The 72,089-nt window shown below is 36.1% G+C and overlaps 1 protein-coding gene and 1 long non-coding RNA gene across 4 annotated transcripts in view; both read left to right on the top strand.

Moving 5' to 3' along the window:
- The window catches only part of LOC116178610, a 1,815-nt gene extending 1,216 nt beyond the window's left edge, over positions 1-599 (top strand). Inside the window, exon 2 of the long non-coding RNA XR_004146875.1 lies at positions 1-599. This exon is cut by the window's left edge and continues 419 nt beyond it. This is a non-coding gene — a long non-coding RNA (uncharacterized LOC116178610).
- Positions 600-18,021: 17,422 nt separating this feature from the next.
- LOC116178831 (monocarboxylate transporter 2-like) lies at positions 18,022-48,171 on the top strand. Of its 3 annotated transcripts, none has more exons than XM_031498458.1 (9): positions 18,022-18,225; positions 39,380-39,590; positions 39,964-40,116; positions 40,393-40,409; positions 40,458-40,542; positions 43,093-43,426; positions 43,476-43,758; positions 43,806-43,980; positions 44,031-48,171. In XM_031498458.1, the coding sequence occupies exons 2-9, from the start codon at positions 39,380-39,382 to the stop codon at positions 44,789-44,791; spliced, it is 2,019 nt and encodes a 672-aa protein (XP_031354318.1). In that variant the 5' UTR covers positions 18,022-18,225; the 3' UTR covers positions 44,792-48,171. The 3 variants fall into 3 exon arrangements, with proteins under 3 accessions (XP_031354318.1, XP_031354316.1, XP_031354317.1); XM_031498457.1 differs by lacking the exon at positions 18,022-18,225 and adding exons at positions 18,233-20,879; positions 20,953-21,387 and having other exon boundaries at positions 40,393-40,542; XM_031498456.1 differs by having other exon boundaries at positions 40,393-40,542.
- The last annotated feature ends 23,918 nt before the right edge of the window (positions 48,172-72,089 follow it).

Genomic DNA, 72,089 nt, shown 5'->3' with positions numbered 1-72,089 from the left:
AAAAATGCATCTACAGATAGAGCTTTCGCAGCATCCACATTCAACATTTCGAAATAACCTTTGTCCTCCCTTTTTCTCGACATTTTGCTAAAACATCAGCTCAAATATGGTACAAGTTGGCTGTTCCGGCATTTGTAGGTCGAATTTTTATCATACATTTTCGCATTACCTACTTGCGATGTAAATTAGGCAGAAAAATGTGATTTTACACAATTGCAATAAAATGGACAAGAATCGCTTTTAATCTTTACAGTGCGTTTGATGGTTCTTCTATTGCCATGTACATAACTAGCAGCTGTCGTGTAGATGTACTAAAATTTATGTAAGTAAATGATTTTCACTGCTATTACGTAAAGCACGGTGCATCAGTGTAATCTCGTAGGAGTCTTTAGGAGGTTCTAAAATTGTGATTGTCAATGGAAGCAATTTTTTAAGTATGCATACTTTAATGTGGCACAAGAACCAACTATTGCTTTTATTGTTATAAATATTAATATGTAACATTTTGAAAATCTATCGTATTCTTAATATGAGGAAATGTCTATTTTGTAATAGAACTATCTTGGTCAATAAAGCGAAATGTGGTTTTATAAGTTTTCCATTCTAGTTGTTACTGAAATTCACTCCAATTTATTGAGGACAAATTTCCTTTAATTGGAAATAACTTGGAATGTATGGTGGACATGCAGCCAGGTCTCCAAACAAAGTGATGTGCAGGTGTTGTCTGGTGTAGAAGTGGATGTGGTGAAGATGAATATGTTGGAGCTTGGAGCCACGAGCAATTTTGTGAATTCGTTCAGATGGTTTTAAGACGCAACTGCATTTTCGAAGAGAGGTGGGAAAAGGACACAGAAACAAGGCTTCGATTTCTTCTCACCATCTTTCGGCGTTTTCCGTTAAAGTTGTCTAAGGAAATTTAAAAATCAGATGAATTGATCAGCACTTCACATCAAATTTTCTCAATATAATAGATTTAAAGCAAATTAATTAAGTTAACAGGGTTGAATAAAACTTTTATTTGTTACTCAGTTGTAAACGTTGATTAACAAGACAAAACGCAAACGGGTAAACGTCATGTTTAAACGCTACTGACTTGTAAAACTGACAGCAGACTTGTAAAACTGACAGCAGACTTGTAAAACTGACAGCAGACCTGTAAAAATTTTACAAGTTAGTAATCTAGTAATTTCATTGGCCAGAATTAATGCGAAGTCTATGTTACATGGATGACATGATATTTTAGACATTTCTTCAAGATAAATTTAAGAACTAATTATTTACGTTTACTATTGTTTACAAATGAGTAACAAATAAAATATTGTACATTATACGCCAGGTAATAGTTTTTACTGGCTCTAGGAGATAACAAGCTCGCCTAACGGCTCGCTAGTCAACTTCTCCTATCGCCAGTAAAAACTCACTTACCTGGCTAATAATGTAAAATACTATAAACCTCTCCCATAATTCATTGTTTAATTGTTTTTGACAAGGGGTTTACAAGGAGCTACACCCCTTATCAACTGCTTCGTTTACATTATTAACCATGAAATGCTTAGGTAAATATGAGGGAGATTCATTTAGGGACACGGTCAACTCGCCACCGACCGACTAGCCAATGGGACAACTCGCCAACGCGACAACTCGCCAACGGGACAACTCGCCACCGCGACAACTCGCCAACAGACGACTCGCCACTGCGACAACTCGCCAACGAAATATTTTTCCCTGTTTAATGTGTCATACAAATGCATCCCACAAATGCAATAGTCAATTTCCACAATGTTGTAAAAAAAGTTTATCGAAAAATTGTAGTCAATATTTGAATGAAGACCCAACCGCCTATACCTGCTTCTATTACTGCATTTTGATATAAAATCTTCTGAAAATTTATTATTTAAACAGAAAATTTCACAATCACATCGTTATTTGAACGACACATTTTGAGGCCCTAAAAAAAAATTGTCTCAGATCGACCCGGAAAAAAATATTTTCTTATAGAATGTGGTCTGTAGAATCCATAATTTCAAACAGTTCCAAGATTGGGCTACTAGTTCAAAAGTTACAGCCCTTTGAATTTTCTTTCGAATTGGTTTCTAGTCTATAACTTTTGATTGAGAAGTCTGATCGAAAAAGTACGAATTGTTTTGGATTCTACGCACCAAAATTAATAAGAAAAGTGTTTTCCCGAGAAATTTTGGTGTAGTCGATTTTTGGTAAAAAAGGAAGGTTATACACTGCCTTTTTTTGAGGCCCAAAAAAAAATTGTCTCAGATCGACCCGGAAAAAAATTTTCTTATAGAATGTGGCCTGTAGAATCCATAATTTCAAACAGTTCCATGATTGGGCTACTAGTTCAAAAGTTACAGCCCTTTGAATTTTCTTTCGAAAATGGTTTCTTTTCTAGTCTATAACTTTTGATTGAGAAGTCTGATCGAAAAAGTACGAATTGTTTTGGATTCTACGCACCAAAATTAATAAGAAAAAGTGTTTTCCCGAGAAATTTTGGTGCAGTTGATATTTGGTAAAAAAGGAAGGTCGTACACTGCCTTTTTTTGAGGCCCTCAAAAAAATTATCTCAGATCGACCCGGAAAAAAATTTTTCTTATAGAATGTGGCCTGTAGAATCCATAATTTCAAACAGTTCCAAGATTGGGCTACTAGTTCAAAAGTTACAGGCCTTTGAATTTTCTTTCGAAATTGGTTTCTAGTCTATAACTTTTGATTGAGAAGTCTGATCGAAAAAGTACGAATTGTTTTGGATTCTACGCACCAAAATTAATAAGAAAAAGAGTTTTCCCGAGAAATTTTGGTGCAGTCGATTTTTGGTAAAAAAGGAAGGTTGTACACTGCCTTTTTTTGAGGCCCTAAAAAAAAACTGTCTCAGATCGACCCGGAAAAAATTTTTTCTTATAGAATGTGGCCTGTAGAATCCATAATTTCAAACAGTTCCAAGATCAAAAGTAGAAATTGGTGTTTTAGTCGAAATTCTGACAGCGCCAATCGATAGCGCCGCTCGAGACCTTCTGACAAACCTTAATATCTCGAGAACGGTGCGTCGTAGATATGCCTTCCGACCCCTCGTTGGAAAGGTATCGACCAGCGCTATCGATTGGCGCTGTCAGAATTTCGACCAAAAATTCGAGAAAATTCCCCTAGAAAATAACTAAAATGTGCACATCATGGCGGCGCCCATGATAGGAATCTTTGTTTTCCCTCAAATAAAAAGAAAAATGGAGGGTGATATTTTCCCGCGGTTACTTAGCAAAGAGGAAAAAAAATCGTGAAACAGTTTTAAGGCAATAGTCCATGGTTTCCCGTTCAGTGTTTCCTGGGAAACCATAGAGCTAAAGATTATGACGAGCGGAGGGGTTTTGGTTTTGTATCATCGGGTATAGCATGTCTCTAAAGATGCACAGGTTACATTCTCATTTAGATTAATTTAAGGATAATATGGGAGCTTTTTCGGAATAACAAGGACAACCCTTTCATCAAGACATAATGGAATTTATGTACGTTACCAAGGCCAGTAAGCCTGGAAGCATGATGGAAGATCATATTTGGGGGGTTGATGAGAAAAACTTCAGTTGAACATGACAAAAACTGTAAAACTGTTCCATTTTTAAACATTTAGACTTTAAGACAAACAGAATATAAATGTAGGAACGTTACCTTATAATAAACCATGCGTATGTAAGTAAGATTTTATAGGTAGTTTTATTTTTTGGTTTTTTTCATTTTTTTCGCACAAAAACAAATACATAACCTTTTTTTTGTTCTAATTCTTATTTGTGGCTATACAAGGAACAGAAATAAGGTATAGGTATTATGTCCCATGCGCAAAAATGCTGTAGACCGCCGGTGTTATGAACGCTTTCGTTAGGGGGGGCGGTGAGAGCGTACAATATTTGATGAAAAGTAATTCCGTTCGTCAAAATTCTTTATTAGTGTACCACAAAGAACAAAATGAGACGCTTATTTTCCTATCCATCGTATAAAATAAGACGAGAACAATTCAGCCAAGCACCGTTCAAAACAGACGATAAACTACCGTAAAAGTTGCACTGAAAAAAAGGCAGTCGGGTAGTCAATAATATAAACGAAATCACCAGAATGAGGTGAAATTACGGAAAACTACCAGATAAACACAGTTTTCCTGCCTCAGTCGGCTTTCTGAAAAGCTACCCATATAACTTAGTATAATAAGAACAAACATTGGTCGGGACAATAAAGAGAAACTCTTTTCAAAAGGCAGATTTTCATAAAGCCGTAAACAAAATTTTTGCTCTAAAACTAACTAAATAAAAAAACTGACAAAAAGAAACTTTTTTTAACAATTATTGCTTTCAGATACCTACGTCTTATACAGCACCGAAGTGCTTGCTATAGAACTAAATTTGAAGGTACATGCAACGATTAAAATGTTCCTCTCATTTAATAGCAATTTTTATCCAGAAAAAAGTATTGGCCTTAATGAAAATTGAACTTTTCCTAGTATCTATTAGAGATGTTTATAGATCCATTACTTTACAAATCTCTAAGCTGGTAATAAAATGCCCTTATATGGTACTTTAAAAGTCGGCGTCTTTAAAATAACATTTCGATTGGAAACAAAAAAGGTGATCGAATTTAGATAAAATGCTAAACAACTCCATCAAATACACGCGTATAAAACCGGCAGAATGCCATCTTTAGCGATATCAATCGTACTCAGTGACACTAATAATGTTACGTGCTGGGGAAAGAGAACGTTCTTCAACACATAAAACCGCATTTTTATGGGCTGTATTTACCGATTTACAATTTTTTCACCTTTGCATTTCATTATTTATTTCTCTCTGGCGTGATTCTAAGGGTTTCCGATTACCTTACCATCGAGTTGCTGAATATTTGATGTGACAAGCAAGAGACAAAAATTGTTATCGATTCTACCTCGTGGGTCATACGGACGACGGCTGCATGCAAAATTTTCTAGTGAACGTTATTAGGCACGTAAGATTAACATCACAGAGAATTTGTCACGAACAAAATAGTACCCTCTCCGACAATAGATTGCCTATCCTGGAGTGGAGTGGAAATGTAGTGGTTTTTAGATGAACTCGTGAAGTCTACTTCAAGCTTTTTTCCTTTAGGATTGTTCACCGAGAAAGCAAAAATAGTATATTATTCAGTGAGTATCTAATGGCCGCCATACCTCATCACAATAAAGGCATTCGAAATAATAGAGTAACAACGAAGAATACTATTATACGTATTTGTGCTCAGTTTTAACAGCGTTTGCAGAAGGATTAACGGAATGCGAGACTTAGGTTAAATAAGAATTTATAAGAAAAACTGCGCGTATTTGCCTACAGAGAAGAAGTGGAATTAAATGGAAACACAGTTGGGAAATAATACGCTTCCTCTTGGTTACCAATTTTCCTTTGTTGAAAATCCTGTTTAAGGTAATTAAATGGATTTTTTGTTGAATAATTTTTTTGACAATCTCGTAGAGAGAGGGGTGGCATTTTCTTTATAATAATTTTGTATCAAAGGCAATTTTCGTCATAAATTTCTTGTATAAAAGGATAATTATTTGTGACATTGCATTATACGAGTATTAAAGTCAACTTTAATACTCAGTTTAACTTTTGATTTATACGTCATAGCTGAAGGCATGAGGCGAGATAACGTCAAATCTGAAAGATTTATGTATGTTTTTCTCCTGACTGGTAAAAGTAAGCAAGGAGGGCATTTTCAAATTGTTTTTGAATGATTCCAGTTTACGAAATGTATGTACACGTTTTCGTATCTTTATATGTACTTCTTTGACATTCTCTGTTGCTTTGGTACTAAAGTTAAATAGGTACATTATTACGGCCAAATAAATTATTGTATAATAATAAAAAAAGCTATGATTATGGCGTATGAAATTTAAAATAGAATACGGTAAACGCGGTTTAGAACACTTTTACACTATTTTAAGCTTAAGACTTTGAAGAAACCATTACAGAATTCGAGTAACGATTACCATTCCTTTTTGTTCTTACATTCGGTTCTGTACTGGAAATAGCGACTCCGAGTACTTTTTCTAGTAGTAGTAGCTCATTTCGATATTAGACTTCAACCGAAGAATGAATGAAAGTACCATTTTTGTCTTAACGCTTCAACGTAGTGAATTGTTTTATGTGCTGTTATCGAAATAGGATATGCGGTGAAAGTTTTTAGATGTTTATAGATCGAGAGCACTAGTTTTCAAAGTATCCCTAGCTTTTAGAGTGGAAAAAACGCAAAATAAAACAACGATAAATACTTGTATCACCTAAAATGTACCTAAATGAAATGTAAAGGACTTATATTGCGCTTCCGAATACCTTGTTCCTTTTCCCGTTTTTTACTAATTATTTTACGTTGGAGCGTTTGGTTCATTTAATTAAGCCTGCGAGTTATTCTTTCAATTACGCGCAGCTAAAGTGAGTATTACGCTTTAAACCCAAGTTATAAACGAATGCGAGTCGACTATACCCCAAGTCTTGGTCTATCTGCAACTGAAAATTCGATTTTTAACCCACTTTATACAAACGTCCCAAATTTCAATATCACGAATCCTACATAAATGTAAATGACTTTTAATTTGAGTGCTTATTACAGGTTACTGATTGAAACTTCATGAAGCATGGATGTCGCAGTAATCAGCGAACTACACTCAACAGTAATGATTTCGTTGACTTTTTCAGTATCTTGCATGTACCTATTGGGAAACAATTACGGATATATTTCTGAAAACTGTTTATTCAAAGAATCCACTTTAAAGGAAATCGCAACGTACGATAAAACTACAACCGTGGAGAATCAACAAACCTATCATCATCAAATACGAAGGCGGAAACGTAAGCAAGTTGAGGAATATTTGAACCCTACACAAGCTCCAATTTTTACGGAAAATGATAAATTTGTTGTTTTAGGTAATTTTGTCTAGGAGGATCTCTTTAAAATTCTGTGAATACTATAATCACTCACCCCCGTATTCATGCATTAGAATAATTTATAGAACTCGTAGAACAACAAACTTTCGTGGTAATGAAATTTCTTGCTTGCTCGCAATCTGTACACACAGAGGTTATTCGTTCGAAAAGATTACGTCCATAAAACATCGATGCACCCGAGAATTCATCGAAGCAGTTTGCCGACGAAAAGTTCAAATCTGTAGCTCCATTTTTTGATTTTTTCGAATCATTGTCGTTGGAAGGAGAACCATTCCGAGCTTGTCTTGTATCAGAAGTGTTATCTACTAAAGGACATTATTTTTATGTCCAATTAAGGGTTGTATATCTTTAATAAAGAACGGTCGTAACCCTGGTCGTAACTGATATTGGAGTATAGTAAAAAATTATCAAGGAAAATTTTGATTTGAATGTTGTTAGAGCAAATTGGACAAATTGAAGCCTTTTGTATTGCATGATGCATTTTATCGTAGGTGAACTTATTGGCAGAGGAATTGTTAATAATTTTAGTTATTCATTCTAAAGTTAGTTTTAACGTTCAAGAACGAGAAAATGTTCAAGTTCCGTGGACACGAAATTGATCTAATCTGAAATTCCTAGCGCAAAACTAGAAAAACCTGCGTAAAAGGAAATGTAAATTTCATTATTTGATTTTTCGTCAATATTTTAAAGCCTTATAGTAATTTTGCGTTTAATTTTGCTAGCAGGTAAGTGAGAAAAGCAATATTCTTCACATTTTCGTTCAACCCAACAACGTAAAAGTTACCTACGTAAACGTACACACTTTAATCTCAATCTCAACGCACATTACGTTTCACATCATACAGTTTAATTCGCTTACAATTTTCCACCATACCCACTCATCAACCATATCATAGAGTAAATAATATAATTTACTCTATGACCATATGCAACCTCGCTAATAGTACCTATACATGTGTAAATACATAAATTTGTACGTAGGTATGTAATACCGTGTTCCAATGATTTTAGTATATTCATTATCATTTTGCGTATGTTTTTCCACTATAGTCCAGAGCGGAGTACATTTTTATTAAATTAATAGGTAGTAAACATACACCAGAAAATCTGCTATTATTCTTGGATTTTCTGGCCTCCAAATGTGTTCTACATATTTTAGCAAAATGATGTACGTTTCTTTTTAATTAGATTATAATATAGAGGTCCTTAATATACCTCCTTGACAAATTTAGCGTTTTATATTTTATGATGACACTTTCGCGTTGATAGTTTTTCGAGGGTGTCAAAAAGCGAAATTATTGGTAAGTTTATTTGTAGGAGATCGAATTACACATTAATTTTGTGATTTTCTACTTAAATTGCGCTCGTATCCCTTTGAAGTTCTCTTCAAACTCTGAAGTTGCCCTTAAGTTCCGCGTGATCTTCCCACGATTTTGCCTGCTTAGTGCACAAAGAGCCTTGTGTAAGTTAACACAATAGTACAGAGGCGCGGAAAGGCCACAATGCACTTTTTTTATAATTGACACTTTTTTTGGTAATTGCCAGTTTTTACTAGTAATTATACATTTGTATACATACAATACATTATCACAGTTGTTGATTGCCACATTTTTCTGACAATTATGAATCATTGCCCCTTTTCTGGCTATTATCTACGTAGTCGTTATGAACACTTACCAGAAAAAAACTGGCAATTATGTACGATTGCCAATGTACAGTGGTAACTATGAATAATTGCCAGGAAAAACTAGAAATTATGTATAATTGCAAAAAAATGACAATTATGTACCTATAATTACCAGAATAAAGTGGCAATTATAAAAAAAAGTCGGATGGTGGGCTTTGCACGCCTTCGCAAAATACAGATATACCTATGCTGCAACAATATACAGGGTCATTTTTGACGAGCGTCAGTTAGAAAGATATGGAAAACCTTTAAAAATTAAGCTGAACTGATAAGCCCTTTAGGGGTTTTGGCACATGATGAATTGAACTAAAATATTTTCAAAATGGCGTCACTTCCGGAAATACCGGAAGTAGCCATCAACTTTGTTATTTTAAATAGGGACCCCCTATTTTTTCTACATTTTCGGATTCTACGTCGAATTTGGAGTACAACGATACCCCATAGTTGACCCTTTGCTCCAAGGGCTTCGCCGATATTCAAGTTTTTGTGTCAAAAATTGAATTTGCAGGGGTAACTTTAAATAGTATATTAAGATACAAGTGTATAATCAAGTCTTTAAAACACGCGCAACGAGTTTAAGGGCACGACGCAAAGCGGAGTGCCTTTAACGTTGCAAGTGCTTTAAAGATCAATTATACACGTGTATCTTATAGTATTTTTAGCGCATTTCCACAAAAATAAAAAAAAAATGCGCTATTGTGGCCACTTTGTCCGTCCGTCCGTCCGTCCGTCCGTCCGTCCGTCCGCTAACTTTGCGACGCTACTAGTTTTTTATCTTAAGAGCTATTGTTCTACTTTTTTTGCTATTTGGTTCGTTATGGTGTCGAGTCTTGTACCAAGGAAGAATTTTTTTCTGTACCGCTTACAAAAAAAGTTATTGTAAAAAAAAACAAAAAACCGTTTTTTTACATGTTCTATAATTTTACACTTTTGCCGTTTATTAACGATCCTAGAGATCGTTTATAATTTTGCATTGCTATCTGTCGCCTGCCGGTTGGTCTCTCCGTCTGTTCCTTTGTCTGTCTGTCCATCTATCTGTCCGTGTGAACCATAACTTTGTTTAGAAATGTTCGATCGCTTTTACATCTCCGTTAGTTATGAACTGAAATGCATGAAATTCAATATGGGCATAGATTTAGCCATATAATACGCAATGCCAAAAGTTGGATCGAATCGATTCAAAATTCACAGTGCCCTTTTCGCATCTCGACCATTTATAAACCGAATTGCAAACTTTTTTTACTTATAAAAGTATTTGAATGAAATTTGATACATAGGCACTTGAAATAAAGGAAAATCAAACGCCAATTTCAAAATTTGGTTTTGCGCATGCGCAGTGCCAACTTTTTTATTTATGAAAGAATTTAAATGAAATGTGATACATAGGCACTTGAAATAAAGGAAAATCTAGCGCCAGTTTCAAAATTTTATTTTGCGCATGCGCCGTGCCAACTTTTTTATCTATGGAACTATTTAAGTGAAATTTGATACTTAGGCGCTTGGAACAAAGGAAAATCTTAGTTTATTAGTTAGTTATAGTAAATTAGTTTTAAAATTTAGGTTTGCGCATGCGCAGTTCCAACGTTCTTATTTAGAAAAGCATTGAAATGAAATTCTTCTCATAAACTGAAATTGAAGTAGCACGTCAACAATGGATTGCCCATGTGCAACGCTATCTTTCATATTTGTAGGCGGATTTTTACGATTTTAACAGAAGTTGCATCTTACAAATGGGAAATGAATGCAAGTGGAAATGCGCTTTATGTAAATCGTTTACGATTACTTTTTAACTTGTTTATTATACCTGCAGTATAATTTAAAAATAGGAAATACAATGAAGTCATATTGACGTTATACTCGAATACATGTCTAATTAAGTGGGCTGGGTGTTCGTAACTTCACGATTGCCATGGAAATGTCACTTGACGTTTGCTTATAAAAATCATCGTCTTTGTGAATTAAACGATTTCCGTTGAAAAAGATAATACACCGTCCATTAAATCGATTGTTGTAAAATCTAAACAAACGTTGGTAGGTGTAAAATCCAACTCCAGTAAAGCCTATTATAAAGAATATGAAAAGTTCTTTCCATGGATGAATAGGAAGTTACTTACGAATACAGTCTTAAATGCATCCATAATGCTGGCATATATGAAGGAAATGTCAAAGGTATTTAAATCTTCTATATTTTGGTACATTCATTCAAAACTTTAAAGCAATGCTGCGATTAAAAAGTGGAACAAATTTGGAAGCATACCCTAAATTACGCGCGTTTGTGAAAGCTTCAACCAAAGGATAGGTACAAAAGCCAAAGAAATGTTCTGCATTTACAGAAAGCGACCTAAGAGGATTTTTTATTTCATCCAGATGACAGTTTCAAAAGTCATACTTGAAGTATCGTTACTTAGCAACTTTAAAGCACGTGTGTTTTAAAGGCCTTTTTTCGCACGCATTTGAGTGTTTAAAACGGAGATTGTGATTCAGGTATAATAAAAAATTTATTATTCGAAAACGGTGAGAGATATTGCAAAACAGTTTTCAATGCTTTATTAAGGAAAGATCAAATTTTCTTATGGTATGCATAACCGTCTAAAAAAGTGAGACTACGTCACTTTTTCAAAGCTCTCAACTTTTAAACTTTTAAACATCCGTAACTCCATTTTTTCAAATGGCACCCCCCATTTTGTTCTTCACCCTTGTTTTCCTTTTTCCCAGACCTTTAATTTGATGCAAAATTTCAAAAGCTGCTTCAAACGGTTTCCGAGATATTCCATGTTTTAGTTACTTCTTGTGGAAATTTGATAAAAAAATTAAATCGCTTGATGTTATTCTTTTGTTTTTATTATGATAATGTTTAAACGTCAAATTTTTGCTGCTTGAACTTATACTTCTCGTCAATAATGGCTCGTTTGGGTTACACTAATGAAGATTTTTTGAATTTAATATTAATACACGGTGAATGTAATCGAATAGCTGCCAGGAAAAGCAGCGAAAATTTGACGTTTAAACATTATCATAATAAAAACAAAAGAATAACATCAAGCGATTTAATTTTTTTATCAAATTTCCACAATAAGTAACTAAAACATGGAATATCTCGGAAACCGTTTGAAGCAGCTTTTGAAATTTTGCATCAAATTAAAGGTCTGGGAAAAAGGAAAACAAGGGTGAAGAACAAAATGGGGGTGCCATTTGAAAAAATGGAGTTACGGATGTTTAAAAGTTTAAAAGTTGAGAGCTTTGAAAAAGTGACGTAGTCTCACTTTTTTAGACGGTTACGCATACCATAAGAAAATTTGATCTTTCCTTAATAAAGCATTGAAAACTGTTTTGCAATATCTCTCACCGTTTTCGAATAATAAATTTTTAAAATTACCCCTGCAAATTCAATTTTTGACACAAAAACTTGAATATCGGCGAAGCCCTTGGAGCAAAGGGTCAACTATGGGGTATCGTTGTACTCCAAATTCGACGTAGAATGCGAAAATGTAGAAAAAATAGGGGGTCCCTATTTAAAATAACAAAGTTGATGGCTACTTCCGGTATTTCCGGAAGTGGCGCCATTTTGAAAATATTTTAGTTCAATTCATCATGTGCCAAAACCCTTAAAGGACTTATCAGTTCAGCTTAATTTTCAAAGGTTTTCCATATCTTTCTAACTGACGCTCGTCAAGAATGACCCTGTATAGCTATACTTGTACACAAAACTTAAAGGTTCTTTTACATATCTGTCTTTTTCTGAATGCAGCAGTTTACGCACTTCAATTAAATAATGAGACGCGAAGACGGGCCCCAAGTGAAGAAAGTTTATCTTTTCGGTAGAAAAACGCTCTAAGCTGGGTTTTCCCACACAAACTACGTTAATAATAAACTAACAAAAGTTTGAAGCTTTTATCAAATAAGGAAGAGCGTATGCTTTGAATATATCCTTATTTTACATACATTTTAAGTAGTGCGCTATTAATGAAAGAACTTTACCTTTTCATCGGAAAAACAAATTTGTAGATAACGCTGCCTTAATAATACAATCACGGATAATTTGAGCTTAAGAAAAACTGCAGCGTGCCTTCTCTAAATTACTCCACTTAATAGAAAATATCTTTTTGAATTTGGGAGGCAGTAGGTTTCCTTATAGTAAGGTTAGTACCAACCTTGTCCTTATAGCTTGTTCTTCAGATCATTTCTACGCCGTAGCTTTAATCTAGACCCTTTAAATCAAACTGACATTTATCATTTTACAGTCACAATTGGACATTACAAATTACATGGTATATTGATCCTACAATCAAACAAACTTTTTCTTTCAAATTTGCACTTTAACATTGAAATTGCTGTAGCTGATTACCGGAGTACAAAAAATAGCGAATATACCACAGGACTAAAGAGTGTCCTAACACAACCTTGGTATATAATATCACAGATTTAATGTGATAATATATACTATTTAACTTGTGGATTTCGATGGTGTACAGCAAAAATAAGATAAAACATTAGTAGTTTCTACTAGTCTTGGAGGTGTAACATAAGTTGAAACATTTTAATATGGCGAAAACCGGGAGGGCACAAAATGTATATGATCGGCAAAAAATAGCTCTTCAAAACTAAAGTAAACAACATTTTAAATTCTATTCTACAACATCTGCGAAACCTGATGGCCCTGAAATTAGGAAAATTATAAAAGAGGAAATGGAGGCATTGATGAAAATACTTACATCAAAAAGGCTACTTGAACCACCTCATCGATCTGTCTTAGATCCACCCATGTCGTTTCCTACTGCAAACACTGTTAATCTCTTCTCCGAACCTACTACAGCTTCGGAGGTAGAGTATATGGACTCAGAAACACGAGGAGCTAAGCGAAAGACGTCTCCTACTAAAACCCGGTCTAGGGAATCGAGCATAACATCGGTCGATGAATATAAAGTAACCGAGGCAAAGCAAGAAAGGAAGAAGAAGGGGTGGCCGAAAGGCAAACCCAGACTTCCCCGTAAGTCAGAGGCAACGCCGAGAGGGTCTGGTACGGCTTAACTGTGATACTATCTGTGATATATTTTTATGTTTAATAGTTTAATAGGTGTAGTTGTGGTGAACGTGATCAAAACTGTGATAATTGATAATTATTATTTATTTGTAATAGTCCGATATACACTGTCATCTGTTATTTATTTTATGTTATGTACTCAACTGTGATTGTCTTTATCCTGAAACTAACAATGGATAACACAAATATCATCCAGTGGAATTGTCGAGGACTAGCTCATAATCTAAATGAACTAAAACTGGTCATTAAAAAGCACAATCCAGTTTGTATAGCCCTTCAGGAAACGCACCTGAAAGTAAGGCACAATTTTAACATGGAAGGATTTTTATTCCCCTGAAAGGGCATGTGGCGGAGTAGGACTTGCAATCCGTAAAGGAATACCGCATAAAAGGCTACAGATACTCACACAATATCAAGTTGTAGCAATACAACTTGAAATCAGCCGAAGTTTTGCGCTGTGTAATATTTATCTTCCCAATACAAATTATGATGTAGGAGAAATTGAAAGAATCATCAATCAACTCCCAAAACCGTTCATCCTTATTGGAGATTTTAATTGTCATAACACTGTGTGGGGCTCTACCTCAAATGATGCACGAGGTAAAGAGCTATTAGATCTCATCGAGACTAAAGCTCTTTGTATTTTAAATGACGACTCCTCTACTTACTTTAACATAAGATCAGGCACTTTTGACACCATTGATTTGTCTATATGTTCTCCGTCTCTATACACTGAATTGAAATGGGAAGTGGAAAATGATCTATTTAATAGTGACCACTTTCCCATAATCTTGACTTTTCGAGGTGTCAACATTCCTGCAATAAGATCTACAGCAAAATTCAAAATCCAACAAGCAGATTGGGAATATTTTACTCACCAACTATGTCCTCCTCCAAATGATGACAAGCTAAACCTGGTGAATATCACATCCTCCATTTTGGAAGCTGCAAAGAAAAGTATACCTATGTCAAAGGCTAGACAGATCACTAGATCTGTCCCATGGTGGTCATCTGTAATAAAAGAAAAAATAGCAATTAAAAAAAGAGCATTAAACAAGTTCCGACGTAATCCTTCCCTGGATAACCTGATAGTCTTTAAAAAACGCAGAGCTGAATGTCGTCGGGAAATTCTCCAGGCACAAAGAAGGTCGTGGCAACACTATGTATCCACCATAACGACGGACGTGACTATGAGTGAAATATGGAAAAAAGTGGGTTCGATATCTGGCAAATCTAAACTAAACTACCCGGCATTCCTTCGGAAAAACGATGGGGTGGTTACGAAAGATTTACAAGAAATTTCGTACCTCTTGGCAGACCATTTCTATCAGGTCAGTAGTTCGTTACTATAACTTACCTTTTAGTATGGATGAATTAGAATCTGCACTTAAAAACACGAAATCCTGCGCTCCCAGTCACGATAGTATCCACAATCAGATGCTTCGTCATTGTAGCAACCCGATGAAACAAGTGATTTTAGATTTCTTTAATTTTTGTTGGGAAAATAGTATCTACCCCGATGAGTGGAAACGGGCCATAGTCGTTCCCATACTTAAAACGGGGAAAGATCCGTTGTTGGCGCAGCACTACCGTCCAATTAGTTTGACTTCATGCCTAGGCAAACTCTTGGAAAAAATTGTTGATGGGAGATTGCGGGTCTTTCTGGAAGAAAACGAGATCATGGTCCCCTGTCAGGCCGGTTTTCGGAGAGGTCGGTCGACGGTTGATCATTTGGTTAAATTAACTGATAACATCCTAAAGTCGTTTGATGGTGGCGAACATTTGATTGGGGTCTTCTTTGATATCAAGAGCGCATATGACATGACATGGCGGTATGGTATACTTAAAAAATGCTTGAATACAATTTACGCGGAAACATGCCCAAATTTATTAGATCTTTTTTAAGAGACAGAAAGTTTATTGTTAGAATTGGAGAGGCGTATTCAAACGAGCGCGTATTAGAAAACGGGGTCCCGCAGGGCTCGACTTTAAGCTGTTCACTGTTTGCAATTGCCATAAACGGAATAGCCCTGGGTGTTGCCGACACAGTCGATAAATCCCTATACGTCGATGACTTAATGATTCATTGCGCCGGAAAAACCGTTGGTTCCGCTGTGCGTATACTACAAATGGCTATCAATAAAATTTCTGATAATGCGGATGCAGTGGGGTACGTTTTGTCTGAGGAAAAGACGAAGGTGGTTCATTTTTGTCGACTCCGAAGACCACACTATGACCCCGTTCTATTTATGAAAGACCGTATAATAGCTGTGTCCCAAGATATGAAATTTTTGGGACTTACCTTTGACAGGGAACTGCGGTGGTCCAAGCATCTACAGAATGTTGTCACAAAGTGTAGGAAATCATTAAATGTCATTAGGGTCCTGGCCCACTATAAGTGGGGAGCTCACCCAAAGACGTTACTCGACGTCTACAAGGCCTTAATTTTATCGAGAATTGATTATGGGTGCTGTGCTTATCTGACATGTGACAACAGTGCGATGCTTGGGAATCTCGATAAAATCCAAAACCTCGCCATACGGTATTCCCTCGGAGCTTTTCCAACGAGTCCGGTCGCTGCGCTTCACGTCGAGGCGAACATCCTTCCTCTAGCCCTCCGTCGTAAACAGGCTGCTGTAAACTATTATCTTAAAGTAATTTCGGATGAACGACATCCGAATCACGTATCGATGGCAGGCGCAGTTCCGCGTCGACGACTGAATAGGTGCAGAACGCTGAGCCAAAGGGCTAGAGAGGATCTAACGTATCTACAACTAAATGACCTTGATGTTGCAAATGAGACAACAGTAACCCGACGTACACTCGTCAGGGCTCGGGTGTATGAGCGTTGGAGCGACCTATGGGCGAGGTCCGATTCATTTTTGAAAAGGGTCAAACCCGATTTGGGGCCGCTATTTCTTCTTGGCGAGGGTCGGTTTGTATTCGTGAAGATGTTTCGAATTAGACTTGGGCACACCGCATTAACCCATAGCGCCTTGCTGGAAGGTAAACCTAGACCCCTATGTGCGAATTGTGAGGTTAATTTAACACTAGAGCACATACTTTGTAACTGTCCACGATACAAAGATATACGGGACAACTTCGGGATATGCCCGATATGGGAAGGTAACTTTAACAGCGATGAACGGTGTCGAAGGGTGATAGGATTTTTCCAAAGTGTGGAAATGTTGCACAAACTGTGATATAATGGCTGTCTATTTAATTGTTATTTATTGTTGTCTGTCAGTTACCAACTTTGTCATATGGAAAATATTGTATTGTATGTGAGTCGACCTACCTGTATGTAATATTCTATTAGAACGAAGTGTGTGATATTTTGAGAAAATAGGCAAATGGCCATAGAAGCCGAAGCCTTAGGTGGGGTTTTAGTGGGTATACCCGAGTAAGGGAGAGCCCCACACTACTCCAGACCTTTCAACCTGGAGTGTGCATAAGGAGCATTTCCCCACCTACCAAAAAAAAAAAAAAAAAAAAAATAATAATTTGAATAACTGAAATACGGCGGAGGATATAAAAGCGCCAATTGAGTACCAAATTATAATAAATGCGGTACGTGAATATCGCGATATTCTACATTTTACTACCTAGTAAAAGGGGTGGTGGCTTTCGATTAGTAGGTATAGGTACGTGTGCTCATTGCTAATTACTGATTAAATCGACAGTATTGCACATAATTCAACGTAGTTGTGGGCGTTCCAACAATCAATTAGAAACCTCCACCAAAACAATATTTGTCCAACATTTTTTCATATTCTCCATGTGTTTGTATAGGTAATACAGGAAACTGGGACAATGTATTTATATATTGTGTGAAGTCCGTTTTCGGGGTAGATAATATTTTAAAGTTTATTGTACTTTTCTAGTTGTAGCGGAAATATTAACCCTTGATAGAATGGTCGAGGATTTGATTGAATGTTTGTACCCTGTATAATTGGAATCGGGCATCATTGGTTTCTGCGCTCTTTATATGTACATTATTTATGATTTCCTTTTTTATGATCATAAAATGAAAGCCGGCTTAACTGCAGAAGATCCGGTGAACTTTTGGTACTAAATTATTTTTGGTTCGTTTGAGAGGGAGGAAAGTAAACGAAAATTAATGTTCTGCTAACAATCCCAGAAAAAGTGTAAATTTTTTGCAACGAAAATCGAAGTCGCTTACCTAGCAGGATTAGTATCGTATCGTATTGGAAAATGTGAATGAAATTGTAGTGGGGTGACCGATGCTCCGGAGTACCGCATATCCTGAGCTCCGGAGATTCCTGCGACGCCGTAGCGAAATCTACTTTGAAGCGCAGCGCCCGCACCTGTCAGTGTGCTTTCAATATCCGCATGCAGTACTTATTTCTACAAATCCCGTTTTATTAAATAAAAAAAACGTGACTAGTTGCCGTAGCATTTTTTATTCAGAAATATTTATGTTTATTTGACGACATTCTCATTTGCATTTTTCATTAATCTCGCATTGATTTTGTGACCATCCGGAAGTAGTATCGCCGCAGTTTGGTGTAAAGGTAAGTTACCCCTTCATTACTCTTTTCGTTTCAATTGAAAGTTCTGCCAAGATCCTAATAGAGTATTTCAGTCACGGCACGTGCGAAAGAGTGAAATCTGCAATTATGCTAATTCGCCAAGAAATCCGTTCTATCCTACTATGCACCCTTAATTAAAGCAAATTGAACTGATGAATATAGATATAAATCTAATTCAGTGTCTGGTAAAAATTAAAACTATTTTCGACCCATCAAGAAAGTTAACTTTTTACCGCTTCTCCCATTAACTTTACTTCTGTTTAAAAATCCACGATGTCTCTCAACGCAAGATGAGTTTATTCATATTAAACTTGATTACTGGGGGCACGAATTGAAGATGCTCCCAGTCGTATAATAACGCAATTTGGTAGGGAAACGTTCACATAAACTGAAGGGGTGAAACAGTATTAGAAAATTGGTAGTGAAAATGACAGTCATTGAATGCAATTGTCACGAAGTGGAAAATCATTTCCTTACGTGTCGAACGTGTAATTTTTACGCGTACCTGCTCAGAATTTAAAGCTTGAATAAAAACTGAATTTTATAATAGAATATTGGACAACTGGTAAAAATTTGGAAAAAGGCGCTTTTCGCGCGTGACACGAAAGCCAAACAAGATCAGACAGAGTTTTCGCACTGCATTCATCTCTTCAATGATTGCACCAACAAGTTTACTCTTTTAATAAAACTGGATAGAACTTTCGGGTAGAAACCACGTTGTCTGAAAACAATTTTTTATGAAATGAAAGTGGTAGTACTTAGGTATACAGCGTGTGTTCGGTGTGACAGACTGACGTGTAAACGCGTAAACGCAGCAACGTACCGAACAAATTTTTGGTGTTTCGTCGAAACCCCGACGCCGCGTGGATCGATTGCAAGCCGCGAGCGCAAGTTGTTAATAAAGCTCGGCTCGCGACGCCCGCCGCCGCGTCACCGAAATCACGTACTCATGCATTACTAGCGAGCACGTTCGCAAAGGGGTTCGGTTCGTTGTTCTGCTCATATATTTGGCCATATCTGATTTGTACGAAAGCGTAGAGCTACCATAATAATTCGCAGAGTTTATTGTTCATAATTTAGGGAAACATTTTCTGTCCATTTTCTTATTAAAGTTTATGCAATAAAATCTACACAGTTGTAGTTGGTTAAGTTGTACATCTGTTTTCCTGATGTGTACCTCATTTGAACGAAGTGCGCTATTGCCCGTCTGCACATCTGCCCGTCAGTCTTAATCGTAAGGTGTGCTGTCACATAGGTATTAAGCGAAAGCTTATAATGTCAGAAGGTGAATATCCTCCTTTCATAGTGGGTAATCCTTCAGACGGCGGAGAAAGGGGTAGAGGTGAATCATTTACTACAGTAATTCTATGTATAGAAGTAACACTTAATTTAAGGTATAAGGTACAAGGTATAAGGTATAAGGCATATCCAAATTTGCAATAAAAGATGAAAGAGTTCTATCTAAAAAAACGGAAGTTTGATACGCCACTGGTGATAATAAAATATTTTAGAAATATAGCGACGCTAAGACTCTTTTCGATATCTTTTATAGTAAAATACTACACCCTGTATATAATGTGTAAACTGCAGGGGGTCTCGTGTCTCTAGGTCGAAATAATGCAGACGATGAGAGCGAGCCACCCTATAGTTGAAAATTTGCGTGCTGTAAACGTAATTTCGGTACAGCATTGGAAGTTTTAGGCGCGACGTCCTGTACAATGGTGTAATTTGTTTGTCTAGGACCTGCGGAATACTAGTTAAAGCTCTAAGTTTTTCGTGAAAATGAACTCTGTATGTAAGCGGTTGTGTACAGACATGGCTTTATGTTCGCCTTACAATTTTTATTACAGGGTTTTGTAATTGTGTTTCTTTTGTTTGATAATAAATTTTTGTAATCTCAGGTTGTCAATGAATTGTGTGTCAATTTGAAGTCCAATTTATGATCCAGGTAACGGGCGATCAAAAATGAGTTGCTGTCGAGTCGCCTTTGGAAGTTCAAGTTAAGTACGATTTCTCATGTATAAACAAAAATTCCAAAGGTGACTAGACAGCCACTCATTTTTGATCGCATAGTAAAATTCCCTTCAATTATTATGTCAGGTTTTTCTTTTAAATTTGTTGTATCCAAATAGGATTTCTAATCTGCTTCAAAATTTATTTAGCGTTTCCGTAGGAATTTACAGAATTCTATTTTATCCTGAACGTTTCACTTTGTGCCTGGACCGGGAATTGAAAATAATGGTAATTGTCAGCTAGCTAGGTAAGTGTTCGTTCAATATTACTTTTATTTTTTGTGTTTATTACCCGAGTTTTTTAGGCAAAGAGCAATAAATATGCTCCGCCTAGCTGTCAGTCAGTAATCCTCTTCTGGCCTCTTAAGGAAAGGGAAAAAGGATAAATATTAAGTTAATAATCTTTATTAAGTGTTTTTAATTTTGTTTAAAGTATATTTTTGCTGCAATAGAATAACAGATTAGTAAATGGAAGTTTGAGACGAGTGTATTTTCATTAGTACCTTATATAATAAAAACAAAGCGAACTGCAATACGTCAATATGGAGGATTGATTTTCAGACGCAAGTCTAAATTCTGCTGGCACTTGGCGTCCACAAACACCAACTTGATGCAAAATCGCAAGTAAGTGGTTAAATCGCCTTTACTTAAGTATACAAAATTAAATAGCGTTTGTTTTAATTCACTGCGACTCCAGTTCAATTTTATAACGAGGCTGTCAACAACAACAAATGGCAATACTACAACGACATACAACAATTGTTCGTAAATACCCTCCATGTTTGTGGATCAGGAGTTCCAGATGCGTTCTGCTCATGGTTCTCAATCCAAATAAATTGGCTCCCCTTCAACAGCGAAGGGTTTAAATACCGATCCGCGACGACGAACAGGCATTCTAAGTTTCGTTAAACACCAGGAGTAGGCAGGTAGAGGTCAGTGGCAACTACTCGTTGCGTTCCCCCACGCTCTTCGATTAAGGACGTGAGTGAAGCTTTCGCTAACGTACGAAGAATCTAACCACCCCACCGTCGGGCCATCGTCAACTTCTGAGTATTCCATTCTCCTTACGCCGCGTCGCCGCCATGGGGAACTGTAAAGCCGTGTGTGATATTCGTCTTGTGGATTGAACTTGGTAAAGTTGTTTAGCGTGTATATATTTTGTTTATTGATATTGTGTATAAGCACCCGATGTTCATTGTACCTATTCTTTAGCTCGTTATATATGAAGGTACATATGTTTGTTCATTTGTATTATATGTCTAGTTCTCCTGGTAACTTGGTGTTAGTGACTTTACTTTCGATCCGAAGCGTTGCTCGATGTCCCCAACTGAATTTTGCACGGACCGATAATAGAATCCTTGAATGCATCATCCAACGACCGAGCATCTTCGGATCAATTCTAGGAGTAGGGAGATTGAGGTCTACGGCAACTCATCACTTTCCAAACCGCTACTCCTTAGTAGTTTGATACGCGCCATCTGATCCTGTATATATTTTTTATTATACCTGAATCGTTGTTTAAAACACGCCCGAGCGTGCGTAAAAAGGCGATTAAAAGACGCCGAGCTTTAAAAGTTGCTAAGTAACGTTATAGTCTAAGAGCCCGCGACGCAAACCATTACCATTCAAATAGCAGCATAAAACGTATACATGAACAAGTATTGGAGGTGACCATACACGAAACGCTCGGTCTGTCGGACCGCATTTAGCCGGAAGGTAAACAAATTCAATTGTTTGTATATTTCATAAGAAATCATTACTTTTAACAAAAGCAGGTCATATGTGGTACCAAATTAAAGCTCTTGGCGTCAGCTGCACAAATAACTCGGTCTGTCGGCAGGCAAATAGCCGGAAGTCCTTGACAGACCGACATTTAATCTGCTGCTAGAAGCCGACATTTCAGTTAGTTATAAATTTCTACGGGCACTCTGATCCAAGCATTTTAGTTCTGTACTAAAGAGTAAATAACCATAAACCTCTACAGCGGATCTAAAAAAGCGGCTGAGCTCCTCGGTTTGACCTTACGGGATGATTGAACATTTAGTCTGCTGCTGGAATCCCACAGTTAGCTCAAAATATAAGAGAATCATTCAATTCAAAAACAAAACGGTACAAGCTCTGAAGCTCATCAATGAGATTACACAAGCATGTCAGCTGAAGTAATGAAGAAAAGTATTAATTTCATATTTTGTCGATAACTTTTCTTCACTTTACAATTATTTTGTGGGATTAGTGCGTCCGTAAACACGATACCTGCCAAACGCTTGAACCGATTCGGTTCAAATTTTGCACAGTTGCCCTACATGCCATATGTAACAAGTCTATTGAACATTGGTCAAATCCATTGACCCCGTGGAGCCACGCCTCTCTGTCTCTGGCAAACGCTCCCCTACCTACTGGCGGTATAGTGTGGCTTAGCCTCCGGCGGTCCATAAACTAAATCCGGCACTGACCAGATGTTCATTTCAGTTGAAATTTATCAGCTTTCGCCTGATGTCAACAGTTTTTATCGCAAACACTGAGAAAATGCCTTTTTTTAATTTTTCTGTATCGGTTCAGATAACATCAGAAGACAATAAAAACAGAAACGGCAAATTTCAGATTTACTGGAATATCTTCGGAAGTAGACGGAATTTCCTGGTTTTCTTTACAGCACGATAATAACTCTTTAATTGCGCAACTTTTCCCTAATTTGACCATCGTCCTATCTAATATCTTTTATGGTCTCCGAGAACCCCATGATAGACATCGTTATCTTGGACACAGTGTATAAAAATACATTATAGACTCTGTGACTTAGAAACTAGTCTATGGGAAAGTGAAATTTTGATAGTGGTTATAAAATAAAAACTAAATATTAGGCTTCTGCGTCCTAAGATAATGGGTGCCAAGCCACTTGCAGTTCATGCTGGAGTTGTACCAGCGTCTGTGGAGGGCCTATTCAAAATTCTCAATCTTCTAACCTAATGCTCCACACTCGTTCAATAGGCTAAAAGTCGTGAGGCCTGGCTGTTCATGGAAAAGTGGCATTCCGAAGTCCTGGAAAAAGTAAGGATATGGTGTTCTACCACCTCGTCAACATATTGCCATTCAACAACTCCAGCAGTGGCAGATTCCAGTTCAGGCGCAACTTAAATTTGCTTCTATGAAATTTAATCAAATACAGAATTGCTAGTTTGGTCAAAGAATTCCAATGTATTCTTCATCTTGCAATATCCCCGTCACCTAAGTATACATGTGGTAAATTAACTTGTCTAGTTTTGACGTATAAAATGGTAGGTTTCTTTGAAAACTGATTGACGTTAAGGAACGCCTTACTTTTTCTAAGCGGTTAAGAGGTTGGTTGTGAAATATTACGCTTTTAACGTCCTAATTTGAAGAATTATTGTATTTGATTTATAAATAACGTTTATTTAGACCTATTTCTCAAAGTTGAACAAGGCGTTACACGCAAACAAATTATTCAATGCCTTCTTGTAATTTGACTGGAGATGTACGAGTGAATCTCGCTTCTCTGGGCTTTACAGAATAATCCTCATTATACTAAATTGCTCATTTCATCACTAAAATAGCTATTTTTCATAAATTAGCAATTTTCTTACACTCGTCGTTGTTGTAGATACGTATAAAGCTCTTCATGTGTTATCTCTTACTTATATAGAATTCTTTCAACTGTAATTTTCGTAAAAGCGTTTTTTGTAGGATTAATTCTATTAGGAAAGAAAAAAGCCATCTTTTTCGACATCATTCGTTGCCGTTAACAAAGTACCCTTATTATTTAGGTATGTAACGCCTGATCAGTTGAATGGTTTCGGAAATAGTCCATTCGTGGGTTCATTTAAAACATGCAGACATACAATGCAAGCTAACAGTGGCTAACTTTTTTTACATTAATTAAATTTGATGTGATTATGAGTAACCTGCATCTACACTAAATGTATGTAAAATAAATGGAAAGCACCCAAAATCTCGCCTTATTAAAGCTTCATAACTTGAAATTAGAATATTTATAGTCCAACCGTGTGGCTTAAATACCTTGACCAATAAAAATTAACTGAGTAATTATTCTAAATTAAGTTTTTAACGCCCATTTACATTCCTCTTAATCCTCATTTATACCCAAACTGGTTCACATCCAATCGCTAACGATTTCAATAATATAAAAAAGTGAAAATATTTATTTATATAATAACGGTTGTGTGTTCCTTGAAAAATAAAAGTTGAAATTTATTGAAACTTCGAATAATCTTGTGTGGACAACGTAGTAATTTATAATCGAATAATCTAACTCAAAAGGGGAAACCTTTACAAATGTCGTAAATAAACGCTTTAATGGGACCGCGGCGTAGCGTTGAGGAAAGTTTTTTGATCGTTAACCCTTTTATGCTGGTCATTTGTTAAATTCGGAAATGATCTATAAATTTCATCATTGATTTTCGGTACAAACTGTATCTGTACAGCACCTCAGGGATGGCGAATAATTAATATGTGTAATCCGTTCAGTCAAAGTAAAATTTCAGTCTTGCACAAAAAATTATAAAAATTAGTAACATCATGAGATTCGCTGCAATGCGAAGATATAGGGCTTATAGAGTAGACAAAATAGTCGACCTGATTGGGTTAGGATGGATTGGAGTGGTTTTGGGAGTAGAAATTGGTTTCACAGTTTCCAACTTCCTACCAAATAAGGTTGAACGTAAAGGTTATCGGTAATAAAATAACCTATACCTAACTTTGGTATAATCCATTTTTAGTGCACGTCAAGTTTTCCAACAAAAAACGGAAAATGGTTTTTGCGTTTTTAATTTTAGGTAGTGATAACGTGAAAAGGTTCTTGTTTGTGTCTCAAATAAGCACTAATTTTTTTGAATGAAAATATTTTTTACATTTCGATGTTCAGCTCAGAGACTTCAGAGACTATTGTCGTACCCTTTAGAATTTTGGGTGATTGTTGCCATAAGGAATAGAATTACCACTCCAAAAAATGTCCACAAGGAATCCGAGATAGATGTCTGTGATTTTTGGGTAATTGTTCAGGAAGCCCCAAAATAGCGCGGTTCCGAAGGACTCCCCTGTATCCTAATAATGTAGTTTGTACTCTACACCATTTTTCGAATGGGAATTATCCACAAAAGGAATGTATAATTGCAGAAATTTGGCGGACGCAGGCAATGGTCGGCATGTTTAATCTTAATGGATATATCTCTGGTATACTATGAAATTAATTCTATTGCGTACCTATATAACGCCGTTTCAGAGTCCATTAGTTTGTCTGTCTGCTTGGTGCCTCGGAAAAGTAATAACTTGAACCTCCACATCCTTGTGTGAAATCTTTACTAACGGGCATTTGTCTTCGGACTGACCTTTAATAACACATAAACTTTTTGAGTTTCTCTGTATAATCAATTTTTCTTCAGCGATAATAAGCGCCTGTATAGCTAATCATTGATTTTATTTTTTCTGTGTATAGTATGAAAGAAGGCAGGTCTTTACTGATAAACTATGCATGAAAATAGCGGATGCAGGCAGCAGAATATGTTTGATGGTGTGACAATGTCGCGTCGTATATTTTGAAAAGCAGCATTCAGTAACAGGATTACTGCTACCATAATTAGGTTTACACATACACACAGGTACCTACAACACATTCACCTGACGCGTTAGAATGTAGAAATATTTAATATACTTTCCTCTATAATCGGCGCTTACAATGCATTCGTAGGGAATAGTATCGTGCCTCTAAAACTCCCTGAGCTGAACTTCAACGGGGATAATCATCACAAATTTGCAGGCAAATTCTTCCATCTTTCCATAAAAGCTAACCCACTTGCAATATTGACAACATATCACGAAAAATATTGAAACGATTTCCTACGCTCTAGTATATTCTCATCTATCATCAATGCAATATTTATATTGCAGATGTTGGAAATGTTGAAATATACGTCTGATATACGAATAACGTTGGAAATGGTGTCGCATTTGATTGAGTTACTTCCTTCCATTTGCATACTTTTGAAGCGGTTTTGAGTACAAAAGCAAAAATCTAAGTGTTCGTAAATTTGATTTTAACTTTGTTTCAAATTATAATCTGTCTCGTTTTTGAATGCTCCACCAATATATACATACAAAGAGATCAAACTGGCTATGGGCCACGTGAGTCTATTCTGGTCAGGTGTTATGACGTTTGTAGCTCTCTGCCCCACCAGTTGTCTATATCGTGTCTATTGCCTTCCAACGCAATACGTCTATTGTTATGTGCAGTGCCTCGGGTTGTACCGTTATTTATATACATTATCTGCCATAATCGATCTTGTTTATACCTAGCCGAACCTTCCTCCGATTAGCCGGGCAACATCTGTCCGTTGCCGCATGAGCGGTGTCCTTAGCCCTTAAGCTCTTGCAATTGATGCATTGTAGGATCTCTGACTTGCATTAGTACTCCAAAAAATGTGCAGTACCCTAAAAAAAACACAGAACTAAGCCCCTTTATACCCAAAAATGAATTTAATTGAATCAGATTTAGATAACAAGGTGCTGACTGTTAAAGTAAGTAGATTCAATCCAAACTCTTAAATTATAAATATTCACGAACGACTTTAGTTTTCTTTTAAATGAAATGCTGACTAGACAACAATACTATGACAATATACCCTTTACGAAACTTATCCCCTGTTCTTGGTAAAAGATGCTATGTACACCACTTATGATTTTAAGAGTAGTAATTTAAATGCAACGTTCCCGACCTTTTTAAATGTCTTTTCACCCTTGGACGAAAACTCGTAACTTATTTCCATAATGTGCAAAAATATATGCGTTTCCAACGTTAATATAGGGCTTTTGAGGTTTCGACTGAATGTTAATATATCCCTCATGTACAATGGGAGACGCTTTCGCTTATTGTAGTTTAGAAATAAAAGCAGAAGGAGAAACGGAAACAGGCGCTGAAGTAGAAATAGAAATAGCACAAAATCCGCAGCTAAAATGTGACAGGGTAATACTGGGCAGGGTAGTAACAGTAATAGTAAGGACACTTTACTTTCTCTTCGACTGATGGAATGGGATTGATCCTGGTAAACGCGTTTTGTACTCTACCACAATTCTTATTTAACAAGGGTGACACTCGATTATTTAGATGCTACGTAATCATGTAAGGTAAAACCTTGTAGAAATAATGAACGTGCAATTTATATATTTGGTAATCTAAGACATAGAAGGGATATGTTCGAACCACTTGTAACCATACGAAAGTGATTCAATTATCCGAATTTCGACTTAACGTTCGTGTCACGAACGCAGACGTCTTAGGTGCGATCATGAATTACAACACAATATCGTCGACGCTTAGCATCTTAATTAAGGTTCTAGTAAAAACATACTTTGACATAGCATATTTCAAAAGGTGTCGTTGACTGCGAGTTCATTCAAATAAAATTACAGTTCCGGATTATGCGACAAACATTTATATTGACTTTGCAGTGAATATTGCAGTTCAGCGCTTTCGTTTTAGACGAGAAAAATTTGAGATAGGTGTATGATGATAAATTGAAAATTACGCAGCTGACCTACTGCTCTTTCTGCAGCTTAGAACTAAAATAAATTCTAATATATTTTTTTTGTAATTTAATGTCGCGATTTTGGAACTTTATAATTATAACCAGTTGAAAATTTCTTTGCAGTTTCCTGCAGGAAAATCTAATTCGGAGTAGTGGTTCAGACTTCAAGTTTCAAGATTCAAACTCATGATACCGACTTTACATTTAGGGACCATGTTCAGGGTTGTGATCAAGGTTCTATATCAAATCCTCAGGATTCAAATCAACCGCTTTATGATTAAAGCCTAAAAGGGATGTTTTAAGATTGCAAGAATGCTTAAGGTCCTGAACTTTAAGCTGCAAGTTACGTTACGTTTGAATGAAATTTACAATAAGAAACTAACATTAAAAATGACAATTCATCAATTTTCCCCATCCTGTGTCCATTTGAAAAAAAAAATTCCCAGGTCTTATGAAATAACTTAAATCACAGGTCGTTAATATATAGGATGTTTCAAACTACCATTTCCGATATTCTGATCGACATACGTTAACAACACGTAATTTTACACCACAAGATGCAGGGCCGGCTCAAGGCAAAAGTTACGTGTAAGCAAGCACTAAAATTTGCGCCCTTGCCCACCGCCCTAAATCCTGAATGGGAAGTTATGTTTACCAAACTGCCACTATTTTAAACAGGTAGTTAATAATCGAGAACCTTTATGTGTAAATTTTTAAAAGCGCATCAATTCACTTTCCCATATAAGGCTAAATCTCCCTTTAAAAAAAAGACCCTGTATAGAGATAGCACTTACCAGATCATGTATGTATATCAAATCAAGTTATGTCCACTTAGACGCATTTTATATTGTATTCATCAACTACATTTCCACCGCAATAAAAAATACAAAGCGGACTTAACGTACCTATATAATTAGTACATTATTTGCTTACAATCCTTCTTATAAAACGAACAATCGTAAATGGCCCCATGATCAAAGAAACGTGTCCGTCGTTATAATTAAGGTGGCCGTTCTCATCACGATGATCGTGACGATAAAAGGAAAGTCTTAGGTACTGATAGTTACCCCTTGCGCTATAAGACCATTTTCGACGGAAGTACTTACGTTTTAATTTAACTCGAAACTTTCTCGTAATACGGAAAACTTGGGGTATTAGGAAAGTTCTTAAACTAATTCTACTAAATTATTCTTAAAGATTTTCTGACAAACATTATTATAAGTAAACAAACTTTTATATAAGCCGAAAGCCGTAATAAATTCAACTTCTTTTATAAAATAAAAATGAGCCTTCAAAGTTCAATTGGAGTTGAGATTCGAATTAGGGCAGTTGTTACTAGATTGTGTTTGTACAGCTTTTCTCAAACATTTTCGAGGGCAATTAGAGTAATAAACGAAACCTTGTTTCTGCGCCGTCGGTAGGTATGCTATCGTTTGCAGGATTGTAGCCCCCCCCCCCTACCACCTCCAACAAATGAAGCCAGTGCGGAGGTGAGAGATTTGGTTTGTATTACTGCCTGCCTGGGTCAGAATTATTCGGCATCGATCAAAATTTTGGGTTAATTGAAAACACACACTCAATTTTCATATATAACGTGGAGGCGTCTGCAACTTTAACTCGATACTGGACCTTTTAGCAGCCACAGTTCGATAGTAGAGCCTTGCCAAAGCACTGCAGATTATAGGTAAGTAAGGAACGATGTATTCTAATTAATTGTCATCTAATGCCCGTCTGTATGTCGAACTTAAAATTCATATGCGCAACTTGACGATGCAAATAAGCGCTAATTACTCTTTCATCTATGTTCTTGCGTTAGGAGCTCATTAATGGATAAACAAACACGCCTTCACTTTGTTACAGCAGTTACATTGACGGTTATATGTATACCCTTACATTAAACAACATGGCAAGCAATTTCAAAAAGTCGCTACCTTTTATGCGGTTCTTGATATTCGCTAGTACAGGAATAAAGAATAAAAATCTTTAATGTCAACATTTGAAATTTGTGTTTTTGAACACGTAGAAAGCGTAACTTGATACTACAATATTCAGTAGGAAAAAGCTTTTCCTTCTCAAATACGTTTCCAAGAAACGAAGTTTAACGTCAGTTAAACAACCCTTGTAACAACAGCTAAGCGCTGCGTACAATCCTCGATTTCGATGCCTTTGTTAAAGTTTCGAATTAGGGGGCCACTTTTTAGTTCGCTTTGATTGAGGGGCACTGCCAAAGTAAGCGTTTTTCGTTTTTGTTTGTGCTATACACAATTTATCGTATAAACGATGTAGAATCCAAACGCACGGCAGAGGAAGGGCGAGGTTGGTGTTTTTAAATGAAAATGATATTTTATCTGTTGAAACCATGAAGATCGCATCAGTGTCGGGGAAGGTGCCCTGCGATTCTTTAGAAATGAGGACTTTCACGCTGTTCTTTGCAGTACCGAATGAATCCACGATAAGAATATATTGTAACTTATTTCTCTTCATCTATATAATAAAGCTCGTGTATTGATGCAAGGGTGCAATTAGAAAAGCTACGTACAGGTTTTATTCCTATGTGCAGCTTAGAAGTATTCCAGTTTGAATTATATGCCAAGGGACTAAAATGTGTGTGTGTTTTAATCCCGAGGGTGCAGTTTGTTGCTCGAAACAAAGTTGAGGGCAACAAGCACCCGAGTATGAAATAATGAAATGCAAATCCGTCTGAAACGATTGAGCGAAATAGTGCATAAATAGGGGAAAATGTTATCTTTTGCTTGCTTTCGATTGGAAACAGGAAGGTAAAATTTTCCAACAAAAATACGATATATTAAGAACCAATTATTGAATAACGTAAACTCAAAGAAATTCAACTGATTAGAAACCCGTCTCATGTAGTAAATAGATTGATGATAATAAACGACTGATTGACATTTTGGAAAGTGCTTGTGTACAATCATTTGGTGAATTAATGTTAGAAGAAGGGGTCGGTAAAGTTCAAAAATCCATCGAAAGCTGAACAAATGGGCGTAGAGATAGTGTCCAATTTTTTTGTCATCGGCTGGTCAGATGGCTGACGCTGCAGTAAGATGGGCTTGAGCATTAAATTACAAATCAATTCCTATCTTTAAATTGAATATTATATTAGATGATAGCCCTGAAAAATGTGGATTGAGGGTTTTGTTAGATATGCTCGAGGATCTTCAGATTTTAAGGGTTAGAGCAGGTTAGGCATTACATACAAAATTTACAGGTCAAATTTCCCAACTCCTAGTTTTACCACAAAAATATTGAAAAAAACTAGATCCAAATTTAGAGCTACCGTTACAATCATAAATAGTGACAAATTGTGGAAAAACCATCTAGGAAAATATAAAAAAATAACATTACGATCGACAAACGTTCTTTCTCGTCCAGTCCATTACACATTTTAACCGAATATACGACATTACCTGTACGGGTCAAAAAGGAGGAAATTCCACCCATGTATTTTCAACTAACAATAATTAACCCACTAGGGCCAATTGCGTTCACCCTCCTGAGGTTAGGGCCAATTTCTATAAAGTACTGATAATGTTGTTTCTATTGTATTTTATGACCAAGTTCTTGTGGGCGCTGTAATTGGTGATATGGTACTATTATTTTCGAGATTATTTTAGTTCATTTGGAGTCCTCGCACTTGAGGATTTTAAATTAAAAAAGCAACATACTGCCTCTATTTTAATTTAAAATAAAATTAGGGTGCTTATGGTTCAGTGGGCGTGTTATAGGAGCGAGGGGGATATTTTCATACTATGAATTGTTAATTAAGTATAGAGATACTCTGAGTTTTCCCAATATTATACAGTATCATTAAAAATGAACTTAGGCCATATACATGTCGCCCGCCCCGTAGTGCAAAAAAAACGTTAATGGACGAACAAAGGTAATTTTCTTTTCGAAACAGTATGGAAGTATTTTTTTCTGTATATCGTAAATGAGTAAAATTTCAAATTCTTCGATTTGATCTCCTGCGAGTAGTATTCTCAGTCGCAAGAGAGTATTAATTAAGTTAATTATTATATATTGGTACTATTTGATTACATTATTTGCGAAGCTCAGAAATGACGAACTTAGACGTTATTAACCCTCCCCTTTCTCCAAGCGAAACGATTTAATCACTGATAGCTTCGGGAAGCTCCTTTTATAACAGATCGCTCCCGACCAAATTACAAATTGTGTTTCTGACATATACCATGTCTTAAACGTTCCTAAAAGATTTTTCTACTTATTAATTCTTGTAGCGTGTAGAAATTGATTCCGTTCAGCGAAGTTTACAATTCGTGCAAATATACAAAGGAGGGAACTGTTAAACAAAAGGGCGAGGATAATTACCGCTTTCCCATGAACTTTTTTAAATTACTAATCGAACGAAAAGAATTGCCGAGGAAATTGAATCGAGGTAATCTCCCATTAAGTTGCGCTTGAAAAATTTTACACCGTTATATGATTTACATTTATTTCTTATTTTATTCACTATTTCATGGTTGCATATTAAATTTACTACCCACGTAGAATCTTTTGGAAATGAAATCCACAGATCCGTTGAATGAGATTTTATGGATTAAGGACATCGGTAGCGAGTAGGTATAACTCAATCGTTTGGAATTGGTGGGAAAGTGAAGGACATAAGCAGTTTAGGTTCAATAAATTTGATATGTAATGCCCGTGTAGTCCACATTATCATAAAAACTTCGAAATAGTCGTTATTTGTGGTCACTGTAGGTAATAACGACAGTTAAGAGTCAACGGGACCTGCATATATTTAGTGACACAGTTTTGATTAGCATTAATGATCCAATTTTTAATTAGTATCTGCCCAAGTCATAAATTTACATAAACTGCATTGCATTATTAAGGCTATACATTTTTAGAAATTGCTTCTTTCTTGTACCAGATACTGTATAGCAAATTGTACCTACCTATGCATTTTCATTGTTATTGTTATTATAGTTTTTGCGGTGACTTAAAAAGACGCCGTTTTACGACAGCAGGAAGCTTTGGCGAATGAAATGGGGAATATGTATCGCAATTTTACATTGTAGTTGCGCTTCTTTACTATTTCTCACTCAACCCCCGCGTGTAGGAGGGCGATAAATAAAATAAAAAATGTCTTACAAATCGAACTAATCTGCTCGTGAAAGGTTTGCGATATTTAGGCGCAGTTATCAAAGACAGAAAAACACTCGCTGAGAAGAACTTTTTTATTAAACTGGATCCTTGATAAATATAGTTTAAGATTCCACATAAGGCCTACTCTTCGCCCATCTGTGACCGTACCCATTCTCTCCCCCCAAAAAAGTATGACCAAAAAAATAGCAACTTTGAAACAGGTATTTTTTGACCAATCTAAGAAAATCGTTATTCTGTGACTTTTAGAGGTTGTACAGGATATTAATTTGTACGTTAGAATTAATAGTTATTTTAGTTATTCGTTTGAGAATGAACGCCACTTGTAAGCTTTAAAATTACGCCCGTGGACTAATGTTGATAAGGTTTGATGTTCAGGTGACATGCGTGTTTGGTTTGGTTATTAGAGAGCTCATTTTGATTTGTTGTTGCGTCGCGGTTAAGACTACTTAAATCCTGTGGGTTGCGGCTGGGACAAAATTGTTAATTTTGGTAACGCGCTGCCTGGTTTTAGGTAAGGGGCTGTTAGGTTTGTAGAGAGATTTTTTTTTGTTTATGCAATGTTATTTTAGTTTTCTTGTTCACGGCCGGCAATAAAATCAGTTTTGGGTTTTTTGGCATTGTGGTTTTACTCACCCACCCTAAGCTCTGGTACAGACTATGGTTTATGCTCGATTTTTGGTAATTTCCCCACCAAACCTCTTAATATAATTAAAGAAGCGTAATTTTCTTTACTTCGAGCTTAAATATACATGGAAGGGGGGTTAACGTTAAGTTAGTATCCCCAAACTCAAAATAAATTTTACCGAAAAATTTCACACTATATCAATAGAAAATGTCAAATTCTGGGAAGAAAGGGCTTTTTACGAGGTGCTTATCTTATTTTGAGCATTGTAATTACGGCCGTAAAGAATGAATAAAATTATATTACCTATAGCTAAATTCTGCCGATAGTATCCCACGAGGTATCCCACATCCGATATAGCATTAAATCCTATAAAATGTTTTGTGCATTTTTTGAATAATTCACTTTGAGCTTCTCCAAAATAGTTCGTTTCACTTCCAACGCACCACGCTCTGTTTTAGTATGTAGTTAAAGCTCTGCGATGTGCCACGTTCTCTGCTAAACGTCGAAACATTCCCAATTGAAATAAACCGATACAACGAAATATCGAAGGATCCTCAGTATTACAATCACTTTTAACGACAATTTATTTTAATCTTACAAAATACATTTTATAGTTAACAAAAATGCATCAAATTCATGTCTTGGGCTTTGAGATAATGCTCTTGGTTTTTTTCCCAACGATCTTGGTGCATAAATAACGATTTTGACATGTTTTGATCAAAATCCATGTGGTCCATAAAAATAGATCAAATTCATATTTAGATCATTGAGATAATGCTCTTGATCTTTTTCCCAACGATCTTGGTGCATAAATAACGATTTTGACATGTTTTGATCAAAATCCACGTTTTCGCCAAAAATTCATCAAATTCATGTCTTGGGCATTGAGATAATGCGCCTAGTCTTTTTCCCAACGATCTTGGTGCATAAATAACGATTTTGACATGTTTTGATCAAAATCCACGTGGTCGCCAAAAATGCATCAAATTCATGTCTTGGGCATTGAGATAATGCGCTTAGTCTTTTTCCCAACGCTCTTGGTGCATAAATAACGATTTTGACATGTTTTGATCAAAATCCACGTGGTCGCCAAAAATGCATCAAATTCATGTCTTGGGCATTGAGATAATGCGCCTAGTTTTTTCCCAACGATCTTGGTGCATAAATACCGATTTTGACATGTTTTGATCAAAATCCATGTGGTCCATAAAAATAGATCAAATTCATGTTTAGATCATTGAGATAATGCTCTTGATCTTTTTCCCAACGATCTTGGTGCATAAATAACGATTTTGACATGTTTTGATCAAAATCCACGTTTTCGCCAAAAAATCATCAAATTCATGTCTTGGGCATTGAGATAATGCGCGTAGTCTTTTTCCCAACGATCTTGGTGCATAATTAACGATTTTGACATGTTTCGATCAAAATCCACGTGGTCGCCAAAAATGCATCAAATTCATGTCTTGGGCATTGAGATAATGCGCCTAGTCTTTTCCCAACGATCTTGGTGCATAATTAACGATTTTGACATATTTTGATCAAAATCCATGTGGCCTCAGAAAAATAATTTAACATTTTTGAATCACACACATGCGGTTATCAAACGTACACGTTATCAACTCTTTCAGCATCAAGATAATGCGTTTGAAAGCTTTTACAACTCTAAATTCATGTGTAAAGAATAATTTTGGGTACATTTTGCTCTAAAATTTTTGACCGAGACCACAGAGAAGAGTTATATTGAATTGTTACACATCTAAGAGTCATAGGGAATAATCTAGCGAAAGTCCGAACTCGATACATGACCTAGGGAATGAAATATGTTAATTTTTTTATTATATTGAGTTCGCAGTTTTTCCTGTTCCCGATTCACTCGAAGTCGTATAACTTTTGTTCCTGTTGAACCAGCTTCCTGAAAATCAATAGCGTCCGTTCTTAATGTCCAACGTACCCGTGTACCAAATTTCAACACAATCGGCCACTTTTAAAAAGAGTTAGAGCGCACACGGACGGACGGACGGACGGACGGACGGACGACAATACAAAACTATAAAGGATCTGAGGATCCTTAATAAACGGCAATAAGGAATGTGTAATGTAGACCATATTAGACGATTGCCGCAATTTTTTATCATGAGACCTTTGATACTACAAGTGAAATAAAATGACAGACAACATATCGTTTTCACGCTTTCGTCTCTGTAAGAGTAAGCTATGTACAAGACAACGTCAAATGTAAGGCTCCAATAGTAGTGGTTGCTATTGACAGCAGACTTTATAATTCCCTTAATCATTAGCGCGAAAAATGTAATAAGCAACACGGAGTGCAGTAGCTATTAACCTTCTTGGAAGAATAATCGCCTAATAATCGAAGAACATCGCCTCGGAATATTATAAACTTCCTCGCAGTTTAATGCGCTACTTACATTTCTTGTAGCTTAAATAACTATTAGCGACAGATGAGATGACATTTAATCTGTCCACTTCTTGTACAAGAACGATTCAACGATATCAGATGCATCGTGTCGTGGCCTTTAAAATATTAGGCGAAAAGGAATAACGTAATATATGTTCATAACTCAACGCATAGAATCTGTAGAGGTATATAGACTTTCCAAAATTTACTGAAACGTAGGTGGATAGGTAGGTGGCTCTAAATAATACCAAAATGACAGTTAGCCGATAATTTTAATTCGGGCCATAGAACAGGGAAGTTAGGTATTCTACAAAGAACTTCGCTTTAATAAATCTTTGCTTTGTAATCCCTACCAGCTTAATGCACGTATAGGTAATGTTTACAAACTGAAATTATCGTCTAAAGTCAGTGTTTGCAGTAAAAGTTCTCTGAGGATTCAAACTGTGTTTGTTGTAGAGTTATTAAGGATTCCCGGGTGGTTTAGGTACCAGACTTTTTTTCGAACTCATATTGGCGCTGCTGATATTTTACGTGTTTTTATTTCTTTATTTATTCTGAAAATATATACACAAAGTATAACAATTCTGTGCAAGAAAAGGACCAACAGCCATTTTTTTTAATTATAAATGTAGAATAACCAACTATTCGGAAAGAGGACAGCATTTTGCATTTCAGCCTTTGGCTGTTTGTATAATCACACAAACATGTTGTGTACTCCAAATATTCAGCAGAGCGTTTCCAAGTTTACACTTTAAGCAGTTATAATGTTATTGTATAAAAATTCCTTTAGATACTATTTACACATACATTCATTTTTATTATTCATATACTTATATACATATATTCTGGTTGTCTGCAGTATCATAAGTTATATATTTAATATCATTTCTTTAAAAAGCTATCTTTATTACTTCTTTTAGGCACACTTCAAATTTCTTTTGTAACAAACGCAGTGCTTAAACACTGTCGTTTATAATAAAGTACAATGTCTCCCTTGTAACCTTCACGTTGGCTAAAGCGTTAAAGTAAAAGGCGGCTATTGATGGCTAAATTCACTTTTAATAAAAAGAAGTAAAAGTTTACTGTAAGCAGGCAGCGTTTTATACTAAATGGATGAAATCCTTTTACTTGGAGTTGTTTAAGTGTAACAAACACTTTTACAAAGATATTTGAATACCAACTTCTGAGCGTAAACTATAAGCAATGCCCTTTTTTTCTTTTCTGAGCTACAGTTAACTTTACATTCCCACCCCATCAAATCGCGTCAAATCTTAGAACGCGGTAGAGTAACACACATTCGAAATTTTAGTTGTAAAGTTTTATGTGCGGACACTAAAAACTGGAATAATTCAAAACAGGGCAGTGGCAGGGATGCAGCTTGATTGTTTGTAATTGTAACGAGGGAATAATGAAGCTTTTATAGCCGAGGAATAAAAATACGCCGCCCACCCTAAAAACAAGTCATGCTGGAGGCAACATAACTTTACGCACGGATAAAGGTATTTTACTCAAAAAGCACACCTTTTCACTTACGTGTGCATGTCTGCAGTAGGTACTAGTACATCAAGCGTCCTAATTGTCGATATTTTCAAGGTAATTGTATGTCATAATGACAAATTTGACTTCCACTGGTACCTACAATGAACGAATTGGTACCTAAATAAGGAATAGGGATCCATCAAGTTTAAGAAATTTGACAATTCTAAGTAGTGAGTTAATTATAGTTTTATTCTTTATGACATAGGTACTATAGGGCGGCTATAAACGATCCTAAAAATGACGATTGTTATTATATAATTGGCAGTTTATTATATCCGCGCATAAGAGTTTTATGTTAGACACGACACTACATCGAAACCGCGACTGATGATCATACGCAACTATGTGAAAACCTTTTTTTTTAAATGACCGATGGTACGCGAACATATGAACTATACAACGGTGGATAGAACGGGTCGTCTCGTCATGGGTCCTTCCTTTGTGAAACGGGACTAACGCGGTTGTCAGTTAGGCCCATGTTGTGCAGTTGCTTGTTTAAACGACAATGAGCTGTGAGCATCTCCATCGCAAGTTCATCCATCCTACTTAACTTTAAGATGGACGCTGATAATTCCCCTTTTGAGATCTCCAGAAAGATCGTGAAGTGGTTCTGTCCTGGAATTTCCGACCAGTTATCGCAGTGCTCTTTAGTGAGTTTTGTTTAAATCTCCTTTTGGTTACGTGGCGCTATAATAATCCCCCCAAGTACGATCTTGAATTTGATAGAAATGGATAGAAGACACCTTAACGAAGCATCTTCAATAAAATATTGTAATAATTACTTAGTAAAAGCTGCACTTCCTATACATATGTAAAATAGTCACTTGTTTTCCGAATGGAGTTTTAACTGCCACGCTATTTAAAAATAACTTACAAATGAGTTTGAAGTAGTTTTGTAGAGCTTTCTTAAACAATTTCAACACAACACAAACACTGTGCAACTTGTAATTAGAATACTCAACTCATCGTAAATAAAACGAAAAAATTTAGCCTTAAAACGAATGCTTATCAACGGAGGGGTGGAAAGCAGTTTGATGAAATTTAAAAACAACCCCGAAAATAGATATGAAAGTTAAAATTTTGATTAGAATGCCAAATATTGACAGATGCTGTGTTCAACTCTAGAAGGTCTCCATCGAGGAAATTAGCGTGTGCTTTCGGTATTCCGGATACGAATTAATAAAAAATGCTGGGATTGTGGAGAGATTAACGCGTCATTTGTGGAATTTTTTCGTGTATGTAACCCTCAAACAAAAACACAGAAGGGTGAAATACAATAATTAAGGTAAAAAGGGAGGATTACTCGCTTAAGGATAATTATAGTGCGGAAAAAGTGGACTGTTGCTCGTATGTTACAAGCACAATTGATTTAACGTAAGATAATGGAAAAGTGATTCGCCTAGTTTTCGCCGAGGTTACCAGGAACACCAAGCAACTTACTTCGATTACGAATTACGTGTCTATTAAAACCGTTTTGTCAGAGGAGTTTCTTTTCCGTGTGTTTTCTTTCGACACATATGACATATCGCCTGAAACTTTTGAAGACTAACGGATAGGATAGTCATGCATTTAAAATAAATTTAACATGTATTTGATTTTATTCAATTGATTACGAAATTTTAAGAGCCGGTAACGTTATTTTCTGCCATTGGTTTAAGGCGCACCTAATTTTACTCTATTGAGCATACTAACATAGGCTTGGAGATATGTGACAATTTTAAGCCGTCAAGGCGCCAGGCGGTATGTTGTCAATTGCAATGATGGCTATAATTATTTTAATGAACAAATAATTAATTTGTGGTGTTGGATTAAACTGACACAATACTCTGTATTTTAGATGCAAGCAAAAAGACAGGTTCCTGATCGGTCTAGTTGGTCAAGTCCATCTGAAAGCCCATCACCACCTCCACCCCCATTACCCCCACCTACGATATCAAGATGGAACCGCGTGGAACAGAATGGCGAAGAATCGTGTCCTCATTGTCGGAGAAGACAGGCGTCACTGCCAACAGGCACAACATCGCTTAGTAGCTATTCTGCGTGCAAAGGTAAGGCCTTGTGTAATGGATGAAAGAGAACAATTCCACTTGGGAGTCAAATAGGCATTTAAAATACGCTGCAAGTTTTAATGATATCTGGAAACAGTTTCCGAACACCAAACCCGAACTTTGGCGTATTACAATATAAACAAATTTAAATATAGCAAATTGTCTGTGGAGCATTAATAGTTGATGTGGTTCAAGCTGTAAAAATTGTTATAGTTTGAAGATCCCTCCAGACAATTATATGTTTTCATTCTTTTACTTGTGAACTTATATTGTCTATTCCATCTATTCGATCCAAATTATACCTTTGCACGTTTTTATGCAATGCTATAGTGTTGAAGCTTGAAATTAAACGTATAATCTCCTGTTGTTTCAGAAAAAGCTTCACCAATTACTCGTCTTCCTGAGGATGAAGATTCTTTCCCAATGCTGTACGAAAGAGAACTCCATTCTCTTCACCGAAGCGTACCAGCTTTAAGACGAAGGGACGTTGACACCAATGCAATTAAGCAACATTATTACCCGGAAGGTATAGTTAAATCTTTAAAGGCAGTTTTGGACTGTCGCTTTGATACCAATGTATAATTTTACCCTATATTGAAGGGAAAAAACTATGAAAATCCTGCGTCTCCTATTTTTGTTTTTATGGTGGTAAATGATATATAATATGGTGTACCGACTCCTTTTCTAGATATTGATTATTTATACTCAAAGATTGCACCTAAGTTTTCCCACCTAGCGCTGGTGTTACCATCCACATTTGATGTGGTTCTGATACAATATGGGTATAATATTTTAATTTTAGGTGGTTGGGGTTGGTTGGTATGTGGAGCAGCTTTTCTGGCACATCTTTTAACATCCGGATTGCAGTTGGCGTTTGGACTTCTGTATTTATACGTGATGGAGTTTTTAATAAAGAAACATCAAGATAAAGAATTTTACCAAATGGCAACAGGTAAATAACTATATTTTCAACTATTCCGATTACATTCATTTTACCACCACTTTATAAAGACGCACACACTTACCACATTATTTATACAGGGCGAGCTCTTTTAGCAAAAGCTCCTCTTGTTTCCTTTGCTGGTATTTTTCAAATCTCACTAAGTGTCTTCGCTTGTAAAAACAGAAGGGGGCACTGCACCGGTAGCTCTTAATTTGGATTTGCTTTTTTTGTGTTCTTATAGAAATTAAGCAGCAATTTCAGATTTAGGGAGGCGTACGTGTCTTGAGTATAGAAAATTTGAAAATGATCCCGGGTTTTCCGTATCAACGTGATGTTTGACGTTTCCATATAATTCTGCTTCCTTTTGATCAAGATTTTCTTCATAATTTGCTAACAGCTTTCATACCTTAATTTTATTATGCGCGCTTAAATGTAATAGATGTTGCTACACTTTCACGTAATTATCATGCGAATATTCGACGTTGCTTTCCCGCATTAATTGAATTTATATTTCGAAACTTTATTACTGTGGCGTTGGAAGTGCCTTGCGATTTTTCTAGTATGCTATTTATCGATCCTTTTTAACCCGACAGAACGCGCGTTTGGGTTAAATTTACCCAATGCAGTTTGTTTTTCGTATAATTCTTTTATTTCATACTATCTAGTAATCGCCGCTTTGCCAGGCCCATTTGAGTCTATCGTATTTTACCAGACTGGAAAGGTTGCCTAGCAACATCAACTGACATCCATATAAACCTATAATTATATTAATCAATCAATCATCAAACTACTGTCAGATCAAACAAATCAAGTAATCGACTTTTGCTTTCATTTGAATGCGTAGGTACAACATTCTAATCAAAAATTGTATGGCATTTTAATAGAAAAAAGAGCAGTATGAAATAAAATGGTTTACATTATTTGTATGTTAAATCATGATTTACCTACCATACTCATAATGTAAATAACTATATATTACCTATGGTTGAGATGTGCACCCTTCCCTCTTGCTCCGTTGCGCGTGTATGCGGCATGACTTTTTTTTACTTAAATAGTTTTGTATTTATTAGAGTGAAGTGAAATTTAGTATTTTAGAGACGAATAGCTTTATCGTCGCTTTATTTATGACTTCTTCTTTTAATTATGAAAGTAGTAAATCTCTAGCTGAGGTAGAATTGCTTGAATTCGCTGTGGATTTGTGTAACGAAGACAAAGTAATATTTGAAAGTAATGACTCCGAAGTAGATGACTGTGCTGAAACTGTACTCATAGTACTCATTCTGAAGAATCTGGAGAAAAATCTGGTTCTGGAACAGGTACCAAACGTTACCATTGACGAAGAGTTAGAGCCCGCAAATTAATTTGCAAGGAACACAGCTCACCTTTAGGCAACCAATGTCGCCAAAGATTTGAATTTTAATTATGATTTTTTGTTCCAAGATAATAAATATTTAATTTTCTAAACCTGTAATGGACCCCTATGTTGTGCAAATAATGTTTTAAAACCATAAAACTACAAATCAACTGTCTTTTAGGGTGCAATCTGCAAAAGGTAAAAATTACCCGGTACGCGTCCATACGTTTTGAAATAGGGCGCGCGTCCTGACGGGTTAAGGGAAAGCTCTACTATATCGAGATCGAGAACTTGCAACAAAAAGTAACTTTTTTTAAGGGAATTCATGTTGTATTTTTATGTATTTTGGATGGTAGCGAAATTATGGGTATAAAATCTTTGGCACATGGCTACCCTCATTTAATTAATCTTAATAACAAAGCTTGAAAGCATTAAATATTCATTATGACTTAATGCACATTCAGTAATAAATTCGGGAGAATGGAAAAGTGACTTTTGAAAACAAACTGGAACTACAATTTAAATATGCAATCAACTTTTATTCTTCATCAGAACAAAAAGCTATAATTCGTTGTTTACTAAGTGGCATTATGCTAATAGTAAGAATGTAACATGTTAGAATATCTTACACACATTTCTTCTTTGGAGTGGCCAAATTAAATACCTAGCGTCTTCCAACATGAGTTGAAAAATGCGTGAAAAAGTATACGTGAAAGACAGACTAGCATCACTCGATTTAGGCTACAGACCGTTTGCGTGAATTTTTTTGGGGAAAAAAACGAACGGAAGAAAAGGTAGGTATCTTGGCATGTGGAGGAAGGAACTCGAATAACTTTTAACTAGACTTTGGAATCAATATACTCAACCATTTTGTATTCTTGAGTGTTTGTTGTCGACCAGATCGATTAGAGATGCCTATGTCAATAGAATCAGCTTTCCTATGTCAAGAAGTACACAAACATTGTTCGATTTGAGTGAGGCTGTAAAGTTTCATTATTCGTACGAACAGTTTTTTTTAGACAAACCTGACGTTTTGACGTCAATATCCGTGTCAAAAATAATATACTGTACTGTAACACTAGATGAAGATTTCTATGTCACACACCCTCACCCTCACACACGCACACACAAAATATCACCGTTACTGTTACATCATTACAAACATTCGTATTCAACTATCTATATTAATCTACAGTTTGTTTCAGCATGGATGGGAGCGCTCTCTTTGAGTATCTCGTTTTTCACATCCCCCTTCATAGTAGCGGCGTCAAGACGAAAAACGACTCGTTTAGCCGCCGTCTTTGGCGGCCTCATATTTGCATTGGCCTGCCTATTCGCATCGTTCGCCGTACAATTCCACCAAGCCCTGCTGAGCTATGGTCTCGTTTTAGGCGCTGGTGCCGGAATTGTACGCGAAAGCGCCGGTTTAGTGTTAGGCCATTACTTCAAGCGAAGACGGGAATTTGTAGAAATGGTAGCGCAGGCGGGTACTGGAGTTGGTATGGCTTTATTTTCCGTTCTGTATAAGGAGGCTGTGGGGTAACTGTAAATTGCCCTGGTGGTTGTGTGCTAATTTTGTAAGTCTTAGAAAACTGGGGTGGAGATTGGGAATGCAGGCTATAACTGGTCTGTTATCCCTGGCATTCTTTCTTCCCATCGTGTACCGATCTGCTAATCTATACCATCCGCAACGAAGAGCAATAATGCACCTCAAAAATCAAAGAAAGAAAATGAAAGAGAAAAAAACACACTCCAAAGTGAAAAAGCCGCCAATGTTCGACTTTACTCCTTTAAAAAGTAGAGGACTTAGGGTTCTTCTGGTGGCTAGCGCTACTAGTGCTTTAGGGATTTACAGTCCTATATTTTACCTTGTATGTACTTAGGTAATTGTAGCGGTTTAATTCTCTATTACTTTCAGTCACTTCAAGGCCACAAAGAAGGACTGGAAGATAGTGCTTTAGTACTTTTACAAACATTTCTAGGATTTTCATCGGCATTGGGTTTTGTTGGATTTGGACTTGTGATAGTCAGACCTAGCACCCAGTGCTTAATTTCCAGGCAGTATCTGTGCCAAGCATCTATGGTGGGAATAGGTTTACTAGTGAGGATTTGCATGCAAAACTCTTATTTGGGATGTTTACAGGTATTTCGTTATTAGCACTCAGCGTGATTCAAGGTTATCATGGATACGTGCTGTTTGTTTGGTTATACGGAATTTGCTTGGGTGGATTTAGTTACTCGTTGAAAATGTTCACATTGGAAAGGATCCGTTCTAGACATTTCACCAAAGCGTGGGGATTCGTACAAGGTGCCAAATCCGTGCCGGTCCTTTTAGGCGTCCCGATAACTGGGTACATTAATCAAATGTACCCGAAGTGTGGGTACTACATTAGTTTCGTTTCGACTATTGTAGGTGCTAGTCTCATGTTTCTTGTAGGAACTAAAAGTGAACATGTCAATAGTATAAGTAGTAATTGCGATTTAAATTGTAAAGCCAACATGAATCAATGCATTTGCGGCTTGAATAACTCCTACGCACCTGAACTCATTACGCCTTGTAATTTGTACAGGCAAAACAGCAGACACTATGAACGAGTCTTTCCAACCTACGACTTCGACAGGCACAGCTTACACCGTCATTCGTATAAATGTCTAAACGAACCTACTCCGCACTATCTACCCAAAAGTTTGAGTTATGCTGCGAATATTGAGTACTCTGGTCGTTCGAATGTTAAATGTATCAGTCGAAATTCCGATGCCGGCGTGTACAGACATATAAATCAGAATCTGCGACCTACAAGAAGCGTTCCCGAAGGATTAGCCCGCTGGAGTCACCACGGTTCCTATCGACGACCAGTTATTAGAAACCTCCAAGTTATCGAACAAATTACGACATCGGTTTGAACCGAATTTAGGTGCATAATAAAAGTCTGATTCTAAAGCATTTCTTATTAAAGTTAGGTACGCATTTCTGACAATGACCCCAGTTACTTGCAGATAGTTGATATACCCATAGGTACCATAAATACCAGATTTCTAGCAAACAATGAAGTCCGTCATTTCTGCGTGATGCATTTAACAAATCGGTACATTTTGGGTTAGCAGCTTTAACATTTTGTTAAACAATATAGAGTCCGAAATGAACTTCCTAAATGAGAACGTTCGTTTTCTCACATATGTTTCACTGCTTTATAAAAATATACCCCATACAGGGTGTTTAGTCACGAACTGAGTCGATTCTTATTTGCGAAACAATATTAAACTTGTACATATTCGTTATTTTAAATGGGGCAGATCCACTTTTTTAATCTACAAATTTCAATAGAATCATAACGTAAATCAAAAGGTTTTTGAATAATGCGAGTGTTTCCGAAATTTGAAAATGCTAACAAGCTGTTTTTACATGTTTTATTAAGCTTTTGGTATACCTACCCGCAAATTTAAAAATAAATTTCAACATTTCTGTTATTAGTAGCAATAGCCACGACTTTTGCTGATTTATGAATTGCTACTACTTGCTTACTTACTTTATTTTGCCGACTATGATCACGCGTTAGGGCGGGGGGGGGGGGACACCACCATCACTCCGGCCCTGATTATTATCTGTGCAAAGTTCACATTTTCTTTTAACACGATTCACGGGCTCCAGTTTTGTGTTGAATGCAAGGGATTAAACGTTCTAAATCCAATGAACCTATTGAATTTTTTTGAGTTATAGATTTTGCCTAGATCCTACTTTTTGCGCAGCTTATGTTAACAAGGACAATTTTCCTGAAAGGAAAAAGTTTCCGGATGGATAATTAGTTTTCTTTATTCTTCCATCCTCATAAATTCATGTTGCGGATATGTAACAATAATGTAGTTAACAAACGCGTTTTATGCCAAAATGTGGAAAATACTACCATAACATCAGCTGTGTTAATAAATTAAAACGTAAAATTGTGATGTGAGAAAGAAATAATGGGCTGTGACGATAGTGAAGTCAATCAAGGGCGTATTCTATATATTTTTAGAACTACCTATTATAAATAAAAGTTCCTCTTTAGGCGATCGATTTCGACTTTATTAATGTCATCTTCAGGCCGTAGCTAAAATATATATATATCGTGTGTTAACATGTTAAAAATTATGTTGTTTTACCGTTTTATCATATTAAAGAAATGGAGCTCAAAACATAAAGAAGCAATAAGTTTCGAATTAACATTTTATTAGCACTTTCATTTGAATTTGTCTGCTCCTTCAGTTTGCTCAAATTGCTCGGATTTTTCCCTTGTTCATTCTTTTAGATTTCTGTAAATTTCTCGTCAAATTCTTCACAGGCTTTCACATTTTGCAGATGCCTGGAATTGCTAGAATCTTTCGGATTCCTCAATTTTGTTTCAGTTTTTATAAGAATACGAAACGTCACGTCACTTTGGGCACTATTTATTGCCAGTACCTACTCCTGGTACGCCCCTGGTATGTCTGCCTCACCTTGCATATAGTTGTACCACAGATAAAATACCCAAATTTATATTATTGTATTATATTATTGTGATACTATACTTTTATTTGTATCTACACTACACATGAAAGAAAAAACAATTCATATCATCCCATTAGATTCGCGGCATTTGTGGTATTTTCATTAAGTTTAAGATAATGTTTTTGCAAAACCGACTACTATCTCACGTATAAAAGAAATTCACAAGAAAAGCGGGACAAACTTTTTGATCGTAAGTATTCATTTTCGACGGTTTTCGAAAAGGCAATAAATGCAAGCCCAACAAAATTATTTACTTCTGTCACAGATAAAAATCTGTGCTTCTGATGTGGTTTATCTATTTATTGCATATCTTTGCACGGTTATCAAGAAAATTTGCGATCCGATTACACAGATTAAATGTGTGCACGTGCTCGCCTCCATACGCTCCCTTAAGATGAACTATAAATGGCCGATTGCGCCAGCCGTCAAATTGACACAAATTTTAAATTTAAGACTTAAATACAGGTTAAAATCTATAGCAACCATCTTTGATAATGGCACAGCTTACAATTATTAATAATGGTCGCCACACAATTTAAACTGAAATCTAAATCTTTACATAAATTTGATAGTTTAGTTAAGTACTTACCTCAAAATTATAATAGCTTTGACACTACAACAAATTAATAATGTAAGTACCTATACGTCAATGCAAAATAATAAGAACAAGTCACTTTAACATAAATCACACACAATGCAATCACAAACGCAAACACCTATAAATTATAGTTTTATAGACTAAAAGACACGGTTTCGCGGGGCGAGTTTTTTTAAAGTGACATCTACAGAAAAACGCTTGTAACTCCTTCTTTTCATGACCACCATAAAGATTCGTAAAATGGATGTTCATACTAATACTCAGTAGATGGCGCGTTTAAGTATACCAGGATCTTTAACTTAAGTATATTTTAAGTATATTTATGTTACCCATAAAATGTATTGTGGTTAGCAATCTGTTGGGTATTTTATCTGTGGTTGTACTAACAAACATGCAACGGATATCAATATTGTAATTCCCCCTTCATGAAATTGCTTGAAATCTGGTTGATGATGAAAACGATTGTCTTTAATAACTAAATAATTTGTCATCCAGTTCGGGGTATAGACGACTATTAGATAAATTAAGACTGTATTCTCAGTAGTGTACCTAGCTAGCGTTAAGTTGAATATAATAAGGGAAAACAATTTTTCTGAGTCTAGGAAGGTTGTCTCTATCGTAATTTATATTGTTTTATTCACTACTGGCACATTTACTCTGTAAAGCAATAAAAAGGTAGGCTATACGACTACCAATTATGGACTCCAGAAATATAGGATATCCATGTGACGGAAATTGGAAGAGAAACATACAATATTTAAGTATGTTTCGAGAGAATTGCAACTGGATATCAAACAATTTCATTGAATGCCTTTAGCCGCCTTAATAATCGCCTAGTGAATGCTCCAATGTTTTGTAATGCTGGTAGTGAATAAATAATTTTAAATTCTCTAGTCATTTTAAAGTTTGCCAAAAGATTATGCTGTTAGTGAGTTCAAGAAGAATTTAATTAAAACGGGATCAACTATTTGTAAATTTATCAGTGTTTATTATTATAATTTAGGTATAGATGTTAAATCGCCATACGCATCCTTCAGGTTCCTAGATTAATATTAATTACCAGTAGATTAGCCACCTCGTGTCACAAATGAACACCTATGATTTCTTATTAGTAAGTGCATTGTGTTCCTACTTTATAGAATCAATAAACATTAAAACGATCTTTTGCTTGACTATGATACCTCTGATGTGAAAGAGAGGTCGTATTTCGTATTATAGACATGGGTCATCCATGAATACAACAATAGCGAGATCTATTCACCAAGTAGCTGTAACGATCACAAATGGCAATGATGTATAACAAGGGCAATTCTGCAAAACGAATGACTAGTCTCTAGAGATGGATACCAACTTCACCGATATATTATAGCCTGGAAACTCAAAAGGCAGTAAATAAATGCCATCAAACGAATGTGTGTGTTATGTCTCAAAGGTTTTCAAGGAAAAAAAAGACTTTATTTAAAATCTAACTAAGGAATTATTTTGACGTATTAGCATACTGTTTAATTTATGCAATGATCCCGTATCGATCATGACGCGATAATGGGTAACCTTGGCTTTAGAATTTCATTTAGTTAAGCTAAGTTAAGTTACATGACAAGTGTAAATGCAGAGACTGCGTAATGGCACACATTAAACATTATTTTTAAAATTGTAGTCACTCAATCTTAAACATTTTAGTACTAGCGGTATACCAAAAGATACTGCATTTTCTTATACCAAGGTGCCACTTAGTACAATTGTTCCTTAGAGCCATTTAAACGATTTGACCCGAAGAACACTTGACATTTTCCGTGTGGGTAGATTTTAGAGGGGGTGGGGGTGATTTATTGTAACATTTTTTTAAAAACTAAATATGGCCTAGAGACGAGATCTGGGTGTCGATTCCGTATGATTTTAACCCGAGGAACCCAATGGGAGCGCCAGAAATGTAATCCAGATACAGGAAGTCCGTGAAAAACCGCCATTTTTAGAAAATGACAGACTTTTGATCGAATTATATTTCTAAGGCACACCGGGTCGTGTAAGGTGTCTAGACTTATGTTTTTGGAGTCAGGGAATTCATTTATGATAACAAAAATAACCTACTGGCATCGGAACTACATGAGAGGCTTCCCTACTGCACTTATTGAAGACGTCGCACGCGGTGAAACCAAGATATTCCAAAGTTTTAATACCTATATAAATTTGTAATATTTTATTTAATAAAAATACACATTAACAAAACATAAAATATAGTCAAACATGGGGTAAAAAATTTATAAGCCTATGAAGGATCACCAAGTACATCGCTGACCTCCTCTGAGATTGCGTTATCACCATTGAAAAGGAATTTTACACACTAGGTGAATATTTTTTAAAACCGAACGTATAGGAAATTAACGTGAAAAACGTTTTTTGCCGATCGTTGCTCCCCATGTTAACTTAGAGGGTTTGTAATAACACCAATCAGAGATTTTTTTCTCATCTAATGATATACGAATTAGCTTATTTTCAGGTGTATTTCTCATTATTTTATCAAAAATTCGGCAATAAATCCAATTAGCAAAATCATGTTAAGCCATGGAAATTTCCTAACGAATTAATAGTTATTTATGTATTAAGGGCATAATAGTGATGTTTATATTCTCGAGGGCGACGAGTTAAAAAGCTCGAGGGCCTATGAGCTTTTTAGTCGCCCGAGAGTATAAACATCAGTTTATGCCCGTGGTACATACATAATTTTATGCTTTACAAATAGTTTTCTTCGTCAAAATTTATTTACAAAATAATTCATTATGTTTGATCGAGTATGCGTGGTTCGAATTTGTTAATGTGATTGAAACCATCCAAACGTCAAACGTATCTAATTTTAAATAATTCAATTCATCGTGAATGAGCAAGAAGTTCCAGAAACTATACGAAATATGGCCAATCTTGTGATTTAGTAGATATTGACAATTAATAATTGACGTTTCTAATTTTCAATGATCTGCAAATATTTGTTTGTTTTGTCATTAAGTATAAATGGGTTACTGTGGTGATACTTAATGCCCTAGGGCATAAAGTGGTACTTTATGTCCGCGTATCACAGATATTAGTCCAAGAGCCCAGTAGGAAAGTATACCTTGAACGCCCGGACGATTCTAATAATTTTCATTGGATTCGCCATAAAAAGTTGTATTAGAATCGACAACGGTGCCGGCGAAAATCCTGCCGAAAGCAATTAAAAAAAATTAACTTCGCCCCTTATTTTTGGAAAATGTACTTTATTGTCCCGGATGTTCAGGAAGAGTACTAAAGGGTGCATATGTTAAAACTGTGAAAATCCAGTTCACCCTAAGTTGAGCATGACCACTCCGGCACACCTCTTGTGGTTAGGGACTCCTCGGTTCCTTGAAATATACATATTTTCAAACGTCTTAAACCAAGTTTCAACCACTTCGCAATTTTCTTGTCTATTTTGGACAATTTGCCTGTACTACAAGGCGGAATGGTACACGAATCAAATCCTCTGATTTTCTTGACGAGTTTCTCAGAATCTTTTCTTGTCGAGAATATTTTGTGGAACATATTTGATCTCGCGGTATCCACGCTGTTACATTTTTTCACCGAATACATACTTAAGTGACGTAAATTCTTGAAATTTTTCAATTTTCGCAATGTCAATAGGTTCGCGCGCGCCCGGATTCCATCGACGGTGCCGAGGACTCCCGGCATCCTGAGAGTCGGCACCGTTGGTTTTTTATATTCGTATAATCGCAAGCTACATATTTCATATAGGTCATTTTGGTCCGGGAGAAAAAGGTAGTTTAGTACGATTTACCATCCCATTTGTAGTCGCGGTGCCAAGGGTTGCGGCAAGTTGCGCCCCGGCACCGTGACTTTTTCCGATAAAACTCATCCATATGCACCCTTTAGTACCTACTCTTCCTGAACGTCTGGGACAATCAAGTACATTTTCCAAAAATAAGGGGCGAAGTTAATTTTTTTTTAATTGCTTTCGGCAGGATTTTCGCCGGCACCGTTGTCGATTCTAATACAACTTTTTATGGCGAATCCAATGAAAATTATTAGAATCGTCCGGGCGTTCAAGGTATACTTTCCTACTGGGCTCTTGGACTATATAAAATGTGCTATGATAGGTGAGTAAGACATAAAATAGGTGAGTAAGACCTTTGAATAATTTTATATTCAAAGGTAAGACATAAAATAGGTTTTCACATGCACGGAAAACAAATATCGCGTACTAGAGTAAATATTTCCGCTGTAAACGTTTATTCTAAATACTTTCTTCTCAGTGAGCCGAATTTTACAAAAAAATTAATGCCAGGTGTCATAAACTGATATTGATTTCGACGTTTGAATCTGCTTTTTGTCTTAGTCATGGCTAAATATGATTTTGGTAAGTGGATTTCTCCAGTTTTTGATAATATAGTGAGAAATACACCTGAAAATGAACTAATTCGTATATCATTAGACGAGGAAAAAATCTTCTTTCGATTGGTGTCATGATCAACCCTCTAAGTTAACATGGGGAGCAACTATATACAAAAACCCCGTTTCCCATGTTAATTCCCTATGTTCGTTTTGGGAATATTCACCCGGTATTAAAGGTTCAGTAGTAAATTAGGGTAGGTATATCCGAAAGTATACAATATTCTTACCCTTTGTTTGAGCAATCTCCCATACATTTTTGGCATGCAGGGGAACATGGCAATCCGTGTCGCCGGCAGCTGCACCGAAGGGTCTCGCAGCCTGTCGCGCAGCCACACCTGTCCAGAGCACGGACTGCCTTCCATACTTGTGGCAGCTTGGACTACAGAACCTTCCAGCCTTTGGCTTCAAGAGTCCATCCCCATCCTTCTGGACTTGTAGAGCTTCTCATCACCTGGTTTGCACATCCCCAGATATGGCCAGCGACATACGCCGCCCTCCTTATGTGCTCCTCCAACTCGTGCTGCGGCGACACGGATTACCATGTTCCCCTGCATGCCAAAAATGTATGGAAGATTGCTCAAACAAAGGGTAAGAATATTGTATACTTTCGATATAATTTACTACCTACCGAACCTTTCATATTTATATGTAAAATTCCTTTTCAGTGGTGATAACGCAATCTCAGAGGAGGTCAGCGATGTACTTGGTGATTCTTCATAGGCTTATACATATGTATTTTTATTAAATAAAATAATATAAGTTTATATATTAAAACTTTGGAATATCTTGGGTTTCACCGCGTGCGACGTCTTCAAAAAGTGCAGTAGGGAAGCCTCTCATCCAGTTCCGATGCCAGTAGGTTATTTTTGTTATCATAAATGAATTCCCTGACCCCAAAAACATAAGTCTAGTCACCTTACACGACCCGGTGTGCCTTAGAAATATAATTCGATCAAAAGTCTGTCATTTTCTAAAAATGGCGGCTTTTCACGGACTTCCTGTATCCGGATTACATTTCTGGCGCTACCATTGGATTCCTCGGGTTAAAATCATACGAAATCGACACCCAGATCTCGTCTCTAGGCCATATTTAGTTTTAAAAAAAATGTTACAATAAATCACCCCCACCCCCTCTAAAATCTACCCACACGGAAAATGTCAAGTGTTCTTCGGGTCAAACCGTTTAAATGGCTCTAAGGAACAATTGTACCAAGTGGCACCTTGGTATAAAAAAATGCAGTATCTTTCAAGAATTTCCGTTATACCGCTAGTACTATTTTAGCTGGTTTGGTTTCTAAGGGTCAAAATCCACGAGGAAAAAAGCCTTTTCCCGGTCGATCTCAGACAAATCAATTTTCTACATGAATATAGAGTGACTGAAGAGACAGTGAAATCGGCTTGTCTAAGATCAAGTGGGAAATATTTTTTCTTATACATTGTGGCCTGTAGAATCCAAAACGACTGGAATTTTCGTGTTTGCAGGACTACCTCTATGGATATAAGCAAAAAGCCGATTTCCAAAAGAAAGGAAAGGGTTATACCTATAACATTTGACTACAATTTTTTTGATTCAACGACTAAATAAAAATTTATAGGGAGAAGTATACAGTTTGCCTTTTCCTTCGAAATGGTTTTTTTTGGACATAGCTTTTGATGTAGTTCATCAATCCTTCAATGTTTTTTCTGGTTAGCAATAATGCTTCACAATATGCAGTGTGTCCCAGATCGGGTAGAATTGCATGGGTAACTTTCTTATATTATTAAAGATACAGAATCCGTTAAATGGACAATGTTTTGCAGTTTTAGATGCTTATTTAAAATTTCCTTGTGGAAAATGACAAAATGTCGAATAGGCTTGACGTAAATGCAAAGAAAATAAAATTGGCCATTTCCTTGAATGTCTTATATCATCGAAAGTATACGAGATATAAAAGTTGATAATTTATCAATCGTCCCATGGCAATATTTTTTTATTTCCTGTATGGAAAAAGTGGAATGCCTATACTACTTTTAATACAACCAGAAGAAAATGTATCGTACAACTTTTATTGAATTTTTATACACAATTATATAGAATTATACAAATTGTCGCATATTTTACACAATCGTTAATTAATACACTATAGGTAAAAATGTAATCTACATTGATCCCACTATAATTTTTAATGTCTATTGACTGAGGATTGTAAGCTATAGGTAGCCATTGCGCTGCAGGGAGAAAGGGAAGGAAGGGATAAGGTAACGTGGTGGGATTGAGCAAATACTCTCGGGCGACAATATCACTAAAAATAAAGGTATGCAGTCAAAATTAAGGCGGTTGTTCGTAAAATGATTTTATAATTTCTTTTTTTAAAATTTGTTTTTATAAATTTCTTTTATCAGTGACATTTTCACAACCTTGCGTTGATTTTATGCAGGGTATTAATATTATTAAAAATTCTCCCATAATTTGGAATTGGTATTGATCACAGAGTGCAAGCAATTAGTTCTGGAGAATTTTCAATATTTTTATATGCGTTTACTTATTTTACAAGTTATGACTACCAGTCTTAGTTTATTGAACAAATTTAACCTATTATGTTATTTTTAAGCTTTAAGGACGCAGAGTATATAACATCTACCAGGTAAGAGACAGGCACAGCTGTAATGAAGGCAGGCATGATATGACAGTTCTAGTAAGTATCTATAAGTAGTTATTCTAAGGGCTATAAGGAAAAAGAAAACGTAACAATTACTATGTTATCAATATTTTCTCGTACACTGTTACACACATACAGATTCAGTATACAATGTGTTGAAAGGTAGAGATCTACTTTCCCTTACATTAAACACCTATATTATTAATTGACGTTGGTGGTTCTAAAGGTTGTCAGTACAGTATTTACAGTTGGCATTAAATATGTAGGTACAAAAATCTTTTGCAGAAAAGTATTTTGGTGGTCCTGCAAACGGAAGTCGTAAGTTTCGTTGGTTTGTCGAGCAGATCAGGGAAATGATGTGTGTCACACCTAAACATTAAAAACGATTTAGTATGAACTAGTGTAGTAGGTAGTAAATGCGTTCATTACATTTTAAATTTTTGTAAGCTGAGGGGAATAATGTGGTTTAGAATGGAGCCGAATAGTTGCTAAACCTTCAGAAGAGAAAACCCGTCCCTAGAATACCGGAGTTTTAATTTTGAACGCTGTTTAGACTTCTTACGACCGTGAAAACGTCAGTAACAGTACCCAATAAGACACCCCAGACTAGGGTAGGTATCCTACATATTATTCCGTGGAATGCTAGATTTGTAACAAAGCTGTGTATACATTTATCACTAGAAACCGTAAGTTCGGGACCTATTTGATTATTTTCCAAGATGTTGCAATACAGTGTAGAATTAATTGCGTTAATTTTGTAATGAAGCACCCGTTTTCCGCCGTACAGTTTACCAGCTTGAAACGGGCGCTTCCGTATGGGAAATGGTAGTTTCCTCGTTAGTTCCGGACCTATGGATTTCTACTCGGGGAGTGAGAAATAGAAGGTAGCAGTATCTCCTTTAATTTCTAGCGCCGCCTTTGCCGCCGATAAGGAAACCATATGTGATTAATACAATCTCTGAAGCGAGTCCCTGCACAATCCGTACTCCGTAGTCTCTCATACGATTCTCTGGAAAAACTCTAGGCTCCAATATAAGTCTTTTGGATAAATCACACTGTTTAGCATTTTTGATAAAAAAATTAGAGAATTTTTCTAGACTCTCTAAACGTCATTCTAAATAATGTTTTCTGAAGAATCTGAATCATTCTCCACCTTTGTATATGTCATGGAAATGTAAACAATGTACTTACACTTGTCCAAAAAGAAAATAATGGGAAAATTTGAACCCAGGCGCTTCTATTAAGCTGACCCACAAACTTACGAAATTTCCAATTTAAACCTTGGATTCGAACGTAGAACCGGAAACTCAAAACCGCACAATATTTTTAAAGTGATACGTCCAAAAGTGACACACTAGCGTAGGTTGCTTACGTTTAAACACTAGGGATCAGTTTTGTTTTGGTAGACAATATTCATCGAGACTAAAAAAGCTGGCCCTGAGTACTATGATTTAATTGGACTAGAGCTGAAATAAAGGGTCACGGTCAGAATACAATACCTGATTTAAACAAATGTGTCCTTTTCACTATTATAGTGATCTACGGTCAGTCTTTGTTTTACAATTCGTTATCGTCACCGACATTCTCACAATTAACTCTATCGTTACAAATGTTTTCACTACCATGAACATTGCACACATTTTCACTATTTATAAAGTCCTCAACGTCTTCGATAATCTGTTGGCAGACATGTCCATTTATATCCTTGAGTGACTCATCGAAAGCTTCATCCAGAAAATTTGGATCGGGAAGAATTAAATTAGATACCTTTTTACATAGTATGTGATGTCAGAGATTCATTGAATCACCATCAGACACATCCACTAGAGGCCAATCACTGTCCGGGCTCGACGGCCTGCTTGAGTTTGTAGACGCACTATGGACGCTGTTAGGCGTCAGAGGAACTATTTTTAGTGGTGATAGAAGTTTAGGTAATGGTCAGGCGATTGTCACAACCGGTTCGTCGGGTTCGGGAGACCAGCAGTTGTCGGACAACCAGCAACCGATCACAACGGTTACTCCGCCGATCAGGAGCGCTAGCACAATGTAAACTTCAGCATTTCCTACAAGGAGTGGATTATATTTTAAAGTGACGCACAGAAACTTTACCCAATTGCTTTCGTATTCCGTTTCCCATCTTGCTCTTCCACAAACTGTTGATGAGGGTAGGATCCGCGCGTCGCCAATCTCGCATTCCGCCGTATGTTCGTCGTATTCCACCAACACCTCCTCCACTTCCCAAAATTATTCCTGGGCTTGGTGTGCTTTGCGATCCTGCTTGGGGTTGACCGTGCGCAGTACCTTGTGGTGAAGGAAAACCCATAACTAAAAATCAAGAGTTTAGCATTAGTTTACTTTATTAAATAATATTGTATGAGACAAGTTGAAACATTTCGTTATGGCCTACCGTCTACTACACGCACATCTTTAAGGATCTTAGTATAGAAGTTTAAAATAAATAAATAAATTTAAAATAAAAAATAGAAGTATTTGGCATATTTTATCTTTACAGGTGTCTCTCATTTAACTAGTTTTGTAAACGGTCATCCCTAACTCCACCTGACACCTAAAAGCCGAAGAATTAGAATCGATCATTTCAGTTTCCCAATTTTTGTGATACAAATGAACTTTATAGATACCAACTTTGTCAACTGCGCAAATAAGGGCGTAAATATTGGACATGGATACTAACATGTGAGTTATGTTTTGAGCTTTTAATGCACTGTGACCTCCTGTGACTTTATTGACAAGACTGATACGGGCGCATTATGTTCTCCTGTTTTGTCGGTTAAGGTAGAGATTGCAGAAGGTGATACGTTAAAAAAACATATTTTATATATTATGTTCTTCTGTCACAAAACTCTTCTGTAACAATTATTTCATCAGGTCTCCCATTATGTTCTACTTAAAGTACTTAAAGGTACTTAAAGTAAAATTTAAAGCAGATGTCAAACAATTTAGATTTAAAGAAATACTTACCAAGGAATCCAAGGGCTAGCACAAAAGTAAAAGAAAGAAGCCAGCCCATTCCGTGGTGTCAGCAGTGTATAAAATAAATTTGGATGGGAACCATTCCGTAAAAAAATTTCAATTGTGCCGATTTTGTTCTCTGAATTGAAATCCAAAAACTCTACCTTTTCAGTCCAACCGAAGTCGGAAAATTTTTCGTTATCTGAAACAAATAAGGGAATATTTAGACTTTCTGTTTATACCTACTAATCGCGGAAAATGTCTAGTCCGCCGACTAGTTTATATAAGAAAAATTACTCAACCGACTATTATCACATTTAAACATCAACTATTTCTATGTGCCTGTTCCTTAGGAGAATGTACGATTTTTCAATGAAATGTTACCATGGGTTAATTATAAATAAGTATGTACCGAGGTATGTATACACAAATAATAATAATAATATCCCTTTATTTTAAACTCAATCCGCCTTCATAAATATAAAATGGGATTTATATAAGTGGACACAAAAATTACAGGGAGAAAATGTTCGTGGGTATCAATAAAGAAAAATATAAGCGAATACTCAGATATTTATCATCTCCGAGACCTTCATGGCTTCATCGTCACCAAAGTCGTTATTTTCGTTACCACCATTCAGATTTATTACAAAAGATTCTATACGGACATATATTGGCCCGGATGAATAAAAGTAAGCAAATGCTTATACTTGCAAAATTCAAAGTAAATACTCGTAAGTGCTCCTTCGCACTGGGCGACTTAGCAGCGCTTCTAAGCAGAAGGACAGGACGCGGTGCAGCGCTGCTAAACCATGCTAAACAGACCAGTATGAAGGGGCAGTTACGAGTATTTACTTTGAATTTTGCAAGTATAAGCATTTGCTTACTTTTATTCATACGGGCCATTATCCCGTTCTCGGTGCATGTCCTGTCCTCTATCGTCTGCTGCATCTCAGAAAATGCGACGTTCAGAAATTAGTAATAACTACTGAGCTTTTTAATAACAACAGCCCCAAACAGATATGAAATTTAATTCGTATAAATTTAATTTCGGATAGCGTCGCGTCGTCGGCGCAAATAAGTATAACTTGCGTGTTTTAACAAATCCCTCGGGAATAAACTTTATTCCATACAGGTAAGAAACTTCCTTTTCCCAGAATATTAATGCGCAAACTTATTCAACATCTTAAGGAGCAATGACTTACTTCCGCGTTCGTATATGTGGCAAACCCCTTTAAAAGTAGTGCACAGAGAGCTTTCAGTAATTAATTTTGCTTTCCACTGCTCTATAAGTTATCCACTTGACACTAATAAATACACTGAAAGGAAATACGTGCGACATAAAAGTGTACAAGAAGCGTAAATAAGTACTAGCACCCGGAATGTTCTCCAGTTTTAATTAACTTTCTGTGTTTTATTTAAAGTTAAATACGTACTTGTTCATGTCATTATAATTTCAAGTATCAGACGCGAAAAATACATCAAAGGACGGACATTTTCCCCTTTTCCTATCACTGCTTATATTTCAGCACCGGGTTTACCACATGAAGATATACTCTTTTTCGTAAAGCTCTACGTTTAAATCTGAAGCATTCGGTCATTTGTGCAATGGAGAGACTCTAAAACAGCGTCAAGTGGAAGTAGTCTCCAACATGTTTTAACTTTTAATGTGGTGACCTGCATTGAGGTTCTTTATTCAATGCCTATAGCAAACGGCTCCTGCTTTATGTGTGTATCTACTACTATGAATTCTATTATGAATCTACTTCAAGGATTAATTCTTTGTTTCAATAAGTTAAATGATTTATTGTCTAATTAAACAAAACCTTATGTGCTGTATAGTATCTTATTTTACTTGACGTATCCCATGTTTTCTGTATAAAGCCAGTTGAACAAATAAATATTATTATTAATATTATTATTAATATTAACACTAGCTACTGCCACGTAAGACTAGAAACGGAAGCTAAAACAAACTACAGAAATTGCAAAAAGTAATTTATATTTTAATTAGCCAACCAATTGGAAAAACCGACACATGACCGTTAGAGCTAATTGGTGCGTGTAAATCTCGTATTTCCGGCGAAATTAAATTGCTTATGTAAGGCACTATGATGACTAAACGCAAAAAGTGCATTTGTGGTTAGTGGTGTGCATTAGTGTAAAGTATATCAACCCCAAAACGTAGCGATATTCTTACGTCGAGAAAACCGCATTTACCTATCCTAACGAAAATTACAGCAGAACCAAAAGCGCTAATGAGTTTTCAACTGTAATTATTGTCAAATTAAATACTACCCGGGGGAGATAATAAATGCAACATAAAGATACGATTTTCATAATTACGAAATTTGAGGCATAAAAATAATTCATTCGAAAGAGCTTTAGTTTAGCAAATGAAAGCCGAATTGGTGTAGATTATACTGCAGCCAATAAATAATAAGTTGTGTTTGAGGGGATACTTTTATGAAATGGCTTTACGACAATTCCGTCGCCGTAAAACCCACTAAAAAACCCTTTCGAAAATATAGAAACGGTAAATCAGAAGTTTTCCAATATTTGCCAACGTATTTTATAACACTCGACGTGTAAATTATTGCGTTTCTCTCACTGTAAATATAGCGACTTACTGCCATAGTGGAAACTTCTAAATGAGAGCTAAGTGTTGCCAAAGAAACCAACCTCAATTTATCTGAGCGCGGCATTTTCCACGGTTCGCAAACAAATTTGGATTACATTTTCGACAAAACACGCGAAACGTGTATTTACATGAAATGGTAGGTACGTTAGGTACTAAAATATGTTCCTGTCATGCTCCGGACGGGAAAAATATGTGATGTAGGTACCAAATGGGCTTAAATCCGTAAATTTATTCACGAGGGATATTTATGTGGAAGATAAAAAATTAATTTATCCTTTTAACATGGCAGCATAAACACTACTAATCTGTAATAAGAACATTGGAAGTTTTGAGATAAAAAAAGCTGGCCGCGTTTCGTTGCTCTCATAAGCGAAAAATACGAGCGCGGTTCTTGTAATTATGGAAATAAACGGCAAACGTCGATGCCAAATTGGGAGTTGTTTTTAATTCAACCCCATTTTATCTTCGTCGAATGTGGCAACCTTATTAGATTCGGTACGTGGGGGGAAACTGCGTCATAAAATCGATACTGATAATTCGAAAATGCTTCCATACGGTACTGTTGATGTAATAACGCCAATTAAGAACATTTGATGAAGCGTATTACGATTGTTATGCATGAATCAGATTAATTTTTTTTTCGTGGTTCTGAAGTTAGTTTTATACAATGACTCTGAACGACCAACTAATTCTAATATTTTGTTTTATTGGAAATTTTGACCGTTCAAAAATAAATTAGGCTTTCGACAGTTATTTTAAATTTCAAAATTTGGAGTTTTTCAACCAAGTTGCCAAAGAAACCACAGAATGAATTTTTAATCGCTTAAAATGTCTGAAAAAATTCTTAAACGGTTCAAAAAATTATAAGAGGTAGGTAGTTAAAATTACTGAAATCAAATAGATCCAAATAAGTTACCCAAGGAGATTTAGGAAGGGCGTTAAAGACATTTGAAATGCCTTTAGAAATTAGCTCAATCCTTAAAATGTTCATTTAAAATTTCGCGTGGAAAACGGAAAATTATAAGTAATTTTTTTCTAAAAAAAAACGTATTTAGACTTTTGCTCTAAAATAATTAGGGGAGCTAGTAATTGACTATAAAGAAATTACCATTGAAATCTCTATGCTGCGTCGCGCTAGGCACCACCCAGTATACCCTCCCCTGGAAGTTAAAAAATAGCATAATTACGTATTTCCCAGATATTTGATTGGAAATCTCCTGTACATTTTACATAAAACTAATCGTGCATTCAAATGATCCTATGCCATTCTTGGTAATACTCAGCAACCTAGAATAGCAAAAGTACATCGGGAAGCAGTTGGTGCACACTGAGTTCTGACAATGACAAAAAGTTTTTGAGCACACATTCTGTTTTGATAGCAGCGTTTACTACCATCCGCATCGATAGCAGGCCACAGAAGGCCTAACATTTGTAATTTGCTTTGATGTAATCCATTTAAAAAGTGTATAGAGAAATTGCACCTACGTACGCCCGTTTGAGGACCCAGATGTTCCCTCGTACGTACGAAGCTAAAATGAGAGCGCTGTTTACAGAAAGACTCGTAACGTAGGTCATTTTGTTTTCTTTTACGTACGTTTCCATTTCTAGCACTCGCAGTGGTGACATTTAAAAGGGCAGAATTAGTCAGTAAAACGCCGATAAGTACTGTTTGTTGCAACCTTTTTCGAGTACAAAGTCGATGTTATAGTATTCTATTATCGTTTTCCCTTTTAAAGGCCGGCACAGTTTATCGCTTACGACCCGCTTAACGTTTCAGTCTGAAACCTCGTAACTAATTCAAGAGGTCTCGTAAATGACGCAAATTGTTTGAAAATCACTCATCGAATGATAACAAGATCCATCGGATGGCGCCTTCCTAACAAACGATTTATAATTTCATATTTCAGCGGGTGCCATTAGCAGAAGTTACGCAGTAGATGTAATTAAAAGACGGGGCACAATGAGGTAATTTTTATGATGGAGATCATTCAGAATGGCGCCCTCATGGTGGCTCACGACAAAGGCTTTTGAAATAATGGTTTGCTCTTTCCATCTAGGTTTTCATTGTATAAGAACAAACAGATATTACAAAAGGTTTAGTTCTGCGCTTACTTTCCAAATGTATTATTAAACGGAGAGATCATCAGCAATTTATAAAGGAGGATCAGGGAGTTTCAGTGAATATGCGACCAACGTGAAAATGCCTGCCATTAATATAAATCTGTAATAAGGTGATATTATATACAATATTTCATTGCCTTTTGCAAAAGAATTTAGCTAACGTTGTTGGTATTTTGTTTTTTTTGTAAACAAAGTATTTACTTATGTCAGGTATAGAATTGGTTATACGCATACGGTGGGCATATTCGCAAATAAAAGATGCACTATGCGGAAAACTCCGCAGCATTTTTGTACAACTTTGCTTTTCAAAAAAGAAACTAATCTTATACCTACATACAACAATAACCAAATGTTCAACTCCGCTGAATTGGGATACGCATTTTCGCCACTAAAAAAAATAAAAAGGAACTATTCATGGAAATAATCGAACGCGAGCTGTCCGGTTGAAAGTTAAGTATCCTTCCCACTATACTATTATGGCACACATTCAATCGTGAGTTCGCATTTCGTTGGGGAAAGGTCAAATTTCATCAATCAGCGTAAATTAATGAACCTGTAACAATAAAATTTGTCTAATAAACAGGGGTAGAAAGGACTAAATTAAGAACATTATAACGCTTCTATAAGAAAATGGATTTATTAGATTCACTTTTAATAAGTCGATTGGGAAAATATCAATGTAGCAACTATTTTCTGTAATCATCTAATCATACTCATCGGGATCTGAATATATCTTTTTAACTCTTTTACTCACAGACGAATTCCCTAAACTACAATTTCCCTTTATAACACACGACTGCAACAGTACACAGTATTATACTATCTCCTAGAATAAAAGGAATTTTACAATATACTGCAGCCTAAAACAACAGGAACTGAACCTTCAGAATAGAATACAACTTACACATGACGAAGTTACTTTGTACGAATATAATTAGTCTCAATTTTTACAGAAACAATACTGCCGAAGAAACACCCGGAAACTCACATACAGATTAAGGTTGTGCTATAAAAGTAATGCATGGGTCATTTATAAATATGTTTTCGGTCAGGATCAACGTGGATTCCATTTGTTTACCTATACGTGCAGTAATTTTTCTAAAAGTTGTGACTACAATGCGGAATAATAGAGTGTGATTTGAATGTCAGTCACATTATAATGTGATACATATCTTTTAAAGGTCCAAAGGAATAAGAAGCTTATTTCTTTTGTAACTTATATCATGTTGTGAAGACGAAATGTCCTATCCGCAATTCCTTGGGCAGCATTCCAGATATTTTTGCTCTCAGTAGACGTCATGTCAGATTTCGCAGCAGGTTTTTTCCTCGGATTTTATAGAGAAAGGAATAACTTATTCATATTTAAGTTTCAAACACAATAGCCAAAACGCGATGTTTATTTCATGATATCGATGTTTTCCCTTCGATGCTTTACGCTGTATTTTTCATTGTGTTTCTCTAAGAGAAACTTTAATGAAATGCCGTTTCGAAGATGAAAGTGCTTTCGCATGGAAGTAAATGCGACCTATCCACTTCACACTACATTGCGAAGCGATGTCTTTCAGTTTACCTACATCAAAGGTTCAAACTACGACTTCGGTTTATTTATACTGGAAAACTATCACTCGAAAAATTGAATAGGCATTCTATCCTTGTTATTTAAGTTATCTACAATTTTCTTGATTTTTCGGAGTTTTACGTGTGTCAATAGTTTCTTTTGTTCTAATAGAGTCTATACACAGCACAGCAAAGAATCTTAATGCGAAATTAAACGAAGCTTCTAATTTTCAGGCCTTATGAAAACGTGACTTCACTTCCAATTTACCAGGATCGGTGGTTACATTATATCGTAAATGTAGTCAACCCAAGAAGATTATCCCCCTAGAAAATTAGATCCCGAAATCGCCCCCACAACACTCTTCCCCGTTCGGAAAATGTCCATCGCAAAAGATCGAGACTAACCTGCGCTGGTGCACTTTAATTTTGGTAACAGAGTATAATACACATATCACACACAGGGTGTTTTTTTTAAGATGGGCAGACAATCTAAAGGCGTTGAGTAAGAGTTATTTAAAATGGGCGATAGGGAAATTTACATTGCCCCAATTGTTCTCAAGTCTTGGCCTTGGGCATTTCATTCAAAGCTTGCGCTTAGTTATTTCACTGAGAGTTCTCGATCTGATCCTTCAAACTGTAACATTTATTCCGCCGCTCGAAAAGGTGTTCTTGTAGTACAATTTGTACAAGAGTGGACGCAGTAGCTGAGTGGTAATGCGAGCTATTCATTGCAAGTATCGGGTATTGTTTGGTTGCTGGTGGAAAACAATTCGAGCACCCTTTGAAATCTTATACATTTATATCGGATTTGAATAAATTTGTTGATTTAGAAACAATTTCTACAGTACTGTGGCAGATAATTCGCGAGAAAGCTATGACTGAAACAATTGATGCAATGTAAATTTCCCTATGGCCCATTTTAAATAACTCAACCCCTTTAGATTGTCGTATGGTCCATCTTAAAAGAAAACCCTGTATTTAATTAGCTTTTAATAGAAGAGACAAAAAAATTCTTTAATAACCGGTGGCCGAAAAAAAAAGAAAAAGGAAGCACAAATTGTGTAGGACTTTTGGAACGTATAGTTCGGAACCGAAAGCTTTTTCAGAGTTTGCCATGAAATTTTTTAACGACCCAGGTAAAAATTCTCGTAGTCACGTTTTTTTTGTGAACTTTGGGCTTAATTAAAAACTTAAGATGATAGCATGCGCCAATCAAATTTATTTTACGCTTGAGCTTTATGACGGCTCAACCGGTATTAAAAATTCATTTTGTCTTAGTACTAACTAGTCCCCCCTACATATCAGAAAAATTAGCAGTATTTTTTCAGCTGCGTAGCTGCTTTATCAACGACCGGATATGATTCAGCTGTACCATACCGTATTTATCATGAATCTCAGTTTATCTCGCGATTTAGTGACTCCCCAGGCTTCTATTCGAAAATAATTCGACAGAACTATATCTAGGAACTATTTATGTCAAGAAATCGATTGCGTGTTATGTAATTGAATACAAATACAAATGGGGAGTAACAAAAGTTGAAATAAGTATCTTATAATATTTTTTTATACAAAAACTGGTAGATTAGCTAATATAACATTTACAATTCTTTACGAGCTTCACACACGCGAACACATCATTCCTTATCAAAAGTACCCCTTCGAAATACACGAATCAATCCATGTGAACATAAGGAGAACGTCACTCAACTGCCTGGTTTGGCATTAATCTTCAAATCACGAACAAAATTATACGTGAGATAAATTTGTAACTGACACGAGGGTAGACATCGATATAGCTATCTACGTACCACTTATCTTTTTCTGAAAATATCGAAAGCTTCCCCATTTTTCACTATATCCCAGGTATTGCAAATGGTTCGGTTACCTACCTTTTTCAGGGGATTATTCTTTAATAACTCAATCCCTCAATTTTAAATTAACGTTTATCAAAGAAGTATTCACGGTCCATTGTAATCATCCTTTCCGCAGCTTATCCGTTTGCAACGACGTGCCTGCAACAAACAAACAAAACTGACCCCTTTAAATAAACCGCAAACCGTCTTTGAAGTCAGAGAATACTGTTGGGATTTCCGTCCTTTAATTTTGCTGGACTCCGAAATCGATTTTGTCAATCCTGTCATTGGATTATATCTCGCTTTACACCCTTAAGGGTCAAACCTATTCTCGAGATTAAATATAACAGACATCAAAAATGTAGTACGAGAGTCATGAATTTTTGGGGTACTGCGCTGTATTCAGTTGTTTTGTTTCAGCGGAAATATGCTTCATAATTTATGAATCGCTGAAGCTTGCGATAAATTAGGTTTTTCATATGTAAATTTGGTGCAATTCTTCATATTTTTGCTGGGTAATGATAAATTAATTTTCGCCGGTTACAGTTACAGATTGAACTTTTCTCTTTGTGACGTATTACCGCCGTTTTTATCAAAGCAAAGCAAACAATTTATTCACATTTATTTATTTAAATTCTCGTTCTAGAAATTTAGCTTAGGAACCTACAATTTCGTCTTATAGTGTCCATGCGACTGCCTGTTGCCGATTGAGGATAATTTTAAGCTTGAAGCAAAAGCCCATCTGAAGGAGAGTTAATATTAGCTTCAATTATACAGACTACTTACTAGTACCTACCTTTAAATGCACCAGAAATGTGGGTGGAAATTTTCCCCATCAAAAATAAATAATTAACGTGACGTTAAAAATATGAGTTAAATAATTTACTTTAGATTAACATGCCCTGAACCCCAATTTGCAGTTTATCTCCAATAAATCTCACACATTAATCAATAGGGGTAACGTTATAAATCAACCGTAATGAACGAGCAATTTGTATACAATGTAGGACACCAAAAGTAAACCATTAATTAAATACTGGAAGAATTGCTACCGTCAAATTCGTTTCCCCTATCATTCTATAACGGGAAATCTCTTTCCTCGGGCACGCAGCGCATTCAATGAAGTTCATTTCGATGAGAAATGGGTCAAACGTATCTCTCCTCACACATTTTTATTTCTTTGAAAAACAGCGTATTCCCCCTATAGGAGTGAACTAAGTTTTAATGTTTTATGATCTTGTTGTTTCAAGGGATCTTTCAATTCCGTAATGGTTACCTCTTCTTTCGCGGACCTTTGTATATGATATCGTTAATTATAAATTTCGTTATCCTAATCCATTCTTTTTAAAAGTTTTTTACCCATCTCGTAAAAATGTGCCTGAACACCTTTTTTTTCAAAATGTGGCAGGTATCGTACAATGTTTAAAACATTTAGCGACCCCCCGACTCCATATTTTTAATGAAAAATCTTTTTTATGATACTTTTTTTAAAATTTGATTTGCTTATTTCGAAATATTTTCAACGTAGGTATTAGAGTTATACCAAAGAATACTATTAATTACTCTTTGGTTATACTCGTAGTATCCCATAGGTTGGTACTGTGAAGCCTCCATCAATTTTGTACTAGGAATGTTTTAATTAAAAAAATTTTGTGCTTTGTTCTCGAACTTTGGGGCCTGTGGAGTTGGGGTACCGACAAATATCCAGCTCCTGAATATATATATATATATATATACAAGTCCTATTTTGTGGCGTATGCGTATCATATAAGTGTTGTGCTCTTATGGTTTTCGAATTATTCCAATTTATAGAATGGGACCCAAACTTTCACGAGTATACATCGTGTTCTAATATTTAAAAAATGTGTATTCTCGATTCTGTTATTTTTCATGGTACCGTGCACATTGTGTGCTCTTATGATCCTTGTGTTCCGCAACTTTATAGAATAGTGCTTCACTACTTTATACATTTTTAATCCATTCCTGACTCAACTCAGGGCTAGCTATTTTTGCCATATGAGGCAAACTTTGTGCTCTTAATGTTTTGAGCTTTGCTGTCAAGAACTTTTCCTACCCCAATTTTATATTATTTTGTGTTATGTAGTGAAGAATTACTTACGTGGGCAGCGAAGTTTATTTGGAATCCTCTTACGTCTTAAATAACTTTTTTGGTTTTGGTCCGATTTTGATAAAATTTAAGGAACATCTAAGTAAGGGTCGTTTTTATAAAGGCCCCCATGGTTATTTACTACAGATTACAGTGTTCAACGTCTCTGTCCAATTGATCGTAATTTTTTGGTCGAATCAGTTCCTAGAAAAAACTGTATTCCATCGAAAGTGTTGAGAATGTAGTGTTTTCAGGAACCATGACTTCAAAATATACTCCAAGTGAGCGTAGATCTAATGTGTAGTTAGGTTAGAGAAAACTTGTCGGAGGGAGCACGTGCACCTGAAGCCAAGAACCGCCTTTAAACTTGAATATTGTTTCCCAAACATTGTTATAAACCAAATTTCAAGCCTATGGAAACGTGCATTTAATTACAACTGTAGTTTGATGACGCGAAACACATTCGGTTTGTTAAATACCTGAAAGGTGTTTGTGCTTTGTAGCAGTGTGTTTGATTTCAAAGGCCGCAATTGGGGTTCTGTTATTTCCAGCTGTAATTAATTAAAATTGCCGGGCATTCATCATCAATTACAGCTTACGGCGTTACAGCTTTCCCTTGCACAGATGTGAGATCGGAAAATAGAAAGAAGCGCCTCACGTAAATTTTATTACGGTTATAACACCAAATGGCACAATGCGACAAACTTAAACTAGTAAACCACCGAGAAAATTATTTTGAACAATAAAGTAATCATTCAATGTAAGGCAATGGCTCCAATTTAAAGTTTTAAGACAAATTAAGAGATTATTATGGGTAATTCGAGCGTTTAAATCATAAAACTATTAAACAACAATTAAATTTTCAAACGACTTTCCCTGTTTGTTTGGCGGAAGATAGTTAAATAAGTTTCAAATTTCTTATTATGCAATTAAACGTGCCGAACTTGAATACGCTCCAAAGGAAATGCAAACTAAACTATGATTAATTCATAATTACTTATTAAGGGTTGAAACTCCGTTAGTACATTACATCATGGAGTGGGGGTAGTATAATGCTATGTTTACCACAAATCCACAAATTCATGTATACATCAAACTTTGCCTTCCGCTTAATATTAAATATTAAACGCAACAAGCTGGCTTCTGTACACCTGCAGGATGCTAATACATAACTTATAGAACATATAAACTTCAAATTGGAGCGGTAATGGTGAGGACCGCCCTTTAATAGTTAGCCTCGGTTTCTTTATTTCGTTGTGGTTACTTAAATGCAACCGTTTTCACACTGAAATACCGGAGTATTTTTTGTTAGCCCAAGTGAAGTTAGCTATTTAATATACATATAAAATGCAATATGCAGTGTAATTAGAATTGTGGCGCCCTCCATAATATTGCACAGTTCTTGATAAATCTAAGAAAAGGTATTCCGACAATTACATAGTTAAAAAACAATTTTAAAAATCACACAGCTCCTCCACTGCGGCAAAAGTCCTTTTTTAAGAGTTCTGAATAGATCATCAATAATAATTCAGTTTTTTGTCAAGTGTGATTCCTAGGTATTTCACTGACTCTGAAAATTGGAGGTGTTCTTGGAATATCAGGGGAGTTCGATCCTCTAGCTGTCTTTTTCTTGTGATTACATCACGTCTGCAAACGTGCCTCAAATGTGCCGGTTATTAGTATGGTATATCATCTTAAAGAAAGTTTTCTGATTGTGAATTTTTGTATATTTTTAGTTTTGCAATTGCCAAACAAAGTTTCTATGCCCACAAATCGGAAACTTTTTCAAATTTTCATTTCCTCAATAGAACCCCAGGTTGATCCGTGAAGTTTGAAACAAAAGTGAACTGCAATTTGTGCATTTTGTGAGCGGAAAAATGCTTATCTATGCTCGTCCACTAAGAAACTCAGTACCGAAAAATTACTAGTTCCCGGAATATTAGGAGGTGAGAACATAAGACTTAAAATGAATATCGGAGAAACCTGAGAGGAATCCTATGTGACGACAAAAATGGAAAATGGCTTGAAAGGGTCCTTTGAGGAATTGATATAAGCAAGAGAAGATTCTAGAGTATTAACTGATCTCACCGGATGAAAATTAAAAAATAAAATAGAAAATCCTAAGTACGTGCTACATAAAATTAAACTGTGTACAGTCGTCAATCAAGTATACGATTACAAAAATTCGTCCATCACTTGCGCTATCCAGGTAACGTAAATTTCCGTTCTACTTACTATTCATCTATACGTTTTATATATGTATATGCGACGATATATCAAGTTATGTCACCTCACCTTATGATTTATTGGGGGTGTGAGGGTAAATTTACTTGTGAAACGCGAGGATAGTGGTTAGATTCGAATAAGACGGAAATTTATTATATGCTCGTAGAAAGGACGTGTGGCGAAGGTACATCGGATAAAGTTCATACCTATATGCCGCTTGGGGGTCACATGCATGTGATTAAGCCAAGCACAGAATTACCCCCCAGAGTTACTGTGAAATATTGTCGTTTTGAGGTGTGGAATGTCCACGTTAATTATTGATTGTGGACTGTTGTATTTGTATTAATTAAGGGGAAGACTACAAGAACAACATTGAAATTCGCTCCTCCGTCATCGAACTAAAATGTAAGGTAAATTAAACTATTACGGTTTATGGCGAGGAGTCCACGTGTTTAACACTAAAGATAACCTACGGCGGCGAAGTACCCATTTGAGTATAATAACGATTCAAGTAACTTACATCGTGTATATTTAGGGCTACTTCTCTAAATCGAATTCGTGAGGTGATAAATCGGTAACCAATTGAAACACGTGCATGTTAAGCAAGGTGTACGTGAACGAGGTGTCACCGGTAGCGGCCGTAGAGGCACAAGGGCCCATTGTTTAGATTTATAAGATTATGTCATGTTATTTTATCCAATGAACATCTATCTTGATTGTAACACGGAGGAAAAAGGAGTAGGGGATCCACCAGAAATCAAGCTTTTATACATAGTATCCCAATGCCTGATTTTGTTATAATTTGGCTCCATTAACACTATTGCTTCTAATTTTTTGTTTATCAAGTGCTTCGTTGTCTACCTAATTTAACTGTAAATTTCCTTTGGTGCATAATTGAAACCACGTCCTCGCGTGCTCGCTAGTCAATCTTAAATTGATATTGATACAGATGTCAACTGCCAAATAACGGCTGAGAGTGCTGAGACACTTCTGTAATGGTCTAATCGTTGAATTTGAGTAGTTCTGTTCTGATTACTTTTACACACATTCACCCAATTGACTTGCACACACAAATCTTGCAGTTTCTCTACAAACAAACTGTACTACCTAACCAACAATGTGTACAATGATGTATGAAATTTTTATTCAGATTTCCACCAGAAAGCGCTTATTTCAATTTCAAATTTGAATGTTGCCTTTTTGTTTTGCTTCGTGTGACTACCGTACGCTAACTTTATCGAAACCGTACTTTCTAATTTATATAGTTCAGTTCCCACGTACGTTTTATTGATTTAATTTAAACGACGTATCCCCCATCTTGTAAAAGCAGCATGCAAAGTGGGAATACAGAAAATCCTTAGTTCGGGTTCGAATTTATTTGCTCGATAATGTAAATATCTAATATTTGCTGGCATTATACGAACACCTGTTTTATGCATTCCATTATTTATAAATGTCTTATTCTGACAGCGAGCGTGTCTGAATTATTCGAGTGGAAACAGATACCGAATGATGGGAAATATACAGAAATGAGACTGTTTGAATTTATCTCCATTTCGTATCCCATTGTAGACATCATGGCATGTGAAAGTTAGGTAGCTTAGTGCGATAGAACTAATAAGCTTTCCTTTTACGTCGATCTTAGAAATGCGCGCTCAAAGCTGTATTTTGTAAGCCGTAATTTTAACTCCATTAACAAGTTCACTCAATTAGCATGAATTTTTTAGTGCTTCAACTGGTTTTTATGAAATAGTTCTTTTTCATTTTCGATAAGCGTTTCGAGTCGTTACTTTTATGTTCAAAGATGCCATACATACCAATTTCGTTGAGATCAAGTTTGTCTCGTACCCCCTAGGGGTCACCATCTTAGACCGATTTTACACGGTGATACAGTCAGCCGTCAGAATTTATGTAAAATACACTTTGCAGACTTTGACCATTCTAAACTGCTGCCAGATAGGGGTTGGTGGGGCATTGTATCCGCGTGTAAAAGCGGTGTTAGCAGTCTCCAGAAAATTTACCTTGGAATCTGCACTTGTAGAAGAATCACTCGTTCTCTAGCTACTACAACTACGCCTTCAACGTATAGGATAGGTACTTATTCCAAATTCCAGGACTTTGAGTCACTTTTCTGCAGATTCAGAAACGCACTTTTGAGATTTTAAAACATTTTGACTTTGAGCACTTTTGTACAACCTTTCTGCCTTATTTGTGCATATACTATCAAACCTTGAGTTACTTTCGGTACCAAACGTATTAACATTTGTAACTCCCTACTCGAAACCACACTGTCTTGAACGCTAAACATCAAAGTTTGGATCAGTGGTTCAATATATACCAAATATATCGAGAAAGCTAAACGATCAGCAAATCCAGGAAGAAAGCGGTTACAAAAAGAGAGAGATTATGTAGAAAGCGATAAAAGGCTCCAGTGTTCACTTACAAGCCCCTTGAGCACTGGAAGCTATAAAACACCCCAAAACGTTTAAAAACTTGAGTGTTTTTACCATACCTCAAAAAATTCTTAGCAGCTTCTAGAAGATGTT

The sequence above is a fragment of the Photinus pyralis genome, unplaced genomic scaffold, assembly GCF_008802855.1.
Source record: "Photinus pyralis isolate 1611_PpyrPB1 unplaced genomic scaffold, Ppyr1.3 Ppyr1.4_LG8, whole genome shotgun sequence".
NCBI classification, from domain to species: Eukaryota; Metazoa; Arthropoda; class Insecta; order Coleoptera; family Lampyridae; genus Photinus; species Photinus pyralis.
The sequence above is the reverse complement of the archived record's forward strand: the minus strand, read 5'-3'. Positions and strand labels throughout refer to the sequence as shown.

What these genes read in the sequence shown, in the direction of transcription:
- LOC116178831 (XM_031498456.1), top strand. Translation starts at nt 39,380, where the DNA reads ATGCAAGCAAAAAGACAGGTTCCTGATCGGTCTAGTTGGTCAAGTCCA. An exon ending in CTGTATAAGGAGGCTGTGGG is followed by an intron (nt 43,427 to 43,475) that starts GTAACTGTAAAT and finishes TGTAAGTCTTAG; the next exon opens with AAAACTGGGGTGGAGATTGG. An exon ending in ACAGTCCTATATTTTACCTT is followed by an intron (nt 43,759 to 43,805) that starts GTATGTACTTAG and finishes TATTACTTTCAG; the next exon opens with TCACTTCAAGGCCACAAAGA.